This window comes from Misgurnus anguillicaudatus, chromosome 19 (assembly GCF_027580225.2).
Source record: "Misgurnus anguillicaudatus chromosome 19, ASM2758022v2, whole genome shotgun sequence".
NCBI lineage: Eukaryota > Metazoa > Chordata > Actinopteri > Cypriniformes > Cobitidae > Misgurnus > Misgurnus anguillicaudatus.
In genome coordinates, this window is record NC_073355.2 from 38,669,706 (window position 1) to 38,741,794 (window position 72,089).

At 37.3% G+C, this 72,089-nt stretch overlaps 1 protein-coding gene across 1 annotated transcript; it reads left to right on the top strand.

The window, feature by feature from the left end:
- The first annotated feature begins 1,988 nt into the window (after positions 1-1,988).
- On the top strand, positions 1,989-52,335 carry LOC129425603 (Fc receptor-like protein 5). The gene is made up of 26 exons (XM_073856665.1): positions 1,989-2,019; positions 6,056-6,091; positions 6,172-6,453; positions 6,609-6,878; positions 7,269-7,457; positions 7,682-7,732; positions 7,815-7,886; positions 7,963-8,052; positions 10,098-10,157; positions 14,114-14,118; positions 14,605-14,641; positions 15,360-15,428; positions 15,995-16,261; positions 16,434-16,703; positions 17,367-17,504; positions 17,617-17,790; positions 17,906-18,184; positions 19,187-19,438; positions 20,436-20,495; positions 23,372-23,432; positions 24,285-24,391; positions 29,052-29,087; positions 29,170-29,454; positions 29,647-29,904; positions 51,946-52,212; positions 52,301-52,335. The coding sequence occupies exons 1-26, from the start codon at positions 1,989-1,991 to the stop codon at positions 52,333-52,335; spliced, it is 3,681 nt and encodes a 1,226-aa protein (XP_073712766.1).
- The last annotated feature ends 19,754 nt before the right edge of the window (positions 52,336-72,089 follow it).

Consider the following 72,089-nt stretch of genomic DNA (forward strand, 5'->3'; position numbering starts at 1 on the left):
AAATGTTTCATGTTCATTTAACTTTGAACAAACTGTTGCCAGTAAATAGCATAAATTTAAAATCTACAGTAAGGTACCTGCAGCTAGTTGCCAGTAATACCCAGTAACACTGTAATTTCTTCAGACATTTTTTACAGTGTATCTAACGTTAGCATATCAGCCCCTGTGTAAATCACAGTAGCTTGCCACAGGTTTGGTTCACTGCTACTGCATGATTACCGCTGCCGCACGATCACTGTTGCCGCAAGTTTGGATCTTATGTTTTTATCATCTAATGATTCTCTATTTCTCTTAAATCTCTATTTATTTCATATAACTTAATAGTGAAACTCAGGAAAACTTTACCTTGACGTTATCGAATAGTATAACTAAACGTAACAATCTTTTATTACTAACACCCGTTCTTAGCATATCACCTGCTATAGGGTCACCAAACGCTACCGGCTAACATTTGTTTAACACCATTTGTTTACTGTGAATCTGCCTTCCTTGCCAATCTAATGGCGGATTTATCCAATGTATGTTTTTCAGACCTGTGCTCGCCTAACATCACCCTGATCCTATATCACTGCCAGCAAACGGAGCAAGCCAGGATTGGCCCGAGGACCGTGAAAACGGTAAGACTCCGCTTGTTATTGTAAACTGCATTTTATGCCACATGTATTAGCTGTTTAGCTTCTTCCATCGGCAAAGAGCGCTTTACATGTTCTAAGTGTAATGAAGCAGCAGTAATGCTGCGTTTACACCAGCCGCGGTAGAGGCGGCAAAAATGTGCTATTCGCATGTAGGTGGACGCTTGAACATTTGAGTTTACTCGCTTCATTGATGTTGCCGACAATGTTTTGGATGCGCCTAGTGTTACGGGTAACGTACATGGCTTGGTTCGGACATTAGAGTCAAGGTGTGGCTGACTAACTGGTTGACTGTCATGTGGTATAGTCTTAAGCAGAAACGGTCTTATGCTATCTTTGGTAGTCTAATACTCTGCACCATCTGCATGAGTGACCGGATGGAAGAAGTTGACCTCATTGTGGTTTTAGTTTCCGATCTATTTCAGTTTTGTGGTATTAGCATTGCGTCAAAGACATCAGTTTTTGTAATAGATTTTTTTCCCATTAATATTGTCACTACCACCATTATTATGTGCAGTTAGTGACAAATGAGTATTGTTTTACTCCCTTTAATGCTGTATAAAAAAACTTATAATCAAACATTTGTGTAAAAATGCATGTACAATTGTGTAATTAAATTTCATTTGTAAAATGTTGAACATTCAAAAACTTATACTATGATAACAGTGTTTATTGTGAAAATTCACTGTATAGATTTAAATGTACAGTAAAAGATTGCAAGTACTGGCACATATTAACACCAACATTATAGATAATATTGTCAATAACAATCACATATATCAAAATACCACTCTTTCTCCATTCAGCTCTTCATTGTCTTATGTAATGTTTACTGTATATAATATAATTTAAATTATTCAGTGAATCACCACTTATTTAATTTAAAGGCGGAGTCCACGATGTTTGAAAGCCAATGTTGATATTTGAAATCACCTGAACAAACACGCCCCTACCCCAATAGACTCTGGACCTTCTGTTGATAGACTCGCCCCACACATACGCAACCCGGCAAGGATTTCGGTTAGTAGACACGCTCCTTACTGCTGATTGGCTATAAGTGTGTTTTGGTAGTCGGCCCGTCTCCTTTTCCAAAGCGTTTTTCAAACATCGTGTACTCTGCCTTTAATATAGCATCACTAAACTCCTGGTGTTATATCAGCCATTAGTCTTCATGAATCCACACTTCTAATAGTAGACCATCCATTTACTTTATGGATGCTTATTTAAACACTAATATTTGGGACATGCTAATTTTACAAATTGGCGCACAGGGGAGGTACATTGTGTTACAGAGGAAGTCTTGAGGTTTTATCACGGAGTGTTTAATGTTGGCCTGTCAGTAATCAGTAGATCAGTATGGAGTTGATTTCTCTTCCTCTAGTTCTCTGTGAGTATTATCTTCTCTCTATGGATTTAACTACACAACAATTATACAATCATTTACTGCTCCTGTTTACTAAACTTTTCATGCTCCTCTCAGAGTTTAAATCTTTATCTCATGATATATGATTGAATGATGTTTCTGTGAGACAGTAAGTGTACAGATAGTATTGTGTGTGAAACTGAAATTAATCTGTTGTGTTGTAATGGAGATCATTTTTGTGTGTGTGTTTGAGTTGGTGGTTTAAGGGGACACAGGAAGTGAACTGAACAGCTAAAAAACTAAATGGTACGTTTATATAGATTTAAGGCGTGTTTAGGCCCAGGCCAACAGGTTTTTGTGACGGTTGGGTTTAGGGACTGGGGTAGGTTAGGGGAAAAGAATATACAGTTTGTACAGTATAAAATGCATTATGTCTATGGAATGTCCCCACAAAACATGGAAACCTGTGTGTGTGTGTGTGTGTGTGTGTGTGTGTGTGTGTGTGTGTGTGTCAGTGTGCTGTTCTCAGAACAGTTAAACACAAACTATTGTGGTAAATACTGAGGTTATTGTGGTAAGCCTATAGTAAATTTGTGGCTACACTCTAAGAAAGGATGTGTTAATTTTCTAAACATCTTTGTACATTAAGCTTTTAACACATTGTGTGTAATTTTAACACATTGTGGGTCATTTTGTGTTGATTTTGTGTTAAAATATAACACAAGTTGTGTTAAAAGTAACACAAAATGTGTTGTTTCAACTATAGCACACAGATGGGTGGATTCAACAGAATCAACACTAATGTTCCACACATTCGTTCTAAGAGTGTACAAATTAAACAAAACATTATGGTAACTATAGTTATGGTAACACTATAATATTCAATAGGTGTGTTTTTAACCAATCTATATCAAACTCAGTAGTTAACTAGGACTAACTGTGTGCTGACAGTAAGTTTTGTTTATGTTGTCCGTCAGACACTATGAGCTTTAGATAACGGTAGATAACAGATGTGTAAGTGATTGTAATGTATGGGAAAGACAACAATAAGTGTCCAATAAAATTTCATTAAAAAAGTTATGAAATGTAATTTGAAAATTAGATAAAAAAAATAGATTTAGCACAATTTAGTGAAGTGAGGTATAAAATTCATACAATTGATGAGGAAGAAAAGAGATTTTAGAGCTGTTGTGTTTATATGTATATTACACATATATAATATATTAGACATTTTAATACCACTAAAGTTTGTATGTTTGTCAGTATTAGTTTACTGCTGACTGTGTGAAGAGCGTCTTTCACAATTGAAACATAAATGTAACCGTGTGTAGCAAATTAATTTAAAGTAAATGAGTATTTTAAGCACTGCTTGTTTAGGACTTTGTGCATATAGCTATGTTTAGTTTTTTTTTTTTTATTGAGTAAAAGAATACAAAACAGAGCATAACATTATACAGTTTTATACAAAACAAAATATAGTGTTAATTGGACATCGGGCATTTGAAAATAATGTCATAGTGCTTTAAACATGTTAATGACTTTTTGTTTTTTAACAATTTTAAAGAAGAAATGAAACATTCAAATTCTGCTAAAACACCTTGAAAATTGGGGATGCATTTAAATACTTTTGTTTATGTATATAGAATTTAGCCTGTAATATGAATAAATTTACAATGTACTCAAGATCTTTGTTTGCATTGTTTTATAGTGTACAATGATATCCTTTAAAGAAAAAAAAAAATTATCCTTTACTTTACTAAAAATATAGGTTGCCAATTCTTTCCAAAAAACTTGGGTTATGTTACAATAAAAAAATAAATGTGTTAACACTTCTTTCTCAATTTTACAAAAGGAACATAAATCATCAATATCAGAATATTTTGAAATTATTGACTTAACAGGGTAAATGGTATGCAAAATCTTAAAATGTATTTCTTTAGTTTTGTTATTTATACAATATTTAAAGGGAATTAACCAAGCTGTTTTCCAATTAATATTCTCGATAATAGAGTTCCAAAAGAATTTTCCTCTGGGTATTAATTCATTTTGATTTTGGAATATAGTGCAGATATGTTTGTTATTGCATTTTTTATCAGTCAGTGCCATTTAAAATTAATTTGGGTTTTATTGTCACTTTAGAGTTATAGAGAACATGACTTTTAACAAGATGAATAAGAGTAAGAGGAATAGTTTTACAGACTGAATTAAATTCCTTGAAATGCACAGGGAAATTGTGGATTTGCAAAAATTGTTCATAGGGTAAAAGATTCCCATAATTGTCAAACATATTCTTAAGATGATTAATATCCCTTTTAAACCAATTTCTTAAAAATAAAGATTTATTGCCAGTTGTTATGTTGGCATTATTCCAAATGAAGGAAGTATAAGGAGAGAAATTATGTGAGTAGCATATCTTCCAGGCTAAAAGCACTTGCTGGTGGAATTTGGGTATTTAAGAGGAAGTTTGGAGATATTGAAGTCACAGGTTAATAGAAAATCTAACCCACCTATTTTGTTAAAGAGACTGTGTGGGATGTGGTTCCAAAAGGAGTTACGATTAATCTAACATTTTTTAATCCAACTGATTTTAAAAGTTCTATTAACATCTTCAAAATAAAGTACTTCCAATCCTCCTTCAGCTTTCTTATTAGTTAGCACCCTTTTCTTTAGTTTTTGAGATTTGTTTTTCCAAATAAAAGAATAAAACAAATTATTTATATCTTAACAATAAGAGTCTTTAACATTTAAAGATAGGGAGGGATAAACAAACCGAGATAATCCTTCTGCTTTAGATAAAAGAACACGACCATAAACAGAAAGATCACGTTGTAACCAACAGTTTAATACCGTTTTTGCTTTTTTTAATCTAAATGAGAAGTTTAAGTTTTGTCTTTCATTAACATCTTTTGTTACATGAATTCCTAGGTATTTGACAGAGGGTCTGGCTATGTTTAGTCTGTGGTGTCATCAGCACTGTCATGACATCATTTCCTGTATATGCATTAGTCATATTTGATGGTTAATGGCTGTTGAAAGAGAGAGTTGCGTCAACTACATTCACTTCATTGGAAAAGTTTTTTACAACAATGGTGAATCATGGAGCCTCTCAAAAGTTACCAGATCTTACTGTCAGCCCCATAAACCTGCAGCAGAACAGACTGAATGTGATGACCTTGATGAAAGACTTAAAAGTAAACAGTAAAAATAATGTAATGTTTTATAATATCACAACTTGATCTCATGAGAATAATATCGACAGGACTAATATACACTCTAAGAAAGGATGTGTTCATTTTTTGCACATTTTTGTGTTATGCTACTTAACTTATTATCTTCTACAAAAGACAAAATATTTTAATACATTTTAATAACACAAAAACTTAATGTAAAATTTCTTACTGAAAATGTAAAAAGTCTTAAAGGTATGCCTTTCAATTAGCTTTAGTTACTGTGTAACATTTCTGTTATAGCATAAAAACATCTGCACATTTACAAAGCTCAGAGTTCACTCCAAAGGGACGGTTACGCAAACACTTTTATCCAAATTTATAGATTTTTTAACACAAAACAATTTTGAGGAACTTTAACAAACAGCTTTATGAAACTACTGCAACACACATCCTCTGTATGTTGTGTCATCACAAATTCATTCATGTAAATAAAGATTGAGCTACACCCGCTGTATGATGAGATAACTAACAGTGTGTTTCATTATGTAGTGCTCATGAGTTTACATTTACATTTTACTGCCGTGTTAAAAGTGCTGGTAGGTTTACAGATAAACTAGCAGCTTATACAATGTAAGGTAACATTGGGCAAATATGGAAAGAAATAATTAAAAAATGGCTTTCTTCTGTTTTCATTTATTGTGTGAAGTTGCTTGAAAACTACATTGTGTTATAAGATTTGGGAAAGGAATAAAGAAAACACCACAACTTTGAATTTAAAGGATCTTTTTGCCATCTGATCAGACATTGTGATATACAGTGTTATTCATATTTACATATCAAATGTTAAATTATTTATCATGCAACAAGTTTTTTCTCTTTGTTGTTTTCAGTGCTGATTTTTAACATCCACTCTGGACAAACTAAAGGTGACTGAATTTGATTTGTGTCTTTCATGTAAATAGATCTTTGATGAGATTGTTAAAGCATAATTTTCTTCTTTCCTCAGCTTTACCCAGAGTTACAGTGAGAGTAACACCAGACAGTCCTGTGTTTACTGGAGAGACAGTCACTCTGAAGTGTGAGATAGAGAATCAGTACAGACCATTAAACTGGAGATATCGGTGGTATAAAGACACAACTGAAGTGTTTAACTCTGAGCGTTACACTGTAAACAGAGACTCTCTCACTATCAATAGAGTTACTGAATCTGATCAGAAGTACTGGTGTAAAGTAGAGAGAGATGAACAAACTTCACTATCAAGCTCATCTGTTAATCTTACTGTTAAGGGTGAGTTCAACATCAGTGTCTGTAAAATAGGATATTAAAGACAGAAACTTCTCATGTGTGTTAATTATCAGAAACATTATGCCAATTAATTCACATTTGTAAATTCATGTATACAGATGGTGATGAGTTACAATTTAATTTTCTTGTTTCTTCAGCTTTACCCAGAGCTACATTGAGTGTAACACCAGACAGATCTGTGTTCACTGGAGAGACAGTCACTCTGAAGTGTGAGATAGAGGATCAGTACAGATCATTAAACTGGACATATGTGTGGTATAAAGGCAGAACTGGGACTTCAGTGCTTGAGGAAAACATCTTGAGCATCAGCTCACCATCAGATCAGGATGAGTTCTGGTGTAGAGGAGAGAGAGATGGACGACCCTCATCCTCACAGTACAGTAATCATGTGACTCTCTCTGTTAAAGGTTAGTAATTACTGTAATAAAGAAACACTCAGAGAGAAGCTTCTTCAACATTTATGTTTTGGACAAAACTTTATGTTTTGTCTAATACTTAAAATCACCCACATTTCTCATCCACTGTATATATTGAATGTATTTTAACCATCAACATAAAAGTACACAATAATATAACCAGAATTAAAGGCAGGGTCCATGATCTCTGAAAGCCAATGTTGACATTTGAAATCAACTAAACAAACACCCCCCCCCCCCACTACAATTGAATCTGAACCTTCTTTTGATAGACCCGCCGTACACACACACACAACTCAGGCAACTACATTTTGTATGGTTGAAATGAAGCTGCTGAATAAAGCTGCTTGACTTGCATATTCACTAGTTGCTTTTCCACAGGATCTTCATCTCTTGGTCTTATTGTTGGTCTGTGTCTTGGACTGTTTTTGATCTTTTTCTTGGTCCTGCTGTGGTGCTACAAAAACAAAAAACTCTCTCAGTGTCTCTCAGCTGTCAGTCAACAGAAGAACATCAGTCGGACATCAGATCAGAAACAGACTGAAGATGATTACATTTCACTACAGACTGGTCAGTCTACATTCATTATGATCAGTGCCAGAATTATAATCAATAGCATCACATTGTGGTACAGAGTTTAACATGGGAAAACACCACATAAGCATATATGAAATATAAAATATTTTATTTAATGTAAACAGGTACAAATATATTTTGTAAAAGCTTACTTTATAACATATAAAGTTTGGACAAATGCTCTGTTAAAACCTTATTCATTATTTTATTCACTACAGGAGAGACTCATCTTTATGACTATACAACAGCTAATAAAGACACAGGCACAGGTAACAAAGGGATGTCATTTAATGTTGTTCATCTCATAAAAGTAAAATGTTTTTTAAGGGTCAAATTATTTTCCTTTCTCAGCGACTCAGGCCGGCCCCAGTGATGCCGTGTATTCACAGGTTAACGTCAAGAAAAATAAACTCAAGAGCAAAGGTAGAAACAACTAGAAGAGTAAAACTAAAGACTGAGAGGAAAAAACTCTTAATCATTTCTTTATTCTTTATTGTAGACAATGAAAGTGAATCAGCTGATCTCACCTATGCTGATATTGAACTGAAACCTAAAAAAGAAATGAACACAAGAAAGAAAAAGAAGAAAGGTACAGTAAAGAAAAACTTCTTTATTATCAGTGATATCCAAACATTAAAAAACAGAAATAACACAACAACAATAGGCATAATTATAGTTTTTTGCTTCAATAACATTTTGTTAATTACAACTGTGGGGAAATTCAGTACAGCAGCATAATTGAGGTTAATATCTAATTAGTTTAATATCTATTTAATAGATATATCTCATTATACAACAGTTCTTTCTGGTTCTCGAATCTGATTGGCTAAGAGCCATACGATATTGTGCTGATAACAGCACTGTAACCGCTTCACCTTTCGTATTATTCCGCCACCTAGTGAATGGAGGTCCTAAGCAGGCTCATCTCTGAATGGAAAAACACAGACGCGCTGTTTGAATCACGCTCCGTGTGTCTCATTAGTTGGCTCATAAATCAGTCTGAATCCCCAATCAGAAGTATTATTCCGTCAAAGATCAGCGCTCTTGGATGTTACGTTACAGTTAATGGGAGAAATGTCTTGTCACATCGTGTGGATTATTAACACTTGGAAAGAGGAATATAAACACTCGTTTTTTCTGGAGCTAAGTTATATCTTTTATCAGAACGCGAAAACACCGTGGAACTGCAGGTAAGCACCGCAGCTTTTAAATGTGGACATTGATCATTTACTTTATCGTGACCTGACTATTAAAACATGTTATGAGATATCGCCACTGGTATATTTATAAGCAGCATGCAAAAACATATCTCTGACACTTATAAAAAACGAGTGCTCGTATCACGTTAAGAATAAATGAGAACGCAATAGTAACGTTATACAAATAGTTTTATTAACTTTTACCTCGCGCCAAAACAATAACAACACAAAAGACACTAAATATGAATTAAAAAACAAGTAATAGTTTGATCATGACACCAAATACTGCTGATTTGATATCATTTTGACGATCATAAACAAACAAGGCCAACATGAGAGCCAGGGTATCTCTTTCAGAAATGTAGCCCAGAGAGGGCGGTGGTCAGCGGGGCGAGTGAACACTGATGTCCGCTCATGCTTTGGTTCTCATTCGTACCGAATCTCACTAAGCAAACGTTCAAACAGGCGCTATCTTTACTAATCGACTGTAGATTTAAATATAATACATATACATTCTCGACTGAACTAATCTTAAAACTACACTTTGTGACCAAGAAACGGTAATATAAAGTAACGGCTTTTCTGTCCATTGAGTTGTTATGAGCTTCAAAGCAGCCGAAAGTTTTACCTGTCATTCTGGCCGCCCTCAAATCCGTGGCGGAAGAAGTAGTTCTCAAACAAAGAGGCTTTTAAAATAACTCCGTTGTTGTTTTCTAGTTTTCGTTTTTCAAACGTGTGCCGTCGAACTGTTGTATAAAAGCAATATCGCTCTCGGAGTCGTGTGATATAGCTCTATATCATCACGGCTGTGATTGCCTCCGGCACTCGGCCTGCGGCCTCGTGCCTCTGGCCTAATCACAGCCGTGATGATATAGAGCTATATCACACTCCTACTCGAGCGATATTGCTTAACCAGCCACTTTATTAGGTACACATTTTGGTGAGCCTGTGTAAATTGTAGCCTCGGTTTCCTATTCTTAGCTGACATGAGTGGGACCCGATGTGGTTTTCTGCTGCTAGTCCATCTGCTTTAGGTGTTGACATCTGATTGGCTAATTAGCAATTGAACAGGTCTACCTAATGAACTGGCCGGTGGCTGTATATCTAATATTTCTGTTTCATTCCTATAAACAGGAAGTTTAACGGGTGTCATTCCCCAGAGTTAACTAATGCTGCGTTCCAGGCAACCTGTAACCCGTAAATCACGACTTCAAAACCACGACTCACGACTCTGAACTGGGAGTACATCGATCTAGTACGAGTTCATGGGTGGTAAGTCATGGGTTTGACTGCCGTTCCAGTGCACTTTCACAGGTAGAAGGTCGTAAAAACACGGGTTACAGGCTGCCTGAAACGCTCCCTGACAGAAAAGAACTGGGAAATTTCAGTTTATTTCTCAAAATTCTCTCAATTTTCACAACTCTGAAATTTTTAGGGATTAACAGTGAAAGTGAAGACACTGTATACTCTAAACTGAAGACGAGGAGAGATCAAGGTGAGATCAACTACATAAATAATAAACAAAATAAAAACAACATCTTTCAGTATGTAAGATTAAAATTCAATATTGAAGGATTCAAATTGTTTATAGTCTTATAATACAATATATTTTTTTTCAGATGTTGCTTCTGGATCTGTTGATGTGACTTATGCCTAGATTTACTAAAAGAGAGGAGAAAATACAGCAATACTTTAACTAATGCTTAATATTATCCATCCAAACCTTCATGTATATCAGAGTAAAAGCATGCTAATCTTTGATTGTCTAATAGCACGATAGTGTTTTTAGCATATTTTTTATTAAGGTTTAATGTCTGGTTTGCAGCTTGTAGCATGAAAGATGACTTGAACTTCAGTCCTGACCTAATATACATGAATAATCTTTTCAGTACATCCCCATTAAGGGCCCTATTTTAACGATCTAAGCGCATTGTCTAAAGCGCACAGCGCAACGTCTAAATGGGCGTGTCCGAATGCACTTTTGCTAATTTAACGACGGGAAAAATGGTTTGTGCGCCGAGCGCATGGTCGAAAAGGGTTGGTCCTTTTTTTAATGAGTACTGGGAGTATTTTGGGCGTAACATGCAATAAACCAATGAGAGGCTCAGCTCTCATCCCCTTTAAAAGCCAGTTGCACTGGCACTATGTCTAATCCCTATTTAGATGACGGACTTTGTAAACTAAAAAACTAAGCGGAGGAAGAAGATCCCCAGTTTAAGATTAATGTTAAATAATTGTGTTGTTTTTCACTTGTTTTGAAATTGTTATTTTTTTCTTCATTAAAACCTTTAAATCCCGTTTTCTTTTAGTCATGGAAGTAAAAAAGCAGGCTTTTAATTGCTTTAAATGTATGGCTATCCAATATCATCAAAAAATAATTTACAAGTATGTAAGAAAAGGTTTGTACTCTAAAAATACTTTATTTGTAACAAACGAGAGATAAAGAATTTACAAACAGCCCTCCACAAGGTTCAGCACTTGGACAGCGTCAGTTTATTTTAAGCATTACTTAAAAATGTTTCTCATCTAACCATATCCACAGGTACAGAGTCATCCATAAATCCGTGAGGTAGCATTTAAAAAAAAAAAAAACATTTAAAAACAGAGGCATTTGTTTAAAGCAAAGCATTTATTTACTTACCAGGCTGCAGGTGAAGCAGCTCTTTGTGCCTTCTAACGTCTCATAATTCGTCCTCATTTATGTCCAAGAGACTCAATAATAATCTTTTACATTCAATCCTTTAATATTTTATATTTTATCTCTTTTATAAGCAAATCCGCGTTGTCGTCCCGTTTAGGCGCATATTACTAATGTGCTCTTTAAATAACAAAAAACATATTGCACCATTGACTTTAGAGCAGGTTTTTGTTGGTCAATGGAGTAGTCTATTTTAGTTGCCTCAAAATAGCAACGCGCCAACAATGCGCCTGAACACACCTCATTTTCAGACCAGAACGCCCATGTGCGCAAAAGGGGGTGCAAACGCATTTGTTATTTAAACAATGTGGCGCTAAACGTGAAAATGATAATTGCGTAGGGTGGAAACTAGCAAATGACAATTGCTCCGCATTGCGCCGGGTGTAAGATAGAGCCCTAAGTCACAAATGTCAATTATGGGAGTGATGACCGCATTCTAAATGTGAAGTCAACAAGACTATACAAGGTGTTTCTGTTTTATTATAATCAAACTAACTATTTAATTGCATATTTTACAGTTTGCTTATTTAAAAAATACAAAATGTTATCTTAATGTATTTCACGAGTTTGCCTTAACATGTAATCGATAGAAAATGAGATAAAACATAATTGGCGTGCTGTCCAAGAAAAGGGTTCCGAGCTCTGAATTTTTGCCCGAACCCAGAGTACTCCCCCCTCTTTAACTATAAGATAGATGTACTAGCTGAGAGTGAGGTGATGGGGTGGAGGAGGAATGTTGCAAAAAACTGTCACAGGACAGAGGTTAGGGACTGCTATCTATAGGCACCTCTTAGTGCTGATTGGTTGCATAACATGACCGAACTTTGTTAAATAAACTTCATTATGTTCAAAATTTAATATATTAAAGGCTGTGGTTGTATTGAGCAAACGTGTGCATTTGGATTTTTTCTCAATTTTTGTGTATTCCTAGTCTTTTACAATTCCTAACAATATTCTCATCATACTCATGCTTTTACTTATTCTTACTCTGCACTTTGTAAAACTCACATTACATTTTACATTATGCCTACATTACACTCATTAAAGGTGCAGTGTATAAATTTTAGCGGCATCTAGTGGTGAGGTTGCGAATTGCAACCAATGGCTTAGTCCACTGCTCACCCCTCGGTTTTGAAACACACAGGGACGCTAAGGTAGCCGCCACCGGAAAAACATGTCATCGTCAGAGACAACTTAGTAAAAAAAGTTTGTCCGTTAAGGGCTTTTGTAGAAACATGGCAGCACAAAATGGCGGCTTCCATGTAAGGGGACCCTCAGTGTATGTAGGTAAAAAGGTCTCGTTCTAAGGTAATAAACACATAACGGTTCATTATGAAAGGTCTTTATACACCCCTGATAATATCGTTTTGTATATTATTTTGCATTTCTTTCAAGAGATCCTTCTAAAAAATACACACTGCACCTTTAATTTTGTACTGTATGTAGTTCTTATTCAAATGTTTAAGAGGGCTCAAAAAACATGAGGCACAGTCTGTGGCACCTGGTGTCACTAAATACATCCCATTATGATGGTCTATATGATAACACCACATTAGACAAATGAAATTGAAAAAAATTAAAAAGCAATATTTACCACAGGCACTCACTGATCGCCATCTTCAGGTTTAATGATGTAACATCACTGAACGAATCAATAAATGATTCTGATCAAGTTCATTTGATATTCATTGTTGGTTTTTGATCAGGAAATTCTTTCTGTACATTGACAACACTTATATTATATGTACGCATGTATATCCTATTCCCCAACGAGAATATGTTGGTGCTTTTGTTAAAAAAACAAACAAACAAACAAAAAACATATAACATGACAACAACAACAAAAAAGTTAATTTGATAAAATAATTCAAACAAATGATGTGGAGTGAAGCGAAATAGACAATACAAATAAATACATTTTAAAATTTAAATATATACTTTTAGTCCACTGACCCAGTTGTTATATTAACCTAGAAGGAACATTTTTGCACTGCAGGTAAAAAGGCAGATCTGGAAATATAAATGCTCATGCATTTTATTTTGAATATTTTAATCAATTCTAGAAGGTCAGATTTGTAGTTGCCTCGTAATTAACAAACTTAGCCCTGGAGAACCCAGGAAAAACCCATTTATTCTATTGAACAAATTTGACCCTGTGTGTTCTCAAGGGTTAATCTGGAAACATACGAGTAATTCACAAAAAAAGGTAATGTAATAAAAATTGGATCTTAATGCCAAATTGGCATGTATTAGAGTAGTGATGTCACAACCCCTTCCACAAAACAACAGCAGAGGGACTGATTAAAATATTTTGTGCTTGCTTTCATACCGCGATGCGCAGAACGATCAGCCTATGACTTTGAGGTATCGCGCGAACGACTCCACCGTATGCTTTTAAATCGCTCTCGCGGTACTGTGATGTCATCGAGTGGTCTGCGGAGCACATCGTGAAGCCGAACTTCAAATTAACACCACACACTGTGGTCACAGACGCATCCTTTTCTTTATCTCGCCACATAAGATAACAAAGGTTTACTCTTGTACCAGACCAGTCCATTTGAATTCTGAAGGATTGTTTTCTTGATAGACTGCTGAAACAAAGACTTTACCATCACAGGTAAAAACTGAGATACGAAACCGTTATTTCGAACGGTGTGTAATGTTTTTGGCTAGTTGTGTCAAGCAAATGTTTTTCCAACTATGTTTCCTAACTCTTAAAAGTAATTTTGTTACGTGTATTGTATACTCTGTAGACGCTGTATGTCGCTTGATGTTTTTGTTTGTTATGAATGTATAAAGAAAATCAGTGTAAGCGGTTAAACAGATGGAAATGAGATCATTATGGTTTTGGTTTCACTTTCACTTCAGCTCTGTGTTATTAAATAGCAGCGTGTAAGGAACAGCAGTTGACAACAACGTGCATTGTATTTGTTATTTGTAGCATAAAGTTACAAATAAGACCACATTTACAGGAGAAAGGATAAAAAATAAGTTTAATAAATTATACAAATAAAGTATTATACTTTTATGATGACAAACCCATGGTGTTTTAAACAAACAGTTGCATGCTGTGACATTTCTATAGAAAACAAATTTCAATGTTACATTTTACCAAACATATTACATGTTGTACCGTTATAGTCTAAAATGCATGTCTTTCTTCTGACTTTATGTTCCTAAAGGTTTGCCTGTAATTTTCATGGTTTTGGAAGTCTCAGTTTGTTTAAGTGTCAGTCATCAGTAGATCAGTATGGAGTTGATTTCTCTTCCTCTAGTTCTCTGTGAGTATTATCTTCTCTCTATGGATTTAACTACACATCAATTACTGTCACATTGTCTACATGATCAAGTCATTTACTGTATTTCTCTGTATTAGGTTATCAGATATCTCAATACTATATCAGTGAAGATTAAATATTATCAGTATTATTTTACTGTGGGGCTCATGGTTATCATGGCTTTGTGCCTAACTCTTTAAAGTAATTTAAATAAATGGCAATTACAATGGGATCTGTGATTAAATAATACATTATGCAAAATAAATTTTGTGACAAAACAAATTCCCCTTTGATAAACGCTGGGATCAAGTCGTGTCAGATAGAGAGGAGACTCAAATCTACACATAAATCAGCACAAAACACTTCAAATGTTCATCTTGATAGAATCCACATTCCACATCTATTAAATTAATATATTATACTAGACTGTATTACTTCTATCACTGTGAAAAGGTTGTTTTATTCCTTTATTTGTTTGTTTGTTTTGTTTATGTTTACTGTAATCCCTGGTTTTACAGACAAGGCATTGGGACTAAAACACGTTTGAGCTTCTCAACTGAAAATAACTTGTACTGACAGATCTTAAATTATGCCAGTGCCATTGATTTGTCTTTATAAAAGATGCTTAAACATCTTAATTTAACTAAGGCCTAGTACTGGCTTTAGCTAATTCATGTGTGTGAAACAATGCCAATATGTTTTTCTCTTTTTTTCTTCACAGTGCTGATATCAAACATCCACTCTGAACAAACTGAAGTTAATAATTATAAGATGGGATTTCTTTCATCTGGTAATTGTTTAAAGAAGCCTCCCTCACTATTTCTAAAATGAAAATGACCAGTAGGTGGTGAAATGATACAAACGGTCCGAATCTAATGTTAGGTTTACTTCCTGTCTCCTGAGGTTCAGATATATTTACATAGAATTTGAATGTTGACTTTGAAAATAAAACCATTGAATATAAAAGAACATACAATTAAAAGTAAACTTTATATTTTATTAAGATTTTATCACTATTATTGCATGAGCATTAAAATGTAGTGTGTAAGATAAAATGAAGTAAAAATCCAAAGATTTTTTTGAGGGGGAATTAGGGCTGGGCAATGAAACGATATCGATATGTACCGTCTGTACACCTTTATCGATAACAATAGAGAAAAAACTTTCAATATGACGCCTGTTAATGCATCACATTACATCGCCGTTCCTAGATCTTAAATAGCCTATTATATGCCCTGATAAATGAATGTGCCCCGAGTGACAAGCAAATAGCCAATAACAAGTGTTGCTGTAGGGTTCGGTTGTGCCATCGCCATGTAACATGAAAAGCAACTCCCAATGATTTTATATTGACAGATGTAAAACCAACTCTTACTGTGCAGCCACAGACGTCTGTGTTCATTGGAGACACAGTTACTATGATCTGTGAGATTCATCAGTCCACTGGATGGGAGTTTATCTTCATAAACCCTTCAAACACTGAATCCACTGAAACGGCAGGAACTAAAACAATCACATCTGTGCAAGTCTCTGATGGAGGAGATTACTGGTGCAGAGCCAGAAGAAAAGAAAACCCTCATGTTTACACACAATACAGTGAACCAATAACAGTGACAGTACAGAGTAAGTATTTATACTTACATTATTATTTTCCAAGACACTGGATGAGTGGATATTACAGTTTAGACCATAAATCTTTCACTTTAAAATCCTGTAAATCGATATGTTTTGGGATCAAGTAACACAATACTTAACACTATTTGTATCTACAGTGTGAATTTTTGTAATTTTACAGTACAACCAACACCTGAAGTGTCTGTTTGGCCTGCTGATCATGTATTCAGAGGAGACACTGTCACTCTCACATGTGTCATCAATGGAGGAGGAGTCAGCAGCTGGCAGTACAGCTGGTATAAAGATTCAATCATCCAGCAGAATAAACTTCAGTATTACACAATCAGATCTGTTACTAAGTCTGACGCAGGTAAATACACCTGTAGAGGAACAGAGACCAGAGGATCAAGATACTCACACATCAGTAATGCAGTTACACTGACAGTATCAGGTAAGTCTGTTTATCTGTATTCATTATCATCCACAATATACTGTACAGTCATATTCAGTTAATTATTAGAAACATTATATCAGTTGTGTTATTGTTTTAGGAGGAACAGAAATATATTATTGTTATATTTCATAAAGACTCAGAGAGAAGCTTCTTCAGGATCTGAATGTGTTTTATTCTCATACAGGATCAAAACCTAAAATCACATCAGATACTGAAGGAGTTATTATTAAACAAATGATTTACCACTACTGTATTGTTTGATAATGGATTTTTTTTGTGTAATACGTTGTTTGTACAGAGAATCTTAAACCTGTAGTGAGTGTTGATCCTGACACACAGCTGTTCAGAGGAGAAACTGTTACTCTGAGATGTGACATACAGGATACAGGAGACACTGAGTGGACATACAGCTGGACTGTAGAGCCATATAACTTGTACAGATGGTTCTCCTGTGAGACACAAGAGTGTAAAATCAACAACATTCAACACACTAACAGTGGTAAATACACCTGTAGAGGAAAGATACGTGAACAAAACACTGAGATGAGTGATGCTGTTACACTGACTGTATCATCAGGTGAGTTTATATGTTTGTTCATCATTATTAGTGTGAAGAGATGAAGTGTAACATGTTATTCATGAGAGATTGATCACTTTCAGATAAACCACAGACAGTTTTAAGTGTTTCTCCACAGCAGTGGTTGACTGAAGGAGATTCAGTGACTCTGATGTGCGAGGTTATAAATTCATCTACAGACTGGACATTCACCTGGTTCACTGTACAGAGTCCCTCCTCAGGTAATATATCATTCATCTCTTGACAAATACTTTAACTGATTCATTCAAACCCATTTAAGGTGAAAGGTGATTGTATGTATTTCATGTGCAGTCATTTTGATCCTTTTTAAAGTGAATAGAGATGTTGATTATGAGCTGGTGTCAAGCAGCAATGGAGGATCTAAAGGGATCTACACAGTGAGTTCAGTGACTGTGAAGCACACAGGAGTTTATATGTGCAGAGCAGAGAGAGGAGATCCAGTCTATCACACATATTACAGTAACACACAAACACTGTGGATCACTGGTGAGTTCATCACACACAACTACACAACAACAATCTTGTACACTCTGTCTTATATCGTTCATTCATTCATTTATTTATCTCTTATAAAGATGATTTTCTGTCATTTTCTTCTCAGGTGTTTCTCCTTCAGTCTCTCTGATCATCAGACCCAACAGATCTCAACACTTCTCATCTGAATCTCTCTCTCTGAGCTGTGAGGATCACAATAACTCTACTGGATGGACAGTAAGAAGATACACAGACAAACTGAAACCTTGTTCATCATCAGTCAGAAGATCTACAGGAACAACATCTACATGTACAATCAGATCTCTTATCACATCTGATACTGGAGTGTACTGGTGTCAGTCTGAATCTGGAGAGAAACTTCATCCTGTTAATATCTCAGTACACAGTGAGTCTACATGACAGTAGTATTTAATTGCAGATGCATGAAAGCTTTACAGTCAGTGTATAATGAAGAAAAGCAGCATTAAATACAGTTTAGTAATTTCAATAATCAGTGGAGCTTTAAGCAAACAGCATTAGAATTATTGCTCACACTAAGATTTGAAATTTTCTGAAATATAAATGCTAATGTTAATACTTGAAATAACAATACTAAGGTGTTGTGGGTGGTTGCCAAAGTGTAGCATATCTGTATGATTGCTAGGGCAGGGCAAGGGTGCACCCACAGGTACACCCAGGTCTACCCTAACTCATGACGTGTTATAGTCACGAAACATTTGATACATTTATTTGTGTTCAGGACACGATTTTCCTTTTTTCGTGCCATGAGCACGAATGTCTTTTTCGTGTCACTCAGCACGAATTTCTATAAATCGTTTTTTGCCTCAGTGGCACAACTTTTTTTTCCGTGTCATTTTATGTTTTTTTCTCATTGTATTTTCCTATTTTTAAATCATTGTCGCATGGGGTTAGAGTTGGGGTTTGGGTTAGGATGTCTGAAATGTAACAGAAAGTCATTCTAACCCCAACCCCAAGGGACAATGGTAAACAAAATAGGGAATAAACTATGAGAAAACAATACATAAAAAGACACGGAAAAGAAAGTCGTGCCACAGACACAAAAAACTATTTATAGAAAATTGTGCTGAGTAACACGAAAAAGACATTCGTGCTCATGGCACAAAAAGCAGAAAATCGTGTCCTGAACACAAATAAATTAATCAAATATTTTGTGACTATAACACAACTTGCCGTGAGACTGGGTTGCCCAGGTCAAGCCCCATTATATTCTGGTCCCTAGAAAATAATTAAGGTTTTTAATTTAAAGTCACTCTGATTTTAGTTCATTTGTTTCATCAACTGCTAGGCAAAACAGTTAAACAGAAAATGTAATTAAATGTTTATTTTTTAAAATTTATAATCATCAGTCATTTCTTCTGTTGTGTAGATGTTGATGTGATTCTGGACAGTCCTGTTCATCCTGTGACTGAAGGAGATCTTCTGACTATACACTGTTTATATCGATATAAAAATCCCTCTAACCTGAGAGCTGAATTTTATAAAGATGAATCAGTGGTGCAGAATCAAACTATAGGAGACACGATGATCATCCCTACAGTCTCAAAGTCACATGAGGGTTTCTACTACTGTAAACACCCAGAGAGAGGAGCGTCTCCAAAGAGCTGGATCTCAATCAGAGGTGAGAGTTTATCCTGTATAAGTATAAACACAATGGAAAATTTATGCATAATTTGCAGATGCTCTGGTTGTATTAAAACAATATTGCTCAATATTACTGTTTAAAATGTAGTTTTAAGAACTTTAAGAGCTATATCACACAACTTCAAGAGCGATATTGCTTTTATACAACAGTTCAACGGCACAAGTTAAAAAAAGTGTGATGATATTAGTAGAATATCGCATGGCTGGGAAGGGCTGTTAGCCAATCAGATTTGAGAACCAGAAAAAAACGGGACCTGTACCATGAAAATTGCTAAACAAACTCAAGGTTACAGGATTATTTTCGAGTTGACAAAACCAAGCCAATGTGAACAGGCCTTGTTGGTACAAGCTATTTTAATGGTACCCAAAACGCAGGATTTGCACAAACTGATCCTTAACTTACCTGGCTAACCAAATAAACCGGCTTCATAGTATTCATGAATATCAGTCATATGACCTTTTACGTCATCTGCTTTTTTCCAGCTTACATCTTGAGTACCTATTGAGTACCAGTAGGCTACTGACAAGCATTAGCTAGCTTGCTACGATTTACGGATTTCTTATCTTTTACTGTCTATAATTCGTATGAATACAGTAAATGGCTTCGGAAGACAACATTTCGCGCTTCGACTGTCATGAAAAGAAACTCTACTTTCAAAAAATATCATCGTTAGGGTGTGATGCCTACTCGATCCCTGATGCGTTTTTCCAGCCGCTGTCCACTGCTACCAAACTAACACTTATTAAAATTAGTTCAGATGTTAATTCACACAGGTACTATTTTTGTACTGCACTAAAAATGTTATTTGATAATGTTCCGTATGCAGCATGGATGTGAGGTGCTTTTATAAAACAGATCTATAAACAAGAAGTAAATATTGAGTAATTGACCTCAAAGAAAACATCTTGATAGAAAAGAACTGAGAATGTCAGGTTTTGTTTCTAATGAAGTTTCCCAACTTGAAATTTGTTAGAGAATACAAGTGAAGGTGACGACACCATGAACTCCAAACTGAAGAAGGGAGAAGATCAAGGTGAGATAAACCAAAATAACATAACACCATCATTCAAAAGTATCATCTCAAAACAACAACTACAAGCATCAATCAGTATTCAAGAATAAAGTGAAATAATAAATCATTTAAATTCATTTTAGTCTTTTACATTTTTTCAGATGTGGCTTCTGGATCTAGTGATGTGACTAATGCTCAGACAAAATAAAAGAAAAATAAGAGAGATGTATCCATAAAACAACCTGTGATTATTATAACACTTGAGATTTGATTATTAATCTTTCAATGCCCTACTTTAAAGGTAGAAATTCAGTTTTGTGATAGAAAAGAAGATCATCAAAGTTTAATTACTGAGAGGGCAATAAATGTACTAATACTTATTAATACTTAATGAAATTTGGAATGAATCTTGTTTTGAAATCATAACATGTCGTGGTACTAATTTGTCAAAAACAGTATCCTGATGAGAAAAAGTTGCTGATTCCTCAATACAAAATATTTACAGTGATTGATATCAAGAAGGATAACTGGTGTAAGACTCTGATAAATCTGGGACTTACTTGACTTCTTATTTCAGTCAAGTAAGTCAAGTTTTCCCTTAGTTTGGGAATACATAATATATGCACATGTTTAAGTATAATCTTCAAGCACTTTTAATACTTTTATATTATAAGCTGTTTTTGTATAATAAAAAAAATCGTCTGTGCTCTCACCACAGTTAAAGTTAATATTTAAGGCTTGCATAGAGAGGTTTGATATTTTTTGGGGGCATCCCAGTCTTGTTCTTCGAACAATGAAGATGTACTTTTTGACACAGGGAACCCTTGTTTGAGATTTTTTTTTACTGCATATAGAGGTTTATTTCACAGAACAACCGACCTTTATATCTTTGTTCATGTCTCTTCTGATGAACTGATTCTGAACAACTACTTATGTTAAGGGCATGAATGATGGTTTTTGTTAGAAAGTTTTTTTCAAATCAGGTATTGAGTGGGCCTACATGAACAGAATAATTTGATCGTATATAAAGTTTAAACCTCAGTAGTTTTGCAGAGGAAACCATTGCTGCACTGCAGTCTGTTCTTCAGTTGAGAGTTAGAGACAAAGACAGATGACCATCAAGTACAGGTTATTATAAATGCCTTCATCATGTATACTGAACATTTTGGATATGTTTTATGGCTGTTATTGACATTTGTTTTCTCCCTCAAATGCAGCAATAGTTGTCACTATTAACATTAAAAAGGACATTCAAAATAAATATTTCAAATAGTAGAATTTTTTGTAGTTTTAAAAACATTTTGAAATGTTTGTTTTTACAAAATGCTACAGAAATTTGACCGTGTGTGTGTGTGTGTGTGTGTGTGTGTGTGTGTGTGTGTGTGTGTGTGTGTGTGTGTGTGTGTGTGAGCATGTGTTTTCTACATTGCATTTGTGCCAGGCCTTTATTTCTGTGTGGAAATTTTCTGATTTATGCTGGATTTATTGATATTTTTTTGACAAATGGAAAAAAGTCAATTTCAAGCCCAGGTTTTTGTGTATATATAGATAGATTATTTAGGAAAAGTCACAACATTTTATATCTCTGAAATAAGGGGAACTTTTTTGTAACTATATGAAATGTTGTTTGTGGTCATATAGACCCCAAGGCCCAATTGAGAGTTAAAGCTGTTAAATTGTTTTCTGATGTCTACATATGGTATGTGGCTTTATTAATTGCAAAAATTATCCAGAGAACTTTTTACATGTCCATTTACAACCATATGATTTCTCAATTTGAATGAAATTGTCTATTTATTTGAAAGGGTCATGAATAATAATTTTGAACTCTGCTCTGTTTCTCAGGGCGGTTCCTTCAGTAGCTCTCTGTGTGTGTAAACAGACCTTATGTTTAAGCCTGTAGATGAAGATATGGAATTTGAGCAATAATCAGTTTAGAGACTGTTGATGGACGTATCTGAGTGGTAAGTTTGTGTGTTTTTTCCTATTTTATCCGTATTTATTTAATATAACTTAATAGTTAAACTCAGGAAAACTTTACCTTGACGTTATCGAATAGTATAACTAAACGTAACAATCCTTTATTACTAACACCCATTCTTAGCATATAGCCTGTTAGCGTCACCAAACGGTACCGGCTAACATTTGTTTAACACCATCTGTTCACTGTGACTGCCTTCCTTGCCGATCTAATAGTCCAGGCAAAATAGTGTTTTACGACAGACTAATTGTAAAATAATTTTTTTCAGCATAGATCATTTCTATGAGGTGTCCAGAACAACATACTTAAAGGCCTAAGAAATCCTAGTTGAGGAAATATGTTAATTTCTCATCAATCCGAAATGTGTGTCAATAAGGCCAGGCAACAATACACCCCAATGGGGCTATATTTTTCCTTTACTCCTATCAAAATGAAACTTTACACAATGAAAGTACCCATGAAAAGTAATTTTTTTTGTATTACAAGTTGCTTTGAAAATTAAATTTAATATGCAAATGAGCTATACACTAATCGAAGATGTCCAAAATACACCCAAAAGTAACTTTTTTTGTATTACAAATTTCTTTTGAAATGAATTTGAATATGCACATGAGCTTTACACTTACTTAATATGTCCTAATTTGCATAGGCAGAAACACCATTCATATGTATGATAAATGTATCGGCCCAATCTTCATCTAATCATCCTGCTGCTTTTAGACTGGCCTCTAACCTGAAAACTGCCTGGCTTGGTAGTACCTGCCAGGGGTATAACCCCTGCCGGTATAGTCTTCAGGGTCACGGGGAACACAAGCTTCCCCACCACGTCAAGGACAGCAACAGAAGGAGAGTTTTTTGGTGTTTTTTTTTTTTTTTTTTGTTGTTTTTTTTTTTTTTTTTTTTTTTTTAAATCCAGCCTGGATCCTCGACCCCTTCTCTGTGGCTCTTGGTTCTGGCACCCCCTATATCAGTTCCTGGTTTGTTCTTTGCTTAGTTCTTCCCCTCTGGGTCATATTCATCTGATAAATCAGGCAACTGTGAGTTTGTACAGCTAGTACCACGACATTCTCCGCAAATGTCAGTGCAAGGGAGTCCATGTTTTTTGCATGTGCATCTCTTTGTGCTGCAGTCTTTCTTGCAACTACAGCGGACTACATCTTATATTTCTGGTGGTGTCGCAGGCTGATTGGTCATTATTGGCATAAATCTCCCATCCAAAACATGCCACCCCCAGTCTTTTTGGTCCATACGTTCACTTCCCCCTTTCCACTCCATTTGTTAAAAGACCCGAAGACTATGTAACTTTGCAGCTGCTGACATTGGAGGGAGAGATTAAGGTTCCACTGGAGATGAGTTCTGAGTTACTTAGCATATCCAGTGATTCATCCTTTTCGCCCCCATACAGTGATACTAGAGCTTTTTCACCTGCTGCAATGATGATGCCTTTTCCCACATTTTCCTGTGACTGGCTGAACACCTAAGCTAGTGTCGTTCTTTACTTTTTTCAGTGCCATTCCCTTTCCTATGTCAAATAGACAAGATGTAGAATCACAGCCTAAAATGGCATGGATAAAGAGGAGATTGTCACACACCTTGGAACCCAGTAAATCCACACACTACTGGGTCCCAAGGTGTGTGACAATCTCCTCTTTATCCATGCCATTTTAGGCTGTGATTCTACATCTCGTTTTGGATGGGAGATTTATGCCAATAATGATCGATCAGCCTGGGGCACCACAGAAATATTAGATGTAGTCCGCTGTAGTTGCAAGAAAGACTGCAAATAAGTCAGATAGTTATTAGAATGCGTATTTGGTGTGCTGTCCAAGGAGAGGGCTCCGAGCTCAGTATTGGTCTGAGCCCGAAGTGCTTCCTGGCGAGGAGAGTGCTCCAGGCTCGGCTTTAGGCCAGAACCCAGAACACTTCCCCTGTTCTGGTTAGGAAGGTGACCAGGTAAGAGTGTGGAGATGGGTGGTGGAGGGATGCTGAAACTATCAAGGAATCTGGGTGAGTTGTTTGCCAGTCTATATAGGTTTCCATTGATGCTGATCAGGTGGACACCTGATCTACCAGGTGATTGGTAGATTGTTGACAGCTGGTTGTAATTACAAGGTGATTGGTAGATTATTTGAATGTGTTCCTCCCAAACTTTGTTAATAAAACATCATGTCATGGTACTAGCTGTACAAACTCACAGTTGCCTGATTTGTGATTTATCAGATGAATATGACCCAGAGGGGAAGAACTAAGCAAAGAACAAACAAGGAACTGATATAGGGGGTGCCAGAACCAAGAGCCACAGAGAAGGGGTCGAGGATCCAGGCTGGATAAAAAAACAAAAAAATGTAAACCAAAACACCAAAAAAACAAAAACACCAAAAAAAAAACTCCCCTTCTGTTGCTATTTTGACATGGTGGGGAAGTTTGTGTTCCCCGTGACCCTGAAGACTATACCGGCGGGGGTTATACCCCTGGCAGGTACTACCAAGCCAGGCAGTTTTCAGGTTAGAGGCCAGTCTAAAAGCAGCAGGATGATTGGATGAAGATTGGGCCGATATATTTATCATACATATGAATGGTGTTTCTGCCTAAGCAAATTAGGACATATTAAATAAGTGTAAAGCTCATGTGCATATTCAAATTCATTTCAAAAGAAATTTGTAATACAAAAAAAAGTTACTTTTGGGTATATTTTGGGCATCTTCGATTAGTGTATAGCTCATTTGCATATTAAATTTAATTTTCAAAGCAACTTGTAATACAAAAAAAATTACTTTTCATGGGTACTTTCATTGTGTAAAGTTTCATTTTGATAGGAGTAAAGGAAAAATATAGCCCCATTGGGGTGTATTGTTGCCTGGCCTTATTGACACACATTTCGGATTGATGAGAAATTAACATATTTCCTCAACTAGGATTTCTTAGGACTTTTAGTATGTTGTTCTGGACACCTCATAGAAATGATCTATGCTGAAAAAAATTATTTTACAATTACTTCTATTTTTGGCTCCAAAATGAGTTAGTTTGCCTGGACTATAATGGCGGATTTATCCACTGTATGTTTTTCAGACCTGTGCTCACCTATCATCAGCCTGATCCTATATCACCGCCAGCGAACGGAGCAAGCCAGGAATGTCTGAGGACCTTGTCCCACAAGCGATGCATCTTTACAAACTGTTTTTTTGGTGAACGGAAACTCCACCGCTCGGCATGAAAAGGTAGGACTCCGCTTGTTATTGTAACCTGCATTTCATGCCCTGTCCGACTCCTCGGACAGGGATCTTACGTGAAACACCTGATCCTGGCTGGTTTATGGTGAAGTGATGCTCTTTCCATTTCCTTATAATGGCCCCCACAGTGCTCACAGGAACATTCAGCATTCTGGAAATGCGCCCATAACCATTACCATCAAAATGCTTTTCAACAATAAGATTACGAAGATCTTGAGAGAGTTCTTTGCTTTTACCCATCATGAAGTCTTTCCTCTGTGCCTCCTGGGTAATGAGAAGCCTTTATAGGCTATTAATTAGGACTAAAGCAGCTGATATCAATTAGTACTGATAGGGGGCAGGGGCTGAATCCGAAACCGCATACTGCCATACTATATAGAACGAATAGTATGTCCGAAACCTCAGTATACGTAAAAGGGTAGGCGAGAATTACCGGTATTTTGGACTATTTCTCGTGAGTTTCAGAGGCACGTGTACTTAAGTATCGTCCGAAACAGCATACTTTCCTAAAATATAGTACATGAACAGATCTAGTATTTTCGAATCCTCAGTATTCATTAAATCAGTAGGCGAAAAATCCCCAGATACCCTACTGAGTCCGCCCAAATTTGGAAGCAAGCATCGGATGGACACTTCTATCCCAGCTTTCCCATGATGCCACGGAAAAGTAAAGCAATCGACCGGAGACCAGCCAATCGGGTGATTTCCATACAAACGCAGGGCTGTTCCAGCATCCTGACTTCACGCACAGACCCAGGATATACCACAAAGTGCTCAGCTGATTTATGAAAATAAAGCTGTAGAATTATCACAGCTGTGTTGAGGTGACAGTAAATATGTGATAGTTTCTTAAAAAAATACATTTGAATAAAGTTTTGTTTCATATGGTATTCACTTCTATACGTTTTCATTTATTGTGATGGTTTTATTCATTATTATTTTTTTATTCATGTTTCCTGTTGTTTTAAGTAAATAAAAGAGCATCATTGCTTCACTAAAGTGTATATAATCACATGTCATCTGACAATACATATTACATTACAGTCTGCTTTGTTTTACTTATTTTTGTCCACTAAAAAATAATGTGTAATATAATATCTGTAACCCTGATAGAGACCGTTGTAGAGTTGTCAAGTTACTGATGCAATCAGGTGTTAGTGCACCTGTCCCTTATACACACGCATACGTTTTCATGCCTGTTATTAGGTTTGTTCGAGTTCATGCACCGCTGCAAGAACCAACAGGTGGATGACATCAAAGTACCGCGAGAGCGATTCCAGAAATCAAACAGAGAAGTCTGATTTCGAGTCGCTCTCGCGGTATTGTGATGTTATCCTCCTGTCGGTTCTTGTGGTTCTGCGCATGAACTCGAACAAGTCTATTACGTCACAGGTCACAAGATCACGTCAACATGGCGGATGATATCCATACTTAACGCTATCATGCGATAATGTACGTACTCTTTTAGCGCTCGTTAAGTAGGTACTCAGTGAAATTAAGTACCTACTCAGTAAGTATGCGATTTCGGATTCAGCCAGGGTTTCTCTCTCAATACTGACAGATTTCAGGTGATCTCCTGGCTTTCTATGCCATTTTGCACCTTGTTCTCTTCATGTGTTCAATACTTATTCCCTGTGTTATTTCACTTTATTTATTATGACTTAACTTGTATACTTACATTTTCTGATTTCTTTGTATCAATTCAATATTTGGCTTGATGGCTACATCTGGTGGACATTTTGTGTCAATAGCCCACTTAGAAATCCCCTTACTGATAAAAATGCTGATGTGTCAAATACTTATTTTCCCCGCTGTACATGTAACCGTGTATAGCAAATGAATTTAAAGTAGGTGAGTATTTAAGCACTGCTTGTTTAGGACTTTGTGCATATAGCTATGTTTAGTCTGTGGTGCCATCAGAGCTGTCATGACATCATTTCCTGTACAGTCAGGTCCATAAATATTGGGACAAAGGCACATTTTGTGTTATTTTTGCTGTTTACCAAAATGTACTCCAGTTATAGTCATATTATGGCTTACAGTGGACACTCTCAGCTTTATTTTGAGGGTATTCACATACAAATTGGCTGAAGGATTTAGGAATTACAGCCGTTTAATATGTAGCTCCCCCTTTTTAAAGGGGTCAAAAGTAATGGGACAGTTGACTTAAAAGCTGTTTCAAAAACACAACAAATCCATCAGAGAGATAGCAGGAACATTAAGAGTGACCAGATCAACAATTTGGTGCATCCTAACACACTGGTGAGCTCAGCAACATAAAAATCGTCTATGTCTATATAGGATAACAGTGGTGGATGATCGCATTATCCTCACCATGATAAAGTAAAACCCCTTCACAACGTCCAGAGAAGTCTTAAATTAATCTGAATGCTTCTGTCCTCTGTTACAACACCTAAAAACACCAGCGACCCAGTGCCTTAGGAAACCATGCATGGAAATGCAATCCCACTGCCTGAACACTATTTTACTGAAGATGTTGTCTGCTCGTATCATGAGATGTTCTTGGTCTTCTCCATCATTTTTATTCTCATTAGTCTTATACAGGTTAATATTAGTTTAATCTCTCCAAAAAAGCTTTTTGAGAGCTTGTCTGACTTTTTTGGAGTCTAATCTTCCCTTCCTATTCTTGTGTCTTTTGTATCTTGTGGTGAACCCTCTGTATTTCTCCTTGTAATATCTTCTCTTTATTGTTTTGATTGACAATGACATCTTTACCTCCAGTATAGTGTTCTGGACATTGTAAATGTGGTTTTCTTTATCATGGAGAGAATAATGCGATCATCCACCACTGTTATCCTATATAGACATACAGGATTTTTATGTTGCTGAGCTCACCAGTGTGTTGTTTTTTATCAGGATTAAAAACAGCTTTATGAAACTACAATACAACACACATTCTCTGTATGTTGTGTCATCAAAAATTCACTCATGAATATAAAGATTCAGCTACACCCGTTGTATGATGAGATAACTAACAGTGTGTTTCATTATGTACTGTAGTGCTCATGAGTTTACATTTACATTTTACTGCAGTGTTAAAAGTGCTGGTTGGTTTGCAGATAAACTAGCAGCTTTAAACAATGGAAGGTAAAATTGGGCAAATATGGAAAAAGAAATATCACAAAAAATGGGAAAAGGCTTTCTTCTGTTTTCGTTTATTGTGTGAATAATATTTGTAAAAGGAATAGGAAGTTGCTACAACTCTGCTTAAGAACATCTGAATTTAAGGGATATCTTTGTCAGTTGATCACACATTGTTATATACAGTATAGTGTTATTCATATTTACATCTCAAATGTAAAAGTATTTATCATTCCAAAGTTTTTCTCTTTTTTTTGTCTACAGTGCTGATTTTAAACATCAATGCTGGACAAACTGAAGGTGACTAAATTTAATAGATTTGTGTCTTTTATATAAACAGATCTGTGAAGAGATTAATAAGCTCATTTTCTTCTTTCCTCAGTTTTACCCAGAGTTACAGTGAGAGTAACACCAGACAGATCCGTGTTCACTGGACAGACAGTCACTCTGAGGTGTGAGATTGAGGATCAGTACAGTGACTGGAGATATCTGTGGTCTAACAGTCGTATTTCAGTGTTTAACTCTGAGCGTTACACTGTAAACAGAGACTCTCTCACTATAAATGGAGTTACTAAATCTGATCAGGATGAGTACTGGTGTATACCAGGAAGACATGGACGACCACAGACTTCACTACCAAGCTCTCCTGTTTATCTCACTGTGACAGGTGAGTTCAACATCAGTATCCGTAAAATAGAGAAATAAAAACGGAAGCATAATTATCAGAAATGTTATGTCAATGGTTGTGTCTGTGTTTTAAAGGGATCAGAAATATATTGTTTTATTTAAACCCATTCACATTTGTGAATTAATGTAAACAAAATGTGATGAGTTATAACTTCATTTTTACTTTCCTCAGCTTTACCCAGAGCTACAGTGAACGTAACACCAGACAGATCTGTGTTCACTGGAGAGACAGTCACTCTGAAGTGTGAGATAGAGGATCAGTATAGTGGCTGGAGATATCTGTGGTATAAAGGTAGAATTTCAGTGTTTGTGGGAAACATCTACACCATCAGCTCACCATCAGATCAGGATGAGTTCTGGTGTAGAGTAGAGAGAGATGGACGACCCTCATCCTCACAGTACAGTGATCATGTGACTCTCTCTGTTAAAGGTCAGTAATGAATGTACTGTAATAAAGACTCTTTATGCTTCTTTAACATTTACATTTTTGGACAAACTGTTTCTTTATGTTTTGTCTAATACTTACAACAACCCACATTTCTCATCCACTGTATTTTGAATGTATTTAAAGGTGCAGGTGCAGTGTGTACTTTTTCTTCACCATTCTGATGCTCGGTTTGAACTTCATGTTATTTCTAATTAATTTTCACAACTTCTGAATTTTTAGGGATTAAAAGTGAAAGTGAAGACACTGTATACTCTAAACTGATCTAAAGGGAAGTGATCAAGGTGAGATCAACTACATAAATAATAAACAAAATGAAAACAGCATCTTTCAGTATCTAAGATTAAAATAAAATATTGAAGGATTCCAATTCTTTAGTCTTACAATACAATAATTACAATACATTTTTTTTCAGATGTGGCTTCTGGATCAGTTGATGTGACTTAGGCTCATATTAACTAAAAGACCAGAGGAGAAAAATACAGCAATACTTTAACTAATCCTAATATTATCAATCCAAACCTTCATGTGCATCAGAGTAAAAGCTTGCCAATCTTTGATTGTCTAATAGAATGATCGTTTTTTTTTTTTTTTTTTCGTTTTTTATCATATTTTTATTAGCATTTCATGTAAGATGACCTGACTTTTAGTACTGAGCTAATATACATGAATAATCTTTTCAGTCTTCCTCATAAATGCACAAATGTCTGAATGCTCTGTTTGTCTGTTAATGTCTGTTGTGCAGAATTCAAAATGATGTAAATGAAATCCTGCATAATCTTAATCTTTCTTACTTGACCTACTGTATAAAAATAAATCATATTGTTTTTCAACTTTGTTTTCCATATTATGATAAGGAATAAGTACATTTTGCGAGTAGTAGTGCAATATAGCGTATTTTGTATTTTGAACAACGTCTTGCCACTCGACCCCCCCCCCCAACAAACAAACACACACACACACCGCGAAAACATTTTACAGAGGGACACCAACGTTTAGCTAACGTTAGGTATGTTAAACTAAAATGAAACGGCACTTTACCAAATGTTAAGTAATCAAAGGAATACAGAACACATTCAAATTGTAAAAGACCTCATTTTATTCTGTGCAAAACAAGAAATTCCCTTGCGTGGGCATCGTGAAACCAAGAGGCACTGAATAAAGGCAACTTTTTTAATGTGATCTCCAGCTATCACCCAGAAATAAAAAGGCGACTAGACAAATTGCCTCGCAATGCAAAACTCACTAGCCCTAACATCCAAAATGAAATACTGGAATCATGGCATCATTAATTATTTTCAAAATAAAAGGGGATTTGCACGATGATGCAGACACATACTACGCAATTTTGTCAGACGAATGTAAAGATTTGGCAAAAAAGAGCTTGTGGCAATCTGTATCTGATACATACATAAAGGCGTGTTGAAGGAAATAGCTGTGGGGTTTGTAGAGACGCGGGACATGAAGGCAGATGCAGGAAAAATCCTCAAAGTATTGGAGCCTTTAGCTGGATCCAGCTTTGTGTGTTGGATTTAAGTTTGACGGAGCATCCAATCTGATCTCACAAATTTCACATATTTCCTCCATTTTCCATGTGCCCCTGCCACAACTTTCTTTTCCGTGACAGTTTCACGTATTGGTTACTCAACTGTTTTTCCTATTTTTAAACAATTGTCGCTTCGGTTTGGGGTTAGATTTGCTGTTTGCGTTACGATGTCACTTAAAGTATTGGTTTATACTATTTTTTTCGTATGCTTTTTAACATCCAAGAGGATGTCGCCTGACGTTAGGGTTAGAGTTGGGTTTGGGTAAGGATGTCATTTTATGTAACAGAAAGTTGTTCTAACCCCAAACCAAAGCGACAATTGTAAGAAAATAGGAAAAACAGTAGAGTAACCAATACATGAAACTGTCACGGAAAAGAAAGTCGTGGCAGGGTGGAAATGGTGGAAATATGTGACAATGTCATGCAAAACTGAGCAAAATAATGCGTGACAATTTCACATTTTGTGAGATCAGGCTGGGAGCATCAGTTATGTTGGGCAATAAAGGAGGGGTGCAGTACATGTGATTTAAAAAAAAAAAAATTTCCTCACGCAGTATATTGTAATTCCCACCGCTTTAACCTCGTCCTGTGCACAGCATCAAAGGTGTCCCCAAGCATATCAAAATTTTTTGACGTCATTAACAACTTGCATAGTTTAATGATGGGGTCACATGCTAGATTTATGGAAATCCAGCAACAGCAGCGGCCAGGGAAAATGACTTTGGAGATCGACAGGTCCTGTGATTGTGGTCAGGTGCATAAAGTGCTGACACTTTTGGGTCCTATATTGGAGACTCTTGCTGAATTTTCAGAAAGCTCAGGCCAGACAAAACTTGAGGCTGACCAGGGGCGGATCTAGAAAATTATTTATGGGGTGGCAAGGGGGTGGCATGAGAACTACGAGGGGTGGCAATGAAGTAAGCATCCTTGCATGGTTGTCGTGGATACAAAAAATTATATACTGTATATACTATATGCGGTGTATACACTGGACCTCAAATTTTTATAACATAAAAACAGGCAACAACAAATGTTCCTATAAGTACCCAAGCAGCTACCTTAATGGCGCTTTTCCATTGCATAGTACCCCACGGTTTGGTTTAGTTTGGGTCGGGTCAGCTTACTTTTGGGAGCTTTTCCATTGGGATCACTTCGTAGTACCCGATACTTTTTTTCTTACCACCTCGGTTGGGGTTCCAAGCGACCCGAGCTGATACCAAACGTGACGCGTAAACACTGTAGTTCACTGATTGGTCTGAGAGAATCGTCATCGCCGCCGTCATCCTATTCAAATATTCGCTTTAGCTTAAGCTTGCTGCTAGCTTGCGCTGTCTCGAGCAAACATGTTGTCATCTGTGCTCTGTTTTAAGTTTCCAAACACCCTTTTAGCGATTAAAAACATCCACAGGTTGTGAATCAGGAACACATAAAAGTTTTTTCCAGACTTGCAGTTGGTGGCGGCACATTCGCGACGTGCACGTCAGTATTATTTATGCTTTAATGCAACTTCATTGAGGCTCAGCGGAGCGCAGTCGACAGACGCCACGGGTGTTTGAACAGAAACTGTTATGTGAGACAGATGTAGTTATAAACGCGATGTGCAAAGTAAACTTCAATTTGTTGTGGCCAATTTGAATTTTGTGGCGGCACATTCGCGACGTGCACGTCAGTATTATTTATGCTTTAATGCAACTTCATTGAGGCTCAGCGGAGCTGTTGACTGACGCCACGGGTGTTTGAACAGAAACTGTCATGTGAGACATAGGTAATTATAAACGCGATGTGCAAAGTAAACATCTATTTGTGGTGGCCAATTTTAATTTTGTGGCGGACTGATAAATAAATGTATGGGAATGTACAAGGACGCTCTCACTTGTATGATGTCACAGCCGTATGCAGCGCAAATATAACGACACGCCTATAATTCCTCCCACTGCGAAGTGATACTAAACTCAATGGAAAAGCTAACTACGCCAAAGTGAGGTGAGCTGACCCGACCCAGGCTGGGCTAAACCGTGGGGTGCTGTGCAATGGAAAAGCGCCATTAGCATCTCTACTGTAGCACCCTTTGTCTTAATACACACATCTTACCAATATCTAAAAACACTGACTGTAACCATGATGAGCAAGGTTGAACATAATGGTATAAAGACTGTTATATAAATAAAATAGGTTTGCCTAGTTTATATTAATGTAAAACATATTTGAAAGGCACACATCTCTCATAACCCTCTTCTTTAATCATTTCACTCACTTCATGATGGATTTCTGTCTATTCACTTCTTTTTAGCTCTTTGCCATCCATATGTTTCATTCTTTCATGACTTCATCTACTCCTTTCCCCACAACATATTTTTGTGTTTTATTTGTACCTTCCACTCCCATAGTCTTTGATTTTTCTATTATTTTTGGTTAAAAAAATGGATATCAGCCTTCTTTTCATAGTATCATTAAGTTTTGTCTTTCAAGCTTTCTAAACATACACAACACTGAATATTTTGTCTCCTTAATGAAGACTATATCATAACGAGTGATTTCATATATGCACGTATGGAATATTTTGATTGCTGCACTAGCTAACAAGACATGACGGGCTAACTAGAAAGAACTGCTTAAAAGATATTTACTGCTTACACAAACGTGCAGTTCAGTTGTTTTTATATATTAATATTAAACAATCAACAGTTTAACTTTTGTATTTTTATCCTGATGCAACATTTATCTGTAAAATATGACCGTATTCAGTACTCTGATTTGCTGATGTGATGCTCAACTTAATCACTTAAAGACACTAAAGAGAAAACACTATTTTTTTCCAGCATGTGATGATGTGAGGTGCTTTATTAGATCAGAATTACTTGCTACAGACGTGAAGAGACTCTCTCTTCATGGGCATAAGTTGCACATTCATAAACATTCTTGCCTTTCACTTCAACGATGGAAAAGTAACGTTTGTGCTTTTTATACTTTGTGCTTGCGTCCGCTACCTTTGTTTTGAGCTCGTTGTACTTTCCATCGCTCTGTTGTCGGGGGTTTGTGCGACTCAGATCACGGATGGACTGCAGCGCGAGAACCGGGCTGCATGTGAGTGCCTTGGATGGGGTGATGCATGCTTTCACGGCAGTTTCCAAAAGTTTCCAACCACGCCAGGAAAGATCGCTAGATTTGTCCTAGTCGTTTTTAATAAAGTCGCTAAAGGGGTCTAAAAAGTTTCTTAATATAGCGACCAAGTTGACAAGACTGCACGGACTTTTTTTACACTGTAAAAGACTTTCTGCTGTTCGTGCTTGTATATGAACTCTGCTGCCTCTGGTTGGCTAACGATGGAAATTAAGCCAATCACAATCAGCTATGTGGTTGTCCCACCCCCTCTAAGACACACACACCAATCATCGTCAGATATGTGTCTCCCACCCCTAAACACACGCAGAGAAAAACTACATTGCCTTTCTGGTTAAAAGAGCCTACTCGGGTATATATTATATATATTAGGATACCAGCGCTGGGGTGGCATATGGGGTGGCAATGCTTTTATTTAGGGTGGCAACTGCCACCCCGTGCCACCCCGGTAGATCCGCCCCTGAGGCTGACTCATCGTATGAGACAAAATTATTGAATATAAAAGATAAAAATAGTGCCCATTGTCTTATTCAAAATGATACAAAATCATTCGGTTTTTTTTTAACTAAAGGTCATGAATTTACTGTAAGCCAGTGGTTCCCAAACTTTTTCCACCGGGCCCTACTTTGGTACAGAAAAATATTTTCAAGCCCCTATCAGATATATCCTTTGCTTGCAAATTCCTTATACTGTAGAATGAATTTAAAACAATGTAATTAATACAGTACTTCAACTTGAGGGTGACGTCTTACTAAAAAAAATAATAATGAGAAACAAAGGGGAAGCATTCGATGATAATTCAGACTGATCTAACAAACTAAGCTAACAAACACCAGCAAGCAATGATGTAAGTTGGATATTGCCTGCATTTATGTATGGGAATCACATAACCACATGTTCATATTGCATAAACAAACTTACTGTGAGATACAACAAGCATATAGACTAGACATACACTAAAGATGAGATTTTGATTACATTGATGAGATACAGAACACGATTGATGTATTTTGTGCGTGATTTAAACCTCTGCGTGATGTCTTTATGGTCTATCATATTTTGACTTGTATTTCACAACGAGTGTGTAACAAAAGATCATGCGTGTCACTGATCAAACCAATCCACCAATCACAGGTGTGAAGCCCAAAGTCTCAAAAGTCAACTTGACAATCGAGTAAATGTTGTGCATTTGCCAGTGCATATAAATAGGTAAGGCTATGGAAACATAGCTAGCTATTGTCAAACTCTGATCTGATCATAAGCTTCATAGTGGTTAAAGTTTCGTTTCTATTTCAGTTTTGCGGTCTTAACAAATGTGTTGCTCAGCAGCTTCAAATTTTTCCATTGACTTACAACTGCACTACCACAATTGCAATCAAACATTTGTGTAGAATTGCATGCCAAACATGTATGCTGCATTCCAATTTGCATACTTATATACCACAACCTAAAAGTGTGTACGCTTTTGGTAAGGGGCAAAATACATTTTTTTTTTCAGAAAAAATTAATTTTAAAAGCTAATATTTTAGACAGAGATATATGTTTGCTGTGGTCAGTAATTCACAAGTGTGGTCTATCAATACCAGGTGGAATTTTTAAATAAATGTAAAATTAATTCACTTTGAACATAAGTAGCACAATGTTCCTTTCAACCCATATCAGCTGGGACAAAAGTAACACACAGGTGGGTCAAAAGTAACACAAAAGAACAAGATAGGTCTTTGTGTTACACTTGTTTTTAATAAATATACATGGCTGTGACCTTGTTAATATATTTTAAATTTCAGTTTCATCAAATGTTTCAAAAGCAACTCGACAGTACAAACTTAAATTTTTGAGAATAAAACATTTCTCAACCGTATGAACACTTAAATTAAATTAAATAAAAAATTCTCAATATCATGCAACATTATTAGCAGCAGGACAAAAGTGTTACTGTCATACCACCAGGAACTCCTGACATTTAAACCCGATTTACTTTTATTTTGCATGTGTTACAGCACTAAATAACCTGTAGATTGATCAGTCAAACCAGAACCAGAAACACAATATGTTATAAGAAAAAAATAAAGGAATTTACTTGATCCATGGTCAAAAACAGATGAAGAAATAATGCAATATTTGTCAGCTCTATCAAGGGTTGCGTGCTATAGATACTGTCATAGTTTGGAATGCAAATGTGGTCAGGGCTCTAAGAAAATCACTTTGTTACTTTTGTTTTGCATTACTTTCGCCCTGATTCTATGTGAAATTAATATTAATTAGTTTTTTATGCTATGTTTACTATATATAATATTAGTTTATTAATTCATTGAATCATCAATTATGTCATTTATTTATTCAGTATAGATGGTTTTAGCAGTAATAACATAAACAAATGGCTTTTGTGAAACAAAATGTAATTTCCGATAAACTCCGCAAAGAATCAATAACAACAGAGTCCTTTTAGAGAAGTTTATTTCAGATAACAAGCAAAATAAACAACAAGATTACCTTAGTTCAAATAAAGCATAGTACATGTACAGTACAGTGCAAAAGTCTTAGGCCACCACCACCAGACTTGTTTACTCTAAAAACTTGACACATCAGTTTACATTTTTATACAGTCTTTATATAATTTCAATTCAATTTTATTTATATAGGGCTTTTCACAATTGTTTAATTATTTCAAAGCAGCTTTACATTAATAGATGCAGGAAAAAACACAGACAAATCGATGGACAACATAAGCAGTAGAATACAGCTGCTAAGATTAAACAGTACTGGCGAGCGTAGTAATAATGTAACATATAGAAGAGAGTGCCAAGTTAAGCCAATGTCAGCTGACTCCCCAGGGGTTGAAAAAACCCTCCTGGCTTTTTTAGTCAGGAGGGGAAAAAGTCATAGGAGGGAAAAAACCTTGAGAGAAAGCCAGACATAGCTGATTCTATAGAGGATCACTATATATTAATTACTATTTTATACAATTTTATGAGAAGTAAAACATTTAAAATTATGATTTATATATATATATGTATATATATATATATATATATATATATATATATATATATATATATATATATATATATATATATATATATATATATATATATATATATACATATACACAGGTTGGTCTGACATCGGCTGGGCATCATGTTGGAAGAAGGCAAGGCAGTAGATCAGTGGTGTGATGACCTTCAAGGCAGCCGGAACTGGGTCTGTTATATACACATTTCCTGTATTTTCTGGTTGTATTCTATTATTAAAGAGACTGAGAAACAATTATAAATTATCACTATAACATTGCAAAAATAACAAATCTAATTCTGGCATGGTGGTGTAAGACTTTTGCAAAGTACTGTATTTGTTACAGAGTTGAGTTTAGCCAGTTATGAATACCTTTTTGGACTGATAATATGCACCATTGCATGCAGATGAGGTGTGGGGTGTTGTACAGGAAGTCTTGAGTTTTTAACATAGAGTGTTTATTGTTTAAGTGTCAGTCATCAGTAGATCAGTATGGAGTTGATTTCTCTTCCTCTAGTTCTCTGTGAGTATTATCTTCTCTCTATGGATTTAACTACACATCAATTACTGTTACATTGTCTACAGGATCAAGTTATTTACTGCTCCTGGATTTTTACTAAATCTTGTCATGCAGCTCTTAGAGTTTAAATCTTTATTTCATGCTGTACTGTTTGAATGAATAATGTTTGTGTGAAACAGTAAGTGTACAGATAGTGTTGTGTGAATCTGTTATTGTAGGTGAATGAGGGACATCAGTGTAGAAATAACAATTTAATTCCCATCAGTTCAGATTTATTTAGTGCCTTTCACAATGCACATTGTTTCAGAGCTGCTAAGAGAAAATTCTTATTTACTGTATGTCAGAAAGTACACTTGTTAGTATAAATTATGGTTTATACAGTTAGCAAATTACTGTGTTTATTATAGTAATGCATTTACCTTTTATAGCAAAAAATGTAGAGAAATCGGCACTTTTGCAAGTACAAAAATTCCTACTTGTGAAAAAAATTAATACTTGTGAAACATTTCCATCAGGTTTCAGGAAAAAACATACTACTGAGTCTGCCTTAAATTATATTTTGCTGTCGGTTAGTGCAGCTTTTGATACACAGTGGCGGAACTAGAATTTTTTTAATGGGGTGGCCAGGGGGTGGCCAAAGCTACTTTAGGGGGTCCATAGTCCATAAAAGAAAATGACGTGTAACCATGTATCAAGAAAGCATAAATTAATCTTCTGATGTAAACATAATAAGGGTGAATTTTAAATCTTTCTACTGTATTTCTTACATCTAATTTACTGTCTGTTAAAGGGATTCACCAAAAATGAAAATTCTGTCATCATTCACTCACCCTTATGTTGTTCTAAACCTGCATTTTATTTTAATAAACACGAAAGAAGATATTTTGATAAATGATGGTAAGAACACAATTAATGGTATATCCATCATGTTGTTTTTATTCCTACTATGGAAGTCAATGGTTAACAGCTATGTGCATACCATCATCTATCAAAATATCTTCTTTTGTGTTCATCAGAAAAAAGAAATTCGTACAGGTTTAGAACAACATAAGGATGTAAAAATTATGACAGAATTTTCATATTGTGAACTATCCCTTTAATGAAGCAAAAGCTCAGGAAATCTAAACTCCGTGATAAACCTTTAACTTACTTCAAATAGCAGAGCTCAACACAAAGGATGTTTGGATTAATCTTTCTTTATGAAGATACAGAAGATGCAAACGTTTTCTTTTGATATTTAATTAACTTTAATGACAAAGAGTTAATTAAAGATATTCGTTTAAGACGTACAGTAACCAAATGTTTAGTATCAAAATCACCAAGACAGCTATTTTGACATATGAGCATTTGTCCGTTTAAGCCAAAAAGACGTGAATATGAAGTCGTTTAAGCTCTGGCTGTGCACGCGCACTATCGGATATGCGCGTCACGCTTTCAAGTTCAATGTGGCAATCCAGTCGAATTAACAATCATACAGTAGCCTATACAGATCACATCAAGAATGAAAACATGGTGCTGGGTTTTGTTGTAAAAAGGGCAATCTTAGACTTTATTCAGTCTACAAGAAAATTACCACACTTCCAGCATATACGGTGAAATAATGTAGTAGCAATGTACGACTTCACTTACATCATTTTAAAGACATTCCAAGCATTATGTAGACATGACATTTATCTTCTGATGGTATGAAAAGTATTACAGTAACTTATACAGTAATATAAGTTACAGTAATTTTTCTGGCGCGTTTTTGAAAAGACGTCACTGATGGAGAGATAACAGAACGCGCATTATGTATATTTTCTTAATTTTGTGAAAAGCACAACATTCAGATTTTATAGACACACAAAAAATGACACTTTAATGTTTTAAATGATGTATAAATCACATTCTGTATGTCCAAAATCAGCAGAGTAATCCAAGTCTCTTTGCGCAGTGATTGAAAAATAAGAGTTTGCGCCGCGACCGCCGGGAGGGTTAATATTCATAATGTTTGTTTTTAACAATGTGCCACCCTGGACACCCCTCTGGCTCCGCCACTGTTGATACAGTCGACCACAATTTCCTTATTTGACATCTGGTACAATGTGTAGGTATTTGAGGCCAAGCCCTAAGTTGGATTAATGCTCAGTTCATTCAAAGTTCAATCAAAGTTCAGATTTTTTCCCATGGCAACGCTCAATTCTCAAAAAAGGCGGCATCCACACCGCGCCTTCCACGCGTTCCCCGCCTTCATCGCGTTTCGTGTCATTTGCGCGTACCATGCTGCAGGATGCCTATTCCTGTCTTTGCATTGACTTAACATGTAAATCACTCTCTCTTGCCGCCTCTTCCCTTCCCTGTCTGGTGTGAATGCACAGTAAGTCTTATTGCACTTGGATTATTGCAATCGTGATCAGGGCCGCAATAATGCATGGGCTTACCTGGGCTTAAGCCCAGAGCCTCGGGCTGGGAGGGGCCCCGAGATGCCGGAAAAAAATAACTACCACATTTTATAAAAAGTTGATACTCCCTTTAAAATTATGCTTAATCGCTTTGCTTTGAATGTCCGTGCGTGAATGCAGTTCCTGCACAAGAAAATCTCTCACTTACTGTAGGCTATACCTGTCACGATGTGCACACGAATGAGGAGAGAACAGATCCAAGTGCAGTTAAATGATTTAATCCACAGGTAAGCAAAGCAAACACGAAAAAAACTCAGGGCACAAACACCGTAACATCAAACAATGGACCGTGACAAAGAGGAGAACAGGAAGTGAGTATATACACAATATGAACCAATGAGAAAACCAGAACAATAAAACACCATGACAACAAACAAGAGGAGGAGCATAAAGACAATGAGTAACCAGGGTAACAAATGACTAGGAGGTAACAATAAATCAACACGAGGAGACACAGGCAAGACTCAAATACAAACATAAACACTAGAATAATACTTAAACCACAGGAACAATACTAATCAAATGCAAAGACAGGATAAGAAACAAAACAAGATATGATACAAATCAAAACCATAATCAAAGGCAAGGCCCCAATCAAAAACAGTACCCAATACAATAAACAAGAAACAAAAAGTAGCAATAAGTAAAACAAGAAACAAAAAGTAGCAATAAGTAAAATAAAACAAAGCATGACAAGGAAATAATAAATCTCAAAAACCCACAAACCGAATCCCAACAATACCCTGCAATCATTAGTGAGCTTTTTAAAATTTCTGTCTGAAATATCCATTATTGCATTTCTGAAGGCAACACAGACAGCTTTCTGATAAAGTGACCACAAGTGCCTTTCAAGTGATGAACAAAGACTAAACTGAGGATGCGTTTTTATCTTAAGTTAATATGAAAGACAACGTGTATATAAACATCCATTAAATGATTCCTCGTAACATTTTAAAGCCAAGATGTACAGAATAGCACACAAAGATATTACACAAAACATTTTTGATAACTAAATCTAATAAATAACAAATTAGATTCAGCCTCTGAAGCCACGGCTAAGTTCAGCAATCTTATTTCATTTTGAGATTTAGCGTGGCAAGGAAATAAAAGACGAGAAATTACATATAATTTGTTACTGTAAACTATAAAAAACAAGCTTTATATACAATTCCTTAAACGGTTCATTTATAACCAGAAAACACTGAAATTAATGATTTTATAGACACTATATATGCTTTATTATGTTGCACAGAAATATCTGATTGCTTACTTTCACTTTGATCATCTCTATTCACTTGAAACACCTGATGATTCTTATAACATTTGTTTCAGGAATCTCTTTTCTATCATTTGAAAGTTAACACCAACCATAATATTAAATTACAAGAGAGACAATTGTGTCAGATTCGGTAGAGATATTTTTGGTGTCATCACCGAAATTAAAAAAAAAGAAAGAAAACATCTGTTTTTTGATGTTTAGTTTGATGAACGCCTAAATATGATCACGCAGAGCACCTAGCGCGTTTAGCTAAATTGAATGTGACAGCATGCAACAGCGCAACATCGACACAACGGAAAGCAATCCAAAACTTCCAGAACTTAAATCAGATCAGATCACCTTTTATTATTAATAAAAAATAAAAACAAAATGAAGTCAGAATTGTTAGATCTGGTCTCCACACCACAGACAAAATAAAAAACGATCCAGCCCCGGACACCAGATCACATCAGAAAATATAAGTTTACTTTGTCAAAGCATCTGTCAGATACAAGGCTGATCAATCGTTGCTAAAGGAGAGCATAAACAAAGTCGTAAACAGAGTCGTGAGACGGAGGTTTTAGATGATAAAAATAGAACAGAGTTTTATTGATGGACAGTTAGTTTCAGTTGCATATGCCTCAATGTTCAAACCTCGTCCACCCCAGGAATACAGCATGCACTTGTTATATCCAAATTTGCTCAGCTGTAACATCCCTTAGACCTTGGGCTTTCATAAACATTCTCTTTATCTATCTTGTTTACACACAGACAGAACAACTCTATGAAACTTCCCAAATGTGAAACTGAACCACCAAGAGACATATCCAATATAGAAATACAATGAATTAATGAATGATATAATAAAATAAAGAAATGTAATAATGAATGAATAATGAATAAAAACAATAATGAATACATGAATTCATAAACAAAAATGTAATAATAAAAATGATAATAATGAAATTGATAATGATAAAATAATATTAAATAATCAAATACAATAATTAAATGGATAAAAACTAATGATTATAAAATGATTATGATGATTATGTAAATAAATGATTAAAGATAAAAACCACAATAATAAAAACATTCTGCAAGTGAGGATCTAAGGTAGGATCCTTCAGAATCAATAAGGTGCAGAACATGGGTGCAAAATGCCTAAATGCGCAGGGGAATAAAACACAAGCCACAAATAGTTTAATCAGATAACACAAAATAATCTATAAGTTAAATAAAAACAAGGAAATATTGAAGTTAATTTTAAAATAACGAAAGTATAGAATTGCCTGTTTTGTCTTTTTAATTGCAGAAACAAAGAGACTTTGCAATGGTTTCTGGATATGGACGTGTAGCCCTGTCACGGGATTTAGGCTATTAACAGACTTTAAAAATATTTATTGAAAGCTACTTTTTCACATATTATTTTCTTAGTATTATCATAATAGGCTGTATATTTTTTATATTGGGAGAAAGCTGTTAAATGTGAAATCAGATAATGTGCACTCTTATACAGCCAAAATTAAATGATCCTCATTTTATAACACATCTGCGACGATTGACTGTGCAGTAGTCGAATCAGGCTTCTCCTGTCAAAGCATCGAATCTTAGACTATTCGGGTCACCTCTAGCTATGACTATGTGCATATGTTATGCAGTGATATTTGTGTATATTGTGGGCATTCTGATATGGTTTTAATATTTTGTTATTGCATTTATTCCAGCAAAATAAAAGCCTGACAACTTGCACTTAGTGCCCTGCTGAAAAAAACAGCATACCAGCAAGACCAGCATATGTTGTGTTTTGGTGCTGGTTTGCTAGTGAACACCAGCTAAACCAGCATCAGCACCAGCATTAGCACCAGCTATACCAGCACCAAACCAGCATTAGCACCAGCATCCCATGCTGGTCATACCAGCAAGACCAGCATATGTTGTGTTTTGGTGCTGGTATGCTGGTGACCACCAGCTAAACCAGCATAGACCAGCATAATTCCCATGCTGGTCCATGCTGGTTCGATGCTGTTTTTTTCAGCAGGGTATAAAGATTTTGTGAATGTAGGCTGCAATTCTGGTGGATCATGCATTTGCACTAGTTGGACCGCGGCTATGGAATAACCTCCCTAAAAGCTAGAAAGTCTATCTGTGAGTTTAAAACTAAGTTGATGTCACATTTTTTACCTTGGCATTTTAAATCTTGATTTTTCTTCTCTCTCTTTCTTGCTGTTATTTTTTGTATTGTATTTGTATAGCATATGGTCAACTGCTGTTTTCAGAGTGCGATGTGTAAAAAAATCTGAGGGGGATGTTTTTTAAAAATTTTATTAATGAAAATAAATTACAAACCACAAGCTAATATTGATTATTAAGGGTATAAGGCAATTTCTTGTAATGTGTAATATGTATAGAAATGTAACAAGTCCTACTCGCACCTGCCCTGAGCGAGATTCAAATCACTCTGGCCTGGCATGAGAGTCAGATGCTCTAACAAGGAGGCTAAAGGTCATAAGCTTTAACGTCTGTCGCTAGAGCACTTCTTGAGGTTGGGGAGTGAGGTTTACTTTTACTGCACAGCTCTCACTGACTGGCCTCCATTATAGAAACCCGAACTTTACCTGCAAAAATGCATTCCTTCTTTATGCTTTACACCAGACATGCAAAATCACTTGTTTACAATTATATTATTTAGTCAGAAAATTGCAATGCACAACATGCTCTCATTATAAGAATAAATAGGCTATATGCCTACTTAGACAAGACGTCAGTTTAAGAAAATACTTTGAATTTTTGACTGTACTTTGACTGTTTTGTGACAGTCCTTTAAAATACAATGACATGCTGCTTTGGAATCATTTTCATTTATTATTTGGCTGTTTTCACGCCGAAATAAACTATTGGTGCTTGGTGACATTTGGAAAATACAGGCATCAATTAAAAAAGAATCATGACACAACCTAGACGCGCTGTCTAGGTGAGGATCTTCAGTGAGGATCTTCATATATGTGTAGAATGAAACAGATTTCTGTCATAGATTGAGACTACATTCACACTGCCATCAAAATCTGATTTTCTGCCCATATGTGACCCATGTCTGTCTCTTTGTATGACAGTGTGAACAGCACAAACCTATGGAATCTGATCTTTTCGATTCTGATTTGAGCCACTTCCTTATGTGGTTCTAAAACAGATACAGGCCAGGGGTCTTATTTATAAAACTGTGCGTAGGATCCTTACTAAAAGTCCCCGTACGCACAAAAGACAAAAATGGCAAACACCAAAAAATATTAAGACTTATAAAACTAAGTAAAGTTCCGTTTATAAATCACAGATTACCTGCAATTGTGCTTAGGCTACATGAATCATCCTCAGATCCCACCCTTCAAGCCCATTCTTCCATTAAGTTTGTTTTTTTATAGATCATAACCTTTGCTTGGGAACTGGCACGCTTTATAAATGAGACCCCAGATGTTTTGCAACGCGTCAGCAGTCTGAACAGTCATATCGGAATTCATGTAACTTTAACGTCATTCTAGATTGATATGCATCACAATTGCATAAAATATGCGCCAACGGCATGTTTGCAAAACCACTTTAAAACATTCAAGACATAAAAGGTACAATTTGTAAGATATTCCCAGTAAAATATGCAAAAACCACTAGGCCAGTATTATATTTTTTGTCCAGCTGATTACTAACAATATCTCAAATTTTTTCAATTACTTGTAAATTATGAGAAAATTGCAATTCTAAACAGTGACACGGGGCAGTGCAGTTGCCTGCCAATGACGTTAATATCCACGTGGCCCTTTGTTACTGCCTTTACTGACGTAGAAACCACATGACAACATGCGAAAGTAATAGCATTTGTCGGGCTACTCGCTTGTTTGTGGTACGTTTGTTGATCTGAACACTTGCGTACAGTTATTTTCACAAACAAATCGTGATTCAACAAAATTTCTTCTAAATGTACGCAAAAATTCAAGAAAACCTAAAACCACTCGTACACAATAACCGTGTATATAACCACTATAATCAAATACTAGGTTATAATTATAATGTTTATAATAATGTTGATATATAAAATTTACATGATTATATTTGGTATTATAATATTTTCTGAATTATATATTATTATACATGATCTATATTATTATTATTATATACATTATTGTATACATTATTATAGCCTACTTATTTTTTCTACACATATAAAGATGCACGTAATGACAAATCTTCATGCTTTCCTTCCTCACTTTTTAAATCTTTATATGAAAGCGTCTGCTTAATGCCTAATGTAAATGTCATGTAAATGTAATGTTAAGTCCAAACATCAATCACTTGATCTCATGTCTGTTTTATTTTATTATATATTATTTTAGATACAGATGCGCATCTCTGCCACATTAATTAAATGTCATATTTGTTAACGCATCCAATACTTATTTAATGTTACTCCGGTCGGTAGACAGCACAGGCTTCCTCCAGCGACAGCAAAAATCTTTATTTTAAATCTTTTTTTTAAATCTACCCTGAAAACTTACTTTTTCTCATTGGCCTTTAATGTCATTTGATTCTTACTGTTATTTTTATTTCATATTTTTTTATTTTAAATTGTTTTATCTATTTTGTTTCTCGTCTTTTACCATTGTCAATTTCTAATTGTTTTTAAATGTGCTATACAAATAAACTTGTATTGTAAGAAAAAATTCATGTGCGTACGCATGCGTTGTGAATTAGGCGGAACGTTTTCATGAGAAGTTCAAGTGTGCGTATAAATACAAAAAACATACGCAATTATTAGTGAATGAGACCCATTGTCATCAAACGCAACATTTATAAAACTTGCCTTACCTCATCTGTTAACATGATTTCTCGTTCCTGTTTGATTGATGGCCATCAGCAGTTAAGTTAAAGACAACAATTCCCATCACTCCATGCTGCTTCAGAGCGTCATTAATCTACGTCATTGTTATTATTTAGATTGTGTGCCCTCTAGCGGTGAATTATACAAATTGTATCTTTAAATATTAAGCTTCTGTTGCAAATCACCTCATACATGAAAGCCCCTAACATGCAAATAAGTGTGGTTGACTTTCCTGAAGTGTTGTCCATATGACCGACCCGCGCGTGACCCGGGAACAGACTGCCTTGGCTCGTATGCTCCTGTATTGCTCGCTTCCACTGAATTGATATAAAACGCATCGACTGGCCGGTCTGCGCAGCTCCGTATGAAGTCCACCACACCCGCTCAGTAGTCTGCATGTTCATTTCTGTATTTCAGCTGTCTGATTTTAGCCACTAATGTGAACAGTCAAACAAAAAATAGGATTTGAGCAAAAAATCTGAATTGAGCGTTAATGTTTGCAGTGTGAACATAGTCTAATCTGACTGCAGACATCATTTTCACTAATATTACTGTTTTTTATGTGTACAACTTTTTCATTTTCACCATAAATTACTGAGTGCATCTTTAAAATTGAAGTGTTGTGTTTAGTTTGTTTAGGCTGTTGCCCAACACCGATAATATCACTGATTTCTGAAACTTTGGCAAAAACATGTCCCACTAAGAAAAGTGCTAATTTTGTTGGAAATTAATAACATTTTCATGAAGAAAAAGAATCAATGTTATAATCAGGGGTCCTTTGCACATATGTAAGGTTCTTTTATAGGTTTATTTTTATTTTTTATGAATTTAATGATTATATGCTGGCCCATTGCCTACAAAATCAGCTGTCCTCGGTTAAGAGATAATCATTTCAACTTGATTAAAAAAGCCAAAAGTAATAATTGAATTGAATAATATATTTACCACATGAAAGAGTTCATTGTAATATGTATTAAAAACTACAAAAAGTGAGTTTTGACAATATTTACTATTATTTTGTGATTGCTCAAAATGTGTCCCACATATTCGTCACCACCGTCAGATATTTATAAAAAGCAATAAAATCAGACAACTACAGGGTCAACTGCATTCATGAGGACCTCATTTTCAAACCTTCAGCTCTACTGCATGCTTCAAACTCAAGCTCCTGTATGTTTGCTATTTACTCTTAAACTTGTTCATATTTTTGGACACTGCTACTGTGACAACCATATCATGTCAACACCGTCATCTTTGTAAAAAAATATAAGATTAGATTATAAAATAAATGTATAGCTTTTAAGAAGAGGTTTGAATTAGCTAACAACAGAGGGGAAACAAGATGGCTAATGTGAACAACTCATCTATTTTTTTTATCTATATTAGGTTTTTGTCACCACCGTCAGATGTCACCACTGTCAGGTTTTATGTATTTTAGGAAGTTATTTGATATTTGTTCCTCACAGTGCTCAGGATTGTTATTTTTTGGACTAAATATTTATATAAAGTATAAGCAAGAAGCCATTGACTTGAGTGGTATACATTTTGGAATTGTATGTTGTAATGAGGCCACTGTCACCACCGTCAGATTAGTGTCACCACCGTCAGACGGAGTTTTATTTGTTTTAAATAAATATGCTTACAATATGTTTCTTCAGTGCTGTTGAGTTATTAAAGTAAACGTTGTATGAGTAATATCTGGAAAAATGCCTATTTTATGAAAAAAATACGAACAGGGGAGGTTGCCAAGACCTTGGTCTATAATGATATATCTTCAGATTTTGTAATTTAACTAACTTTTTTTTTCAAAATTTAAACCTGTTTTATCCAAATTCCCAAGAATCACTGATATTTATATTTACAGAAAAAAACATGATCTATAATTTAATGTATTTTATATACAGATGGTTTATCATCTTCATGTTTAAACTTAAAGTTTTTCTTTGTTGTTTACAGTGCTGATTTTAAACATCCAACCTGGACAAACTGAAGGTGATTCAATTTAATTCATTCATTACATCACATTTCCAAAAATGAGGTTACTGATAAGAACCAGCTGAGAAAAATATAAAAATAAAAAATTATCTGTTGTGTAGCACAAAATTGACCATCACTGGGCCCTATCTTTCACCCGGCGCAATGAGATGGCAGGCATGATGCATGACTTGCTAGTTTCAGCCCAAGTTATCATTTTCACATCCAGTTTCACTGTTACAAACATTGCTCAAAATAACTTCCTTTTCAGCAGAACAAATAAGTTTAAAACTATAAACAAAACAACTTCTTGTAAGCCCTTTACAACAATTTAACTATATTTACTATCATATTAATATAGGCTTACCTTCTAACGGGTGTAGTTGTTTCTGAAAGCACCAAAGCTTGATTTAGTTACAGGGTTTGTAACAACTTGAGTAGGAGACGCGAGTATCAAACGTGATTGTTTCCTCCTTTTATGTAAACCTTTTGCATGCAAAAGACATTGTATGCCCCAACATTAAATTACACAATAAATTAAGTACAATGTTGTTACAATATAATGCTAAAAACTTATCTGTCACTGCTGAGTTAGCACTATATGCTAGTTAACTCTTTCCCCGCAAGCGTTTTTAAAAAAAGTTGCCAGCCAGCGGCAGCATTTTTCATGATTTTCACAAAAGTTTAATGCCTTCCAGAAAATGTGCTTCTTTAAATATATAAACAAACAATATATCAAATGAAAGAACAGACCCTCTGCTTTCAAACAAAGAAAACCTGTTTCTTCCTACCTTCATTAGTTCTCTTTTTATTACCTCTCAAATAGGGTAGGTTTCTTCAAAAACACCCATTTTTGAGCAAAAAGCTGAGATAATTCCATTTTTTGTTAAGGACTTTTGATAGAGATCAGATGCAGAGCGATCTTTATAACGTACACGGAGTTCTTTCTCTTTCACGTGAGGCGCTACTTCCGGGTTGTATAAGTTGCGGAAGTATCCACCTGGTAGATAATAACTGAGCATTACATTCGCAAGTCATAAGCATACTGCAACAATTTACGATTAACTAAGTATAATAGTCAACTTTATAATTGTTAATATTCTGAAATAAGACAGTCTTGATGACGTATGCAGCTTAGAAATACGACATCCGGAGGCTGCAGCCTTCAGATTGAGAAATGGCTTCTGCCACGAGTTCCTCATCAGAAAGTTGTAACATGACTGCGTTTCTCACTGTTGTCTTAAAATGTTGATCGTTTAGCGTTTTAAATGTTTCGTTTTTAGTTTAGTTTTAAGGTTGGCCAGTTCCTTTCCTTTGCGACAGTGCTGCGGCGCTTGTGGCCTCAAGGGGCGCTAGGCGTGAAAAATACATGTCTAGCACCCCCTAGTGGCCAAAAAGTTACATGGTGTGCCTTTAAATATACTGATTCATATGCAAATATTCACTTATATTTCAGTTTACAGTAATCATATGTATGTGTTTTAAAACGTAAATGGTTTAAGGCAGGGGTGTCAAACTCAAGGCCCGCGGGCCAAATCCGGCCCGCCCCCTCATTTCATCTGGCCCGCGAGACTTTACAAATTATGTTAATTATGTGGCCCGCGAGAGTTTACAGATTATTTTATTGTTATTATAAGTTTTATTTTTTTGCAGGTTATTTCCTATATAGATTTTTTAGCAGCCACCAAAACTAATTTTTGTCCCGCCAAAGTCTTTTTGTAATGTAATTATAGTGATAATGTTGATGATTGCATGAGAAATAACAAGCAGTGCCCCGCACGCGCGCACTAGAGTGGCCGTGTCTAATGCGAAAGCTGCAGCCTCCTTAGGTCGCATTTCCAGGCTGCATACGTCATCAAGACTGTCTTGTTTCAGAATATTAACAATTATAAAGTTAAATATTATTCTTTGTTTATAGTAAATAGTTATAATATGCGTATAACTTGCTAATGTAATGGTCAGTTAACTTAAATAAACCAGGGGTGATGACGCTGCCTATGCGACCTCCGCATATGGAAACGGCCAGTATCTGCTCGTGCTTTCTCTCCCTCTCTCGCGCACGCTCACGCGGATCCAGCGAGGAAATGTTTTCCGTCTCGTGTACAGAAATGTCACGCGATGCCCAGCTGGGATTAGTTTACAACGCGTCTATTCCCGCTAAATACGCGAACTAATGACTCATCTGAACCGATTACTTTTAATAAACGACTATTGATCTGTAGCATACAACACTGAACTCATGAGATGTCAGTCAATCAGTCAGACACTCAAAGCCAGGTAAAAAAAATCACAGCTTTTTTGTAAAGAGGGCAAGAAATAACAAGCGAGGGTAGATGTGTCTAATAAATGCATATTATGCTGGAGATTGTAAAGCTCTTTATTAGTATCTAAAATGCCTCTCATTTTCTGACCTGCACAATGAAGGATAACAGAACATTTAGAGTGTACTGTACTCCCATACAACATGTGTTTTTGTCACCACAATTATTTTAAAAATAATCTGTAGAATAGTTGTACTCTATACAATTTGTCATTATTTGCCTGGGCTTCTACTTTCAAAGCTAGGTATTAATTGAGTTATTAACAAAACCAATAGTAAGCAAATGCAGAGAAAATTATGCAATGTACAGTAATAAAAGAGTTGATACATTCATACAGTCCTTCAAATACAACCGGCCCTCTGAGATTAACCGGAATGCTGATGTGGCCCGGGATGAAATTGAGTTTGACACCCCTGGTTTAAGGCAACCGGTTACCTTTTTAGGTTTTACAGTGTATGCACATAGCTTGTTTATTTATAACATTTTGTACTCTCTCTCTCTCTCTCTCTCTCTCTCTCTCTCTCTCTCTCATAGTTTCTACATTAATATCATATATGTACATATAACGTCCATATTGTATATTCACATTCTGTATATTCTATATTCTGTCTAGGGCTGTCAAAAGATTAATCGCATACAAAATAAAAGTTTGTAAAAGTAAATATATCAGAGAACAATTGAGCATATTATTTTAATGCATTATTTGGCACCTTTATCGTGCACTAACACACACACACACACACACACACACACACACACACACACACACACACACACACACACACACACACACACACACACACACACACACCGAAGTAAATGTAAAATCATGAATCGGATAATAGGGGCTCTTTAAACATTATGTTTGCGTACCATTGTCACTTTGTTCTTTCAGTTTAGAATCTAGTAATAAAAGAAAATGCAGAATATTATTTATTTACAGTGTGAATTGTTTGTCATTGTACAGAAGGACCCACAGCTCAAGTGTCTGTTTGGCCTTCTGATCATGTATTCAAAGGAGAAACTGTCAATCTCACATGTGTCATCAATGGAGGAGGAGTTAGCAGCTGGCAGTATAGCTGGTATAAAGATGATTCAATCATCCAGGCGAAAAAACTAAAGTATTACATAATCAAATCTGTTACTAAGTCTCACACAGGTTACTACACTTGTAAAGGAAAAGAGATCATAGGATCAGAAGTCACCAGTAATGCAGTTACACTGAGAGTATCAGGTGAGTCTGTTTATCTGTATTCATCATAATCCACAATATTCAGTCACGTTCATTCAACATGAATAAGTTGACTCATTTCAACATGTAGTTTATAAGTTCCTTGAGATTAAAATAGAAACCTAGTCAGAAACAATACACAAATGAAACATGCACACAGTGGTCATGGTGCCTTGAGAAGTGGGTATACTTTTAATTTATGCCTCAATTTCTTTAAATAAGAAGTGGATATACCATCAAATAAAGATTTGGGTATACTTTGTGTACCCTGCACTACAGCACATTATGGCATGTTTATGTTGCTATTATTAATTAAACGTTTTATTATATAATTAAATGTTCATGTCCTCTTTGCATTAAAAAACATTTGATCATGGAAAGTAGCAACCTTGATTGTGTCCTAAATTACTGATAAAAATAATTAAGCAATGCTGTATTAGAGACTGTGTTATATTTTAAATAGAGTGCACAGCAAAATCCTCAGTGTTAAATTAACACTGCTTGGTGTGTATATATAATCCACACCCAGATGGGTATTAAAACAACACTTAATCAGTGTTGAAGTTATTTAGATAATAAAGTGATTATTGAATCATTAATGGTGAACACCTGCTGGGTCACTCCGTGTCAAATTAACAAAATTTTGGATTTTTTTCTCAAATGTTATTTTTATTTTAATGACTCTTTTTGGAGAAAGTAATACTAAAATAATGAATAAAGAGTTAAATGAACACTGTCTTTCACTTTTGCCTCTCTATGCTCATCTTTGTTTAAAAACTAAAATGACAGAATTGCTAAAATGAATTTACAAAAATGAATATCCATGCAGAATTACATGGATAAGTTTAACTTCTAAACTATGGCTGCACATTTTGTAAATAAAGTAAGTCACCATTGTGCCGGTTAGTGTTTCTTTTAGTTGGGCACTTGGTTCTTGAAATTTAGTGTTAGTCTTCTTCGGTTCATTGTGACATAAAGTGTGTTTATAAAGTACATCTATTAGAGCAGAGGAAAAAGAGATATTATATAAGTACTGTGATGATCTTATACAAAAAAGGTATCATGTATAAATGAATGTAAATGTATAATTTTATGTTCTGTCAACCCTGTGATGCTCCTGTGAAAGAATCATAGTCGTTTAGACTTGTGAGGAATTACAAGGAACGAACCCAAGCGCAGACGATATGGACAACACGAAATACTTTATTACAAAACAAGAAAACAAAACCCACGATGGGGCAAAACAAACATGGAACAGAATATATTAAACACTGACAAGACTAGACTATATATCACAAAAACAGTAAACTGGACTAGACTTACATATAAACAATGAACTTGACATAACTCGATAAATATTGACAGGATCACAACAGGAACGAATCAAAACGAACGTAGACAGAACAAAGAGCACAAGGACTTTAAATAGAGAGAACTAATGAGGGGAACAGGTGAAAATAATAACAAGCAAGGGAGCGGGTAAAAAGTGACGAGACACTGGAAATGCGTGGTCTAATATAACTAATACTGAGGACATGCATTTCCCACACAAAACATTGTACTGTCAGAACCCTGCCAACAAGACTAGATATAATACAAAACAAGATTCGGGCAGGATCCTGACAGTACCCCCCCTCAAGGGACGCCACCTGGCGGCCCTCAAGGAGAAACACAGGACAAGACAGACTGTACACTAAACAAGAACCATGAAAACATTACAAACATTAACAGAGGAAGACAAGCAATAATAACAAATGGGTTTGGGTGTGACAAAAACAACAAACAAGGGAGGGGGGGCGGGGGAACAACAACGTTCACAGGGGGTGGTCCTGGCAGGGTGGGACTGGGTGGAGAGCGAGCCCTCTGTCCCTGTCAAGTGTATTCTCTGACTGTGCGCTTTCCCACACTTGAAGGAGTTAGGTTCTCACTAATTTTGAAGATATAATCTGGATTCCACTCAATGATTAGGCCTTCGTGAAACTTTTCCATTCATTTATTTTTCTGGATTATTTACCACAGACCAAAGCTACATTAAGCTTTATAGGTGAAAAACCTTTAAAAAGACACAAACATACAATATAGTAAACACAAGGAAACCAATAAAATACATTAATTGGCAGTGTTACCATGACTTAATAGCAATTATTACATTTAACCAGAATACATACACATAACCATATTACATGATTCAGTACTTAAGTCAATAAACCATTTTAACACAAACATTACACCAAACCCAAACCATAGTATATTGCACAGCCCAATAACAAGAGTACATTCAATATCATTGACTTTATATTTAACCATCAGATGTCAGTAGCTTTTACTTATTGTATTGTATGTTTTAACTAACCGGATTTAAAATAAAGGCTGTGAAATAACCCATGCTTTTAACCATAATTATTAAGGACCTTCTATTTTTATAATTAAACAATATTTAGTAAATACAGTCAATACTACTAATTTACTAATTTGATTTATTTAAATGTCAAATGGATTTTAACAGTTTTATAATGCTCTAAAGTACTTAACCAAAGCATGAAAGTAAATTAAACTCAGTAAATTAAGCTGACTAAATAAATTAAATCCTAATAAATGTTAACAAACCCTAAATTTGCTAAACAAAGAATAATACAAATAAACACATCTTATCATACTACGCAAACAAACACCTCATAAGCTAAATATGCGTTACAAGAATAATGACGTCATTTACAGAGCGTCATTGAATGCTACACTACACGCTGGTAGCAGCAACAGCAACAAAGTACAGTGTCTCTTAAACAAACAAAGCTTCAGAGCTTACCGGCTGTCTCTTCAGAGTTTTATGGTAAGTACCCAATCCCGCACAGTCTTTAAAACAGGTATCAGGCTCTAATACTCGCTCAAGGTTTCCTTTGAGTTAGCACTGCAGTCCGCTGTAGTGTCAGCTCAGGTGCATACCAAATGATAGAAACAGTGCATTGTTATCGGGTCTGGGCACGCGAAATTAGTTGCACCTGATGTCTAATCAGGGAAGGCGGGGTGACGGGCGGTTTGCCGCAACACCTCCCACTCGATCTTTCGTAGTCCCCTCGGAAGATCGCACAGCATAGCAACCGTGCCGTCATTACCTTTACTCCTTTTTTAGCTCTTCAACCGGGAGAAGAACAACAAGGCGTCTAACGTCTCTGTGCAGCACAGTACCTTGACAGATCCTCATCCTGTCACAAAATGCAGATTCTTTAACTTTTGACCTTTGGACAGGGACACAGTAACTTGGAGAAATTTGAACATTTACATCCCTTACGATGCCTCTTGGATCAGAGTTTACATTAATGACTCTTCCGAGCTTGAACTGCCCACTTAGTGCATTTTGGTCACATAGCCACACGATGTCTCCAACGGCGACATTTCTTTCTGCTGTATGCCACTTATTCCTCACGAACAGGTTTGGACCAGCAAGTTGACTCCATGATCTCCAGAAGCAATTGACTTGGGTATGTATCTCTCGCAACCTTTTATACGGGTAACTGGCAAAGTCAAATGTCTTGTAGTCCCCTGTCTGTGTGGCTCGACCAAGCAGTAGTGCATTTGGCGTTACATATTGAATGCAGCCCTCGCGGCTTTGAACTCTTGCATCAATTGGACGTTCGTTTGCAAGATTGGCTGCTAGTTGGATTGTTGTTAAAAACTCACTGAAGGTAAGATTCGACCCCTTCTCCAGACTTTGAAGTGCTCTCTTGGTAATGCGTACTGCTGCTTCTGCAGCACCATTTCGGTGCGGTGAATCTGCTGGATGCACTTTCCAGTTAAACTGTGTTCCATTCCTAACTGCATACTCCTCCAAAGTTGCTTTGTCTTGACTTTCCAGAAAAGCATACAAATCTTTTAATACGGGTTTTGCGCCAATGAAATTTGTTCCTGGGTCTGACCAGATCTTGCGGGGATGACCTCTGACTGCAGTGAACCTTTGATATGCTAATAGGAAACTCTCTGAGGATAAAGAATTTGCAATCTCTGCATGAATGGCTCTACTTGCCATACAACAAAAGACGACTCCCCAGACTTTCATTGACACCCTTCTCTTAACATCATCCCTTACTTGGTAGGGTCCAAAAAGATCGACGGCAGTGAACTCGAATGGTGCAGCAGGTCTCATTCTCTCCTCAGGTAAGTTCCCCATTATTTGTTGGCATGCTCTGGCTTTTGCTTTTTTTCAGAAGATGCATTGGTCGACAACTTTTTGAGCAACTCTTCTTCCCCTCAAAACCCACGCTTTCCTTCTCATCCTTAAAAAGGTGCCTGCCACTCCATCATGTCCTTCTTCATGAGCTTCACGAGCTAAAAGAGTTGCGATCCAGGCATCAAAGGGCAAGAGGGGAACAGTCTTGAGGTCCTCATGAAATACTTGAACTCTGCCGCCGCACACCAGAAGTCCAGTTGCCAGGTCTGTGTAGACAACCAGCCGATCTATTGTGGTGTTTGAGAAAATCACACCTTTTTGCACTGCCAAACAGAGGTCCCTGAAAGCATCTTCTCTTTCCCTGAGAGTAATAACACCAGCAGTTGATACTGCCTCCCACTTTAGATTATCCAATGCCTTATTTTGGAGGAACTTCTTTGCAGCTCTCCAAACCAGTGCTACCGTCTTAATCAGTCTTGTTAGATTGCTAAATCTCTTCATGTCAATTAATTTTTGAACTGCTGTTTCATCAGGTGGTCTTCTTGACTCCATCTGGATTGAACTCAGGTCCAGCTCTTGTTTCTTTGACTGAGCTCTCGTAACTGCGGCTACAAACACCTTCTTCTGGATCTTGGTGATGTTCTCTCTGGCTGCCGTTGCAACATCTTTAGCAGACTTAATTGGCCACTCATTCACTGGTAGACTGAGGAATTTTGGACCTGACTGCCACTCAGAGTCTTCACCCAAATCTTTAGGGCCAGCTCCTCTCGTTATGATGTCCGCAATGTTCTTTGGCCCCGGAACCCACCACCAATCCTGGACGTTGGTGCTGCTTTGAATTTCGCCGATTCGATTTGCGAAGAAGGTTTGATAACCATAGCTTTCACGTTGTATTGCTCCTAGGACAGTCTGACTATCAACCAAATGGTACCACCTTTCAACTTGAATCCTGCAATGCTTTTGGAAATACTTTTTCAGCCGGGCAGCAAAGACAGCTCCACACACCTCCGCTTTTACGGCGTCACCCTTGTAGTCGAGGGGGGTCAATTTAGCCTTGGATTCCACAAGCCTCACAGTTATGCCCTGATGACAGCTCCAACGAAGATACAACACTGCCCCATACGCGTGTTCACTGCCATCAGAGAAGGTGACACCAAAGGGTTCAGTAGTAACAGCATCAGCCGGTGTCAAGGGTCTGATGAATTTTATTTCTCCCAGTTCAGCATACTCTTCCAAAAGCTTAATTGCATCCTCCCGAAGCCCTTCTGACAAAGCTGCATCCCAAGTATCCTTGGTTGGGCCGTAGTTGACTTTGGCCTCTTGGAAGGCTCTTCGTACCAATATTACACCTTTTTGCTTGGCAGGAGTCACCAGGCCTATTGGATCATACAGCCCTGAGACTTGACTTAGAAGCTCTCGCCTTGTAAGTGGATTTGGTGCTTGTAATCTCACTTGTTCTTTTAATAAATCTTGACCAAGTCTCATTTTCCTCTTTTTCTTTGAGAAATTTACTGCAATCATGACATGAAGCTTATCATCTTGTACTGTGTATCCAAGGCCAAGAGCTTTATTGTCATCTTCTGTCAACTGATTTGGTAAGATCATAGACTTTGGCTCAATTTTCCCACTGTCTCTAGGCTCTTTCCTCCCACTTTGATCCGAATAGACCCAGGGCTTAACGTAAAATCCCCCAGCTTTTAGGATTTGCTCGACATTAGACGTAATGACTTTCAGTTGATCCATGTTGTTGTTGGAAGTCAGGATGTCATCGACATAAGCATCCTCTTGCAGTACACGTCTCTCCTCCTTGAGGTGATTGAATATGGGGAGATCTGCAGTCGCTCGCATGGCCAGTTGAGCAATGCAACCTGCTGGTTTGTCCCCAATGTTTACCCTTGTTATGGCGTATTCTTCAATTTCATCCTCTTCAGAATCGCGCCAGAGGAATCTGTGCAGATGTACTTCTCGATCTTCCAGCCAGACAGAATTGTACATTTTCCGTATGTCGCCCAGTGCAGCAAAAACTCCAGCTCTGAATCTTAATAGGACACCACGAATGGGGTTGAGTACATCGGGACCCTTAATCAGCAAGTCATTTAAGCTCAGGCCTCTAAATTTTTGGCTGCTGTTCCAAACGAGCCTTACTGGGGTTGTAACAGAGTGAGGGTTTGGAGCAATTAAGTGACTGATATACCATACTGGCCCAGTCCAGCTCTCAATCACCTTTCTGGACAACTTTACTGCAGCTTTACGATGGACCATCTCATGCACTTGTGCCATGTAGGCAGCTTTCCATTTTGGTTCCTTTGCCAGCTGTTTTTCTGTCCTGAGGAATGTTGCTTCGACAGCCCTTTTGTTGTTTGGTAAGGAAACTGGATCCTCCGTCCACGGGTACTTAGCATGCCAATGTGGTTCCTCACAGTGCTTGTCTCCATTCACATATGTTAAGCCATTTTTCACCATTTCTGCTTCTCTTTCCTCAGCGAGTGTCATTTCCTTGCCCCCTGGTGGGCAATTTCCGCAGCGACAACCTCCACAACTAGGCTCACAAGCAGCACCGATACTGTCCCACTTCCACCATTCCAGGAAGTCTCGCTTGAGGGATGCGGTGCTAGACTGGGTGGCAGGATACACAAAAGACTGATGAGTAGGTGTAATTTTACAGATGAGTTCTTCATACTTTACTGCCGCAGTTCTCATTGAGCGTGCAAAATGAGTTTTTGACATGTGTGCAGTCACATCAAGCTCTTCAAAAAGGTCAGGGTGAGTACCTCCTATCGTTTTTCCCAGAGGACCATCCCAGAGGACGAGATCTCCAACTGCACGAATTCTCTGGGGCACCAGCTGTCCTTCCTTGTGACTTATAAGAAGTTGAATTTCTTTTGGTCTCACCAATTCATGCAGTGGAGCTTCCGGGAATATTCTTTGCAACTTCTTGGCTGTCACATGCCGATGGATCTCTGCAATACTGTCGAGTCCATAGCACACTAACTGGTGTGACTTGAGAGTACCTCTAGGGGTACTAACTTTGATCTTTAACAGATAGCGCTTGGTTTCGACTGACACCTTCATCCCGCCAACTCCATGAACCACCAATGTGACGTCTTCGCTTCGAAGGTTTAATTCATTAGCAGCTTTATGAGTGATGTAATTTGTGTCTGAGGCTAGATCAATTAGAGTTCCAACTTTTTGTCCAGCGTTGGCCACTACTTGTAGTAACATCATGATGACTGGGAATTCTCGTAAACCACTTTCAGCTAACAGCCCCTGCTCACTCACCATGGAATTGAGGGTCCTGGATGCTGAATTGCAGAATGCATCTCGACATTGCTGCGCCAACTCAGGTGACAGCTTGGAGAGAAACTCCTCTTGGGATTCTGTGCATTTTGTGTCTCCGCTTCCCATTAAACCAGATTTTGTTCTGTTCTGAGGTGTACTCTTGGTTTCAGCGTGTGGACACAGGTAGTAGTGGTGCTCAGGGATTTTTTGGTCTTTGCACTCCACATTTCTGCACAAGTAAGTGGTTTTGCAATATGCACCATCATCATGGATTTCTAGACATCTTTTGCATGCTCGAAGCCTTCTTACTGCATCCTTCCTTTCTGAAGGTTTCAGGGTCTTAAATTTCTTACAGAAATACAGCTTCTTCTTGTGTTTGCTGTCTCCACAGACAATACAACATGTTGGATCACTACTCAACTTGGTGGCTCTTGTCCTGGCATGCTTTGGATCAGACCTGGTCTCCTTCCTACTGGGTTCATCTTCTCTTAGCTGCTCCAGCTGCTCATAGATTCCCTCCTGCTCTTTGAGGAACTCAAGAAGCCTGTCGAAACGTGTGTGTGGTGCAACAGCAATATTAGCAGCGTAAACCAGCCATTCCTTTTTTAGTGACTCTGGGAGTTTGCTCTCAATGGATTTTGTCACCAGGGGATTCTTCATGGCTCCAGTGTCTCCAAGCTCACTTAGGTCTTGCAGGGCTTTTTCCACTGTTTGAATCAGCTCCACTATTTTCCTAGCTTGATGACCTCTCACCGGTGGCATTGCTTGCAACTCTTCCACAATTTCAAGGGCGATAGCAGTTCTGTTTCCAAAGCGGTTCTCGAGGACGCGGAATATTTCTTCTGCTGTACTATAGCTTATAAGTCGAAGCTCTCTTGCCACTCTATCCTCAAGACTATCCAGCAATTGAAACTTCTTCACCTCTTTTGATCCAGTTGGATCTCCTTGTTTCTGCAGGGCTTCCCACTCCTTCCGCCAACGATGAAAGTCACGTTTACTTCCTGTAAACCTAGGTAGGGATGTGGGCTTCAACTTGATAGCTGGCATTAAAGAACCGTGGGCTGTAACTGCTCCTCTCTCAGAGTTCTGTTCGATTTTTGCCTGAATTAACTCCGCCTTTTTGGAAACTAGTTTAGGGAGACATACCTCAAGCTTCATCAGACGGCTTTGAAAGTCTTTTTGTTCAGCAGGTGGAGCCCAACGATTCCAACGGGCATATGCTTCTCTTGCAGCTTTTACCAATCCTTCCAGGTGGCTCAGCATAAAATCATAAGCTTCCAGGTTTGCACATAACTGAGCGAGAGAGACACGGTCACACTCCGCTTCTGCCACTTGGAAAGCTAGGGACATTCGAGCATCTCCAAATTTGGTCCAGAGAGTCTCTGAAATTAGATCTCTTCCCTCCTTTAGTTTCTGCTCACATTCTTTTGCTGTCTTCACTAGATCAGCCCTTTGTTGCGAACTCAATGCTGGCTCATCTTCTGCAGCATTCTCAGTCTCTCCCTTAGCGATGAAAGCAGCCTCCACATCCTCATTTGCCTCTATGACTTTTGTGGCTTGTAGTGAAAGATTATTTAAGCTTTCTCTGAGCTCTTCCTCGGACATGTCCATAAAAGTTCTGGAAATGAAATTGGAGAGTCGAGAGAAGAATCTTTTTGCGCTGGTTCTTTCAGCTTTAAGCTGCTCCAACGACTTTGCTTCCGCCATACCTTCTGGTTGGAACACCGGAATAATGATGCACACTTTAGGATAACACCACAGCAATTTACTTTTTCCAGGCCTCCAGGTGAGTTTTAAAGTTCTCCAGTCCTGGCGGTTTTTCACTGTCAAGTGTATTCTCTGACTGTGCGCTTTCCCACACTTGAAGGAGTTAGGTTCTCACTAATTTTGAAGATATAATCTGGATTCCACTCAATGATTAGGCCTTCGTGAAACTTTTCCATTCATTTATTTTTCTGGATTATTTACCACAGACCAAAGCTACATTAAGCTTTATAGGTGAAAAACCTTTAAAAAGACACAAACATACAATATAGTAAACACAAGGAAACCAATAAAATACATTAATTGGCAGTGTTACCATGACTTAATAGCAATTATTACATTTAACCAGAATACATACACATAACCATATTACATGATTCAGTACTTAAGTCAATAAACCATTTTAACACAAACATTACACCAAACCCAAACCATAGTATATTGCACAGCCCAATAACAAGAGTACATTCAATATCATTGACTTTATATTTAACCATCAGATGTCAGTAGCTTTTACTTATTGTATTGTATGTTTTAACTAACCGGATTTAAAATAAAGGCTGTGAAATAACCCATGCTTTTAACCATAATTATTAAGGACCTTCTATTTTTATAATTAAACAATATTTAGTAAATACAGTCAATACTACTAATTTACTAATTTGATTTATTTAAATGTCAAATGGATTTTAACAGTTTTATAATGCTCTAAAGTACTTAACCAAAGCATGAAAGTAAATTAAACTCAGTAAATTAAGCTGACTAAATAAATTAAATCCTAATAAATGTTAACAAACCCTAAATTTGCTAAACAAAGAATAATACAAATAAACACATCTTATCATACTACGCAAACAAACACCTCATAAGCTAAATATGCGCTACAAGAATAATGACGTCATTTACAGAGCGTCATTGAATGCTACACTACACGCTGGTAGCAGCAACAGCAACAAAGTACAGTGTCTCTTAAACAAACAAAGCTTCAGAGCTTACCGGCTGTCTCTTCAGAGTTTTATGGTAAGTACCCAATCCCGCACAGTCTTTAAAACAGGTATCAGGCTCTAATACTCGCTCAAGGTTTCCTTTGAGTTAGCACTGCAGTCCGCTGTAGTGTCAGCTCAGGTGCATACCAAATGATAGAAACAGTGCATTGTTATCGGGTCTGGGCACGCGAAATTAGTTGCACCTGATGTCTAATCAGGGAAGGCGGGGTGACGGGCGGTTTGCCGCAACAGTCCCCGGGGTGTAGCTGAGGGTTGGTTGCGTGGAGTCCAGGCTGGCTTAACGGGGTTCTTAGGGGGGGAAACAGCTTGTGGCAGGACAGGAAGAACAAGGGCAGGGTTTAAAGGCTGAGGGGAAACAGGAAACGGGGATGAAGTGCGTGAGCCGGGTTGGCCAGAGACAGGGGATGAGTTTATGGAGGAAATGGACACAGTGGCTGAGGACCAGGTGGAGGGACAGGGTGACGAGGGTGGAGCAGAAGGTGGAGACGAGACAGGGGGCGCTGCGGCTGGCAGCGGAGACGAGACAGGGACCGTGACAGAGGAGGCTGCGGCCGGCAGCGGAGACGAGACAGGGACCGTGACAGGGGGCGCTGCGGCCGGCAGCGGAGACGAGACAAGGACCGTAACAGAGAAGGCTGCGGCCAGCAGCGGAGACGAGACAGGGAACGTGACAGGGGGCGCTGCGGCCCGCAGTGGAGACGAGACAGGGCCCGGGATAGGGGAGGCTGCAGCTGACTGTGGCTGGGCCGACTCGGGCAGAGGCTGAGGTGGCAGAGGCTGCGGCTGCTGCGTATCAGAGGCCGGGGAGGCTGCAGCTGGCTGAAGAGCCGTGGACCCCTTCTTCCTCTTCTTCTTCTTAGGGCGCGACGCAGAGAGTGTAATTTGAGGAGGCGGTGTGGTGGGCATGACCGGCTCGGTAGAGGACCCTTCGGATGCCGATTCCCACGATATCCTCCGCTCACGTTTACCCCGAAGGCTGACAGGCTGGACAGAGCTTTCGGGGCTCGAGGTGGTGAGTGCCGGGTTCTCCTGGGTCATCACTCCGATAACACAATCCTCAAGTATGGGAGACATTGCGAGTGGAGGTGCAGCCTTAGCTGAAACCCTGGGTTCAGGCCTGTTCATGACATACCTGACCATGTCACAGAAGTCCAAGGGCTTAAGCATCTCCACCTCTCTGGAGCTGAGAGGTTCATCGAGACAGGCATAAAATATAACTTTTAGCTCACTCCCGGTGAGGCCGGCTTGACGAGCCTCATCCAGGAACCTTAGGGCGAAGGACCGAATCTCCGCGCCCTTCTGCCGCATGCCAAACAGTAGGTGGGTATAGTGGCTGCGGTGGGCAACCAAAGACGAATCCATAATGTCTGCTGGGTTCTAGTTGCTACATTCGTTCTGTGAGGAATTACAAGGAACGAACCCAAGCGCAGACGATATGGACAACACGAAATACATATTACAAAACAAGAAAACAAAACCCACGATGGGGCAAAACAAACATGGAACAGAATATATTAAACACTGACAAGACTAGACTATATATCACAAAAACAGTAAACTGGACTAGACTAACATATAAACAATGAACTTGACTTAACTCGATAAATATTGACAAAATCAAAACGAACGTAGACAGAACAAAGAGCACAAGGACTTTAAATAGAGAGAACTAATGAGGGGAACAGGTGAAAATAATAACAAGCAAGGGAGCTTAAATTAAATTAAAATGCTTTTTCTTGATGAGCAAAACGACCCAAAAAAGTTAGTTTTTAGACCAAAAATATCAAATTTAAGTGATTTTGTGCATAAAATAAGCAAAAAAAATCTGCCAATGGGGTAAGCAAATTTTTCTAGAATTTTTCTTGAATTTAGTGTTTAAGAAAAATGTTCAAGATTTTTTTGCTTACCCCATTGGCAGATTTTTTTGCTTGTTTTATGCACAAAATCACTTACATTTGATATTTTTGGTCTAAAAACTATCTTAATTTAAGAATCTTTAGATATTTTTACTGAAAACAAGACAAAAATACTAAGAATTTTTTTTCTTGAAAATCATTTTTTGCAGTGCATCACAACTGTTTAGACCTGATCTGTGCGTCCTGTAGGGTTTTGCCGTTTTCCGGATTATCTGCCCTAGTAAAAAATAAATATACTAAAATATATTTTAAATGCATTTATTTTATGCTAAGTATACTGCAAATACATTAACACATCTATGTACTAAATGAAAATACCCCATAATTGTACTTATTTCATGCTTTCTTCAAATGCAGGCAGAGTAACTTTGTGCACTAAAAATAAGTTGTAAAGTAGTGCAGCTTTTGCACATGCCATTATGGGAGGTACACTTTAAGTTGAATTACAGTGTGCTTTGAGAAAGTATACTGATTAGGTTCTTGTTTCTATCTACAACATTGTTTGAAACTATATAAAAACTTGGCGTGTCTTTACCAAAATATTTGTCATAATACAAGTACTTTTTTGTGCTTGAAGAACAATTATTTTATTTAACAGAAAAGTTTCATATACACATGTTTATCATACAGTATATAACTCCTTACAACCAAGGTTACTGTACTAATGGAAACAAAAATATAAAATGTATCATTGAAACTATATTTTAACATTTTCAACATTTTTTTACAACAATGACACTAAATTTACATGTATATCTCTCATTTCATTAAGTTTGTACATGAAAAAATAGGACTGCATAAACACTTAAATATCAGCCTAAGTCAAGAAATGCTATTAATCATATGCTAATAACATATATTTTGTCTTTTGACCTGATCATGATACATTTTCTTTGGAGTGAGTAAGGATGGATAGCAAATACATTGTTTGTGTCATGCACTTCAGTTACAAATGAAGAGGATCTTTGTTTAAGTTAAGTTGAACATCTTTGCAAAGTTCATTTCCAATTCTCGCAAGCTCCTTAACTAAAACACAAGAGATATGTGTCTTGGAGGTATCCAATTTAAAAGCCACAAGACTCATGATTTTACAGAGGGTTCCATCTTCCAACTGAACAACTGAGTTGTTTCTTTTTGTAAGTGTGGTGTTATTGTAAGAATGGTAAACAACACCTTTAGAAATAAACCGTTTGTAAAATAACCCTGATTGAACTGTCACATATTACAGTTTTTCTCAATTGCTTAAACACTATAACCAGGCTTTTGAACTAAAATTTCAAAACCATAACGCCATTTTTCAAGAAGCACAATCATTTTGCTGAACTATAAACACTACTCCCCTGCTTTAACACGAGTCAGATTTGGTGAACTTTTACTTCAAAACTTTACACACAAATCCCTACATTTCTCAGTGCTTACACCATCTGATCATATGGAAAGCACTAGGATTCAATAATGTTCACTCAATTCAGCACAGCTTAGGCTCAATTAGCAAACAATTACCAAGGTGGAAACACTAAGAGTCAAAATTGAACAAACTTCAATCAGATCCTTCAATAGATAGATAAAAGGCCCTGAATCAGTTCACTGAGCTTTGGAACAATGGATCCACAGAAAAATAAAGGAATAGGTCGAAGAGGAGGAGGGAGAGGAGGAGGAAGAGGAAGTGGTGAAGGAGGAGGAAGAGGACTTGGTGAAGGAGTAGGAAAAGGAGGAGGGAAAAAGGAGGATGTGGTGAAGGAGGAGGAAGAGGACTTGGTGAAGGAGGAGGAAGCGGATGATGATGTGGTGAAGGAGGAGGAAGATGACATGGTGAAGGAGGAGGGAGAGGAGGAGGACATGGTGAAGGGAAGGGAGAGGAGGAGGAGTAGGGAGACAAAGGGCAAGGTGACAAGCAGCCTCAGATGAAATTCGAGCCACTCTAGCTGACCATGTCCTTGTCCATGGTATGACTATGAGGGAAGCTGAGCAACGAGTAAAGCCTAATTTGAGTCACTTCACTGTTGCCTACATCTTCAGAGCCTTCAGGGAGGAAAACAGATAGGTGTACTTACAGTAAGACTTTTCTGTACAGTAACTTTAGTGTGCATACACTGTTGGACTATGCTACTGTAATAAAGAAATGCATAAAATTGCCTTCCATACATATAAACATATCAGTAGGTGAATGCCAGAGGTAGATCATGCAAGATGATTTTACCCTCGCTGTTTGGCTAGGACCAATATAGCCTATGATGTGGATGAGATTCTCTGGCCTGACCCAGAACACCCCTGGCATTCACCTACTGATATGTCGATCTGTATGGAAGGCAATTTGATGCATTTCTTTATTCCAGTAGCATAGTCCAACAGTGTATGCACACTAAAGTTACTGTACAGAGCAGTCTTACTGTAAGTACATCTGTTTCCCTCCCTGAAGGCTCTGAAGATGGAGTCAACAGGGAAGGGACTCAAATTAGGCTTTACTCGTTGCTCAGCCTCCCTCATAGTCATACCATGGACAAGGACATGGTCAGCTAGAGGGGCTCGAATTTCATCTGAGACTGCTTGTCACCTTGCCCTACTTCTCCCTCCTCCTCTTTTACCACGTCCTCCTCCTCTTCCTCCTCCTTTACCATGTCCTCTTCCTCCTCTTTCACCACGTCATCCTCCTCTTCCTCCTCCTTCACCATGTCCTCTTCCTCCTCTTTCACCACGTCATCCTCCTCTTCCTCCTCCTTCACCATGTCCTCTTCCTCCTCTTTCACCACGTCCTCCTCCTCTTCCTACTCCTTCACCATGTCCTCTTGCTCCTCCTTCACCACATCCTCCTTCTTTCCCTCCTCTTCTGCCTCCTCCTCTCCCTCTTCCTCTCCCTCCTCCTCATCGACCTATTTCTTCATCATGTCCTCTTCCACCACGTCCTCCTCCTCTTCCTACTCCTTCACCATGTCCTCTTCCTCCTCCTTCACCACATGTTCCTCCTTTCCCTCCTCTTCTGCCTCCTCCTCTCCCTCTTCCTCTCCCTCCTCCTTCTCGACCTATTTCTTCATCATGTCCTCTTCCACCACGTCCTCCTCCTCTTCCTACTCCTTCACCATGTCCTCTTCCTCCTCCTTCACCACATCTTCCTCCTTTCCCTCCTCTTCTGCTCCTCCTCTCCCTCCTCCTTCTCAACCTATTTCTTCATCATGTCTTCTCCCTCCTCCTTCACTATGTCCTCCTCCTTCACCACATCCTCCTTCTTTCCCTCTGCCCCCTCCTCTTCCTCTCCCTCCTCCTACTCTTCCCCCACCTATTCCTTAATTTCTCTGTGGATCCATTGTTCCAGAGCTCAGTGAACTGATTCAGGCCCTTTTATCTATCTATTGAAGGATCTGATTGATGTGTGTTCAATTTTGACTCTTAGTGTTTCCACCTTGGTAATTGTTCAGCAAAATGATTGTGCTTCTTGAAAAATGACATTATGGTTTTGAAATGTTAGTTCAAAAGGCTGGTTATAGTGTTTTAGCAATCGAGAAAAACTGTAATAGTAAGAAGCTCTTTATTAACTCTTTCACCGCCAACGTCTTTTAAAAAAGTTGCCAGGCAGCGCCAGCGTTTTTCATGATTTTCACAAAAGTTTAATGCCTTCCAGAAAATGTTCTTCTTCAAATATATAAACATACAATATACCAAATGAAAGAACAGACCCTCTGCTTTCAAACAAAAAAGAACATTTCATCCTACCTTCAGCAGTTCTTTTGTAATCAGCTTTTGAATATGGGTAGGTTTCTGCAAAAACACCACATTTTGAGCAAAAAGCTGAGATAATTCCATTTTTGTGACGGACTTTTCATAGAGATCCCATTCAGAGCGATCTTTAAAACAGACACGGACATACAGCAGCTTGTCATAGGGCAATACTTCCGGTTTTAAAAAGTTGCAGAAGGGCGCCACCTGGTGGATAAAAGCGGTATCGCGGAAAGATGGAAAATCTCGTCATTGGCAGGGAAGCGTTTTCTCTTAATTGACGAGATATCTCGTCAATGGCGGGGAAAGAGTTAACAATACTGTTTTTTGTGCCTATATACCAGTCTTTGTCATGGTGCTTACTGTGTAGCCAGAGAGAGGCAAGTTGTCTTGTTGTGCCAAGGCAGACACTATGTTGGTATTCGGTTTTCACTGCAATTGTATGGTGGCGCAGTTGGTAAAGACAGTACCTCTGTATGGGAGGGACCCGGGTTCAAATCCAGACAAGCACAAGATTTGTATACAAAGTGGTTTGTATGAAGTGTCAGTGTAAAGCAAATGTTCAATCCTGGTGTATAAATCACTGTAAATAGATTATGAAGAAATACTAATATTTTTTCAGTGCTCTCAAGGTACTATTAAACAGAATTCCTAGCCTGCATGAAGTGTATTTTAATGACACTTTAAGTTCAATTAAATTGCACTTTAAGCACATTTTAATATTACCTAAAATACACTAGAAGTCTGAGTTGAAGGTACTTCCAATGTCATTGCAAGCAATTTTAAGTATGTCTTAAGCATACTACATCTCACTCAAAGTTTTATTACAATACAATTTTATTATGCTTCAAATGTGTTTGAATGTCACTATTAGTAAAATACTAGTATGGCCTCAGTTTATTATAAGTATAACATAAGTGTAATTAAAATGTAATTTAATTGTAATGTTATCAAAATAAATTTCAAGTGCACATTGAATGTTCTGTTCTGTATATTGTCCAAAATTAGGGTAGATACTTAAGTTGTACTTAAGTATACTTTGAATAGTTCCACTTTAGCACAAAAAAGTATATTTAACACAATTTAAGTTGGACCCCAGCACTACTTTCACACAACTAAAGTGCATTAAGTACAAAATTAGTTGTTCCAATTTAGCAGACTTGAAGTATACCAATATATAGTGTTCAACAAATACATTTAGTTATACTAAAGTACATGTGAGTACAATGTGAATGTCCACCTTCCTTGCAGCTTGGCAATGACATTGTGGAGCATGTAAAGAACTTTGCATATCTGGGATCCATAGTGACAGACAACGGGGACCTAAAACCAGAGATAACCCGCAGAAGAGCCCTAGCTGCGTCAGCTCTGCAGTCTCTCTGGAAACCACTCTGGTGGCACCAGACTATCTCACGCAAGACGAAGCTCCGAATTTACAACTCAGCTGTACTCTCCATCCTGCTTTATGGCTCTGAGACATGGCCCTTAAACAAGACACTGGCTGCCAGATTAGATGGCTTTGGTAGCAGGGCTCTCAGAACCATCGAGAACATCAGGTGGCCCCAGCGGGTTTCCAATCAAATTCTTAGAGCCCGCACATGCCAGCCCAGAGCATCCTCCCTGGCGACACAACGTCGTACCCGCTGGCTCGGCCATGTCCTCCGCCTCCCTTCAGACCATCCTACGAGAGTTATTCTCCAGTTTGATCCAAGGGCTGCAGGCTGGAGACGACCACGAGGTAAACCTCGCACCCGATGGCTTGACGTCCTTGCAGGCGACCTACAACAACATGGAGTTGCTATAGAGGATGCAGAGCAGCTGGCACAAGATCGTCAGCACTGGCAACAACTGGTCCATCTGGTCGGCTCAACGCACAGGGATGGGACACCTCCCTACCCATCGCAGGAGCCAAATTGATTGATTGACATGTGAATAAATTGTACTTAAGTATACTATTTTTTCACTAGGGTGTCTCTATGGCAATGACATCACAACAATTGTGTTTACATTTTACGTGATATGACAGCATGGCGAACCAAAAAGCTACAAAAATGCGATCAGATCGGTCAGACTTAAATGTATTTCTGGAAATGTGATTTGAACAGGCTATACCACCTCTGGATATAGCCTGAAACGGATTAGAAAATCAGATTTGGACTGACAGTGTGAACAAGGTCTAATACAACTCTTTCTGCATCAGCTGCCTGTGAGAGGCTTGATACTCAATTTTGAAAATCAGCTTCTGCTTAAGTTAAATTCGAGGGTTTACAACTTTGATGTTGCATACTGAAATTAGGTAGTTTTATAGTTTGATCATTAAATACCAACAGTTGTAAAGCAGGATAAAACCTTGTATGTGGTTCATTCACTTCATGTTTTTAGAGATTAATAGCTTAAACAAGTTTTTATTCTTCCTGTTACTTTTACTTTTTTAATACTCAAGTACAATTTTAATGTGGTACTTTTTACTTTTACACAAGTATGATTCTGGCCAGATACTATTACTTTTAATTGAGTAAAATTTACACTCAGTACTTGTACTTTCACTTGAGTAACATTTTTGAGTACTTTTTACACCTCTGTAGAGGTCACACGCCTCTGGAGCAACTAGGGGTTAAGTGTCTTGCTCAGGGACATAATGGTGTGTCCCACATACCAAAGGCGAGTGTCTTATCCACTGCGCCATCACCACCCCAGTGTCTTATCATTTACACTCTTAAAAAGGATTTACGCATCTTTGTGTGTTAAGCTTTTAACACATTATGTGTCATTTTGTTTTGATTTTGTGTTAAAATATAACACAAGTTGTGTAAAAAGTAACACAAAATGTGTTGTTTCAATAATAACACAGAGATGTGTGGATTCTGGGACAACGCATTTAGTGTGTCCCAGGATCAATACTAATGTGTTGTTTTTAACTCATTCGTTCTAAGAGTGTACTGTCACCATTGTTAAGATTTGTATCAGAAGTGTTAATGTCTCTCTTAAGTGTACGACATCTGTTCAATAGATCAACATTGGGTTTGCTTGTGGAGATACCTGTAGGACAGTTGGACAAGAATTTATTTTTGGAGCTGAACCATAAAACAATAAAACCACATTCTGTGGCTGTTCTGAGATACGTGTTGTCTCTGTTAAGTTAACTAGAAGTACGAGACGGAACACATGTTTAACATATCAAAACAACACAACTTTACTTCCTGTTCGTTCACTATACAAAAGTGTCCGGGTAAAACCCAGACCTTAAACATTTATTCCTTTTACAGAACATCTCCCCTTTTAAATAAAGAAGCCCCTTTTTTCCCAACTCTATGCTAAAGCAATAAGTAATAACTCAACTTTTCCAACTTCTTAATTATTATTATATTTCTTTCTTTTCTACAAGTCCACCCTCTTAGGTGGGTGTGACACTCTTCCTGAGATGTCTTTCAGTTTGTTCTGCAACAGATGTAAAACTCCTGTTACTCTCAGACTCCGTATCCAATACCGGCGCTTGTTCTGACTGAGGAATTGGGCGTAGATGAGCCTTGTTTCTTTGAATCACATCATCTTCTGTGCCAATCAGATAAGATCTCAGGGCTGAACACTGAGACACCACAGATCTCTGCCTTTTCTCCAAAGGCAACCACACATTTTGTCCTGGCTGCAACTGAGCAACTTACCTGGAGTTGAGGTAAACTGGTGCGAATTTGCCTTCCCATAAGCAACTGTGCTGGTGAATATCCGTTCCCCAAAGGCGTGGAACGATATGTCAGGAGTGCTCCTTCCTTATCTCTCCCTCCTTTCCACAGACTTTTAACAGTACCCACTGCACGCTCCGCTTCTCCATTTGCTTGTGGAAACAATGGGCTACTTGTCACATGATGAAATCCATAGTCAGTTGCAAAATCCTTAAAGAGAACTGAACTATACTGGGGTCCATTTTCCGACACTATTATCTCTGGGATGCCATGTCGACAGAACACCTCTTTCAGAGCAGATATGACTGTGCTTGATGTAGATACTTTAAGTCTTGCGACCTCAATGTACCGAGAAAAA

Bases quoted from the DNA above. Each gene is read 5' to 3' on its own strand.
- LOC129425603 (XM_073856665.1), top strand. From the start codon at position 1,989: ATGGAGTTGATTTCTCTTCCTCTAGTTCTCT. The intron at 6,092-6,171 runs GTGACTGAATTT...TTCTTTCCTCAG, and splicing joins CCACTCTGGACAAACTAAAG to CTTTACCCAGAGTTACAGTG. The intron at 7,458-7,681 runs GTCAGTCTACAT...TATTCACTACAG, and splicing joins TTACATTTCACTACAGACTG to GAGAGACTCATCTTTATGAC.